At 54.5% G+C, this 66,198-nt stretch overlaps 6 protein-coding genes and 1 non-coding gene across 16 annotated transcripts; 3 read left to right on the top strand and 4 right to left on the bottom strand.

Moving 5' to 3' along the window:
• Nucleotides 1-5,926: 5,926 nt before the first annotated feature.
• FOSB (FosB proto-oncogene, AP-1 transcription factor subunit) lies at nt 5,927-11,045 on the top strand. The gene is made up of 4 exons (XM_042969761.1): nt 5,927-6,744; nt 8,678-8,998; nt 9,214-9,321; nt 10,304-11,045. The coding sequence occupies exons 1-4, from the start codon at nt 6,619-6,621 to the stop codon at nt 10,763-10,765; spliced, it is 1,017 nt and encodes a 338-aa protein (XP_042825695.1). The 5' UTR covers nt 5,927-6,618; the 3' UTR covers nt 10,766-11,045.
• Nucleotides 11,046-15,859: 4,814 nt separating this feature from the next.
• TRNASTOP-UCA lies at nt 15,860-15,946 on the bottom strand. The gene has a single exon. It is a non-coding gene; the product is annotated as a tRNA-Sec (tRNA).
• A 3,132-nt stretch (nt 15,947-19,078) lies between these two features.
• RTN2 (reticulon 2) lies at nt 19,079-27,284 on the bottom strand. Of its 2 annotated transcripts, XR_006212072.1 has the most exons (11): nt 27,133-27,284; nt 25,192-25,236; nt 24,600-25,070; nt 24,236-24,493; nt 21,601-21,808; nt 21,123-21,261; nt 20,900-20,969; nt 20,727-20,773; nt 20,054-20,505; nt 19,862-19,920; nt 19,580-19,599 (listed from the first exon to the last, which is right to left on the bottom strand). XR_006212072.1 is itself a non-coding variant. In XM_042970180.1 (10 exons), the coding sequence occupies exons 1-10, from the start codon at nt 27,164-27,166 to the stop codon at nt 19,518-19,520; spliced, it is 1,413 nt and encodes a 470-aa protein (XP_042826114.1). In that variant the 5' UTR covers nt 27,167-27,284; the 3' UTR covers nt 19,079-19,517. The 2 variants fall into 2 exon arrangements, 1 of the variants encoding a protein (XP_042826114.1); XM_042970180.1 differs by lacking the exon at nt 20,054-20,505 and having other exon boundaries at nt 19,079-19,599.
• A 665-nt stretch (nt 27,285-27,949) lies between these two features.
• PPM1N (protein phosphatase, Mg2+/Mn2+ dependent 1N (putative)) lies at nt 27,950-32,054 on the top strand. 3 transcript variants are annotated; one of them, XM_042970602.1, is made up of 5 exons: nt 27,950-29,510; nt 30,096-30,213; nt 30,292-30,397; nt 30,482-30,542; nt 31,696-32,054. In XM_042970602.1, the coding sequence occupies exons 1-5, from the start codon at nt 28,593-28,595 to the stop codon at nt 31,762-31,764; spliced, it is 1,272 nt and encodes a 423-aa protein (XP_042826536.1). In that variant the 5' UTR covers nt 27,950-28,592; the 3' UTR covers nt 31,765-32,054. The 3 variants fall into 3 exon arrangements, with proteins under 3 accessions (XP_042826536.1, XP_042826538.1, XP_042826537.1); XM_042970604.1 differs by having other exon boundaries at nt 30,312-30,397; nt 31,696-31,781; XM_042970603.1 differs by lacking the exon at nt 31,696-32,054 and having other exon boundaries at nt 30,312-30,720.
• On the bottom strand, nt 30,730-37,278 carry LOC122234378 (collagen alpha-1(I) chain-like). 3 transcript variants are annotated; one of them, XM_042970611.1, is made up of 4 exons: nt 35,884-37,278; nt 35,233-35,475; nt 34,218-34,358; nt 30,730-31,227 (listed from the first exon to the last, which is right to left on the bottom strand). In XM_042970611.1, exons 1-4 carry the CDS (start codon nt 36,229-36,231, stop codon nt 31,186-31,188), a joined length of 774 nt encoding a protein of 257 aa, XP_042826545.1. In that variant the 5' UTR covers nt 36,232-37,278; the 3' UTR covers nt 30,730-31,185. The 3 variants fall into 3 exon arrangements, 2 of the variants coding, with proteins under 2 accessions (XP_042826545.1, XP_042826546.1); XR_006212158.1 differs by lacking the exon at nt 35,233-35,475; XM_042970612.1 differs by lacking the exon at nt 35,233-35,475 and having other exon boundaries at nt 34,218-34,312.
• On the top strand, nt 34,574-47,765 carry LOC102948970 (vasodilator stimulated phosphoprotein). Of its 5 annotated transcripts, none has more exons than XM_042970608.1 (13): nt 34,574-34,620; nt 41,844-42,015; nt 42,110-42,275; nt 43,546-43,639; nt 44,118-44,167; nt 44,292-44,533; nt 44,706-44,803; nt 45,379-45,430; nt 45,591-45,624; nt 45,852-45,897; nt 46,053-46,143; nt 46,723-46,780; nt 46,902-47,765. In XM_042970608.1, exons 1-13 carry the CDS (start codon nt 34,589-34,591, stop codon nt 46,937-46,939), a joined length of 1,173 nt encoding a protein of 390 aa, XP_042826542.1. In that variant the 5' UTR covers nt 34,574-34,588; the 3' UTR covers nt 46,940-47,765. The 5 variants fall into 5 exon arrangements, with proteins under 5 accessions (XP_042826542.1, XP_042826540.1, XP_042826541.1 ...); XM_042970606.1 differs by having other exon boundaries at nt 45,588-45,624; XM_042970607.1 differs by having other exon boundaries at nt 44,703-44,803.
• A 1,445-nt stretch (nt 47,766-49,210) lies between these two features.
• On the bottom strand, nt 49,211-55,198 carry LOC122234273 (optic atrophy 3 protein homolog). Its single transcript, XM_042970080.1, has 2 exons — nt 55,174-55,198; nt 49,211-49,969 (listed from the first exon to the last, which is right to left on the bottom strand). The coding sequence occupies exons 1-2, from the start codon at nt 55,196-55,198 to the stop codon at nt 49,452-49,454; spliced, it is 543 nt and encodes a 180-aa protein (XP_042826014.1). The 3' UTR covers nt 49,211-49,451.
• Nucleotides 55,199-66,198: the final 11,000 nt, after the last annotated feature.

The raw sequence follows: 66,198 nt of genomic DNA, 5'->3' as shown, positions 1-66,198 counted from the left end.
ATCCTTAGTCCGGCTGGAAAAGCCTCCAGAACAGTGATCCTCACTACCTTGGCCTGGTCCTTCCTCTTAGCTTCCCGCAGTCTCTCCTGCTTCCCTGTCTTTGGTCTGCTATGTACACAGTAGGAGAGAGTGCTTTTAGGGATTCCCTCCTTATCTAGATCTTTTCAGGACTGGATAGTGGTTGTCCAGACACCTCCACCAGGAAGTTCTCCTGGCTTGCTCCAGCCTGAGTGAGGCCACCCAAAGCCTGGAGTGACTATAGCCGGTGACACACCCACACCGCCACACTGTGCGAGTCTGGGTTGGGGGTGAATGAGAGGCTAGTCCCCACAGGGCGGGGGTCCACAGCACCCGTGGCCCAGGGCCCGAGACAAGCCAGCAGCTGAGAGGGGCCTCTGCTTATGTCTGCCTGCCCACATATGTGGAACTGTGCCCGAAGTATGAGCGTGCACGGGAGAGAGAATACACAGTAGTGGGAGCGGGGCGTGTGATTCTGTGTATCTGTGTGCCTTGTTCTGTAGGGTTTTTTTTTTTTTTTCCAGTTTATTTATTTTTTTTTAATTTTTTTTTTAATTTTGTTAACGTTTATTTATTTTTGAGACAGAGAGAGACAGAGCATGAATGGGGGAGGGTCAGAGAGAGAGGGAGACACAGAATCCAAAACAGGCTCCAGGCTCTGAGCGGTCAGCACAGAGCCCGACGCGGGGCTCGAACCCACGGACCGCGAGATCGTGACCTGAGCCGAAGTCGGACGCTTAACCGACTGAGCCACCCAGGCGCCCCTCCAGTTTATTTATTTTTGAGAGAGAGAGAGAGTGGGGTGGGGAGGGACAGAGAGAGAGGGACAGAGGGAGAGGGAGAGGGAGAGGGAGAGGGAGAGGGAGAGGGAGAGGGAGAGGGAGAGGGAGAGGGAGAGGGAGAGGGAGAGGGAGAGGGAGAGGGAGAGGGAGAGGGAGAGGGAGAGGGAGAGGGAGAGGGAGAGGGAGAGGGAGAGGGAGAGGGAGAGGGAGAGGGAGAGGGAGAGGGAGAGGGAGAGAGAGAATGAGAATCCCAAGCAGGCTCCGCACCGTCAGCACAGAGCCCAACACGGGGCTCGAACCCACCAACCATGAGATCATGACCTGAGCCGCAGCCGGACGCCCAACCGACTGAGCCACCCAGGCGCCCCCGTTCTGTCGATTTTTATGCAACTCTGAGCAAAGGCCCTGGAGGCTCTTTGTGCCTGTGCGTCTGTGGGGGCATCTCAGCACAAATGGGGGCATCTGAGAACTTCTGTTGAGTTCGCCGCTTTATCTGGCCTTGGGGGTGCCTGGCTGTGCCGTTCTGTGCGTGTGGAGTTGTGTGTCTATGCGGACGGACAAAGGGGCGTGCCTGTCGGTATCTGTGTGGTCTGCCATAGGCGCACCCTTGTGATCATGTATGCACAAGCGTGTATGTGTAGTTCTGTGTGCATGACTGTGTATTTACTTACTTGTCTTTGTATCCAGGCACACAGGAGTGAAAGGCGCGCGTGCCTGGCTTTCTGTCTCCACGGGGTTGGATTCCGTAAACCAAGCCTCCTTCTTCCCACCCCTGAGAAAAACACGTCCGCTCCACGCCGCCCCGCCCCTGGAAGGACCCAAGGTCGCCCGCCCAGCTCCGTTTCCCCTGGGAAACAGGCAGGGAAGACAAGCATGCCGACCCTTCAACACCCGGAGCCAGGCCTCGACACCCACCTACGGCCTCCGCCCCTGTCAACGGGTCCATAAGATCTTTCCCCCTCAATCAGCGTGATAGCAAAGGGACAGAGGGGCCCGGATAGGTTTCTGTCGGAGACAATCTGTCGGAGTTTGAATGCATAAATGAGGGACCGGTGAAGATTCATTCAGTAAAAAAAAAAAAAAAAAAAAAAATGTGTCCTGAGGACCTGCTGAGTACCTGGCACCTTGTGCTGGGGACATGGCAGTGACACCAGGACAGCTGCGGCGCAGACCTCCGTAACAGTGCAGACCCCTGGGGGGAGAGAGATCCAGTCCCCAGAGGGTGTTGAGCCCAGAGAGGCAGAGCTGGGAGGGAGGCTGCCCCAGGGAGGGCTTCCTGGAGGAGGAGATTATGAGCTAAGGAAGCAACGGGGAGAGAGCTCCAGCCAGAGGTGGTTGGCACAGGCCAGGTTATGCCATGGGCCTTGTGGGCCACGGTGAGCGAGGAGCTTGAATTCCAAATGCAGGGGTATTGGGAGTCCCCAGTCTGGACCACTTGGCTTCCCTGAAATGCTATAGACACCCCCTCCCGGAGGCCTCCAGGAGTGCTCAGTGGGGAGCTGGCCCGGCTAGCCAGGAACACTATTCGATGCTCAGTATCAAGGAGCCAGCAGTCACCGACCAGCCTGGCTCTACTGTCACGGAGGTCACAGTCACGACCGCAGGACACACACCTGCGGGCGCACCCCTGCACACCCCCACCCCCGCCGTGCCTCAGAAACACTCACAGACCTTTCTCTTTGGGCTGAAGCCTCAGCATCACCCAGGGGCTTGCTAGAAATGCAAATACATCTGTGCTGTAACCAGATTTCCCGGCTGATTCTCCATCACACAAACAGCTGGGAAACATGGCCCTTAGGCTTAACCTTCCTTTGTTTCTTTTCTGTACAGTGTGGATAATAACACAACCCCCTCACGGGGCTGGCATGCTGGGAGGATTAACCGGGGTAACGCGCGTGAAAACACCAAGCACAGCCTCCTAAGTATTTGCTTTCCTCCTCCTCCTCCTCCTCCTCCTCCTCCTCCTCCTCATTTTCAGCCTTAAATTTCAGAGCCCGAAAGGACTCCCCAAAGGAAAAGGGAAAGGAAAGGGCTCCCGAAAGGAGCCCACCATCATCCAGCCTTCCTGCTCTCTGGGCAGGGAAACTGAGGAACAGGGTAGCCAGAGTATTGCCCAAGAAAGAATGGAAGGATGTGGTGAGGCCTGCCTTTGGCAGAGTTGACCCCAGGGCTGTTTGTGAGATGCTCGGAGCTAGGACCACTCCACACACCAGTGGGAGCAGAAGGCTGAGGGCTCCCCTGCCCCCTCCCCAAGCAGGACCAAGCCCTCTGGAGCCAGAGCGGAGATCTTGCCTTCTCCCCCACATTCAAGTCCTCCTCCTCCCGGAAGCTCCCTGGGATTGAGCCCTGTGAAGGAAGACTTGCCATGGCCCACCCCAGGCTCCCTGTGGGCAAGGTGAGCATGTCATTGTGTGTGTGTTTGAGTGACACTGTGTGTGTGTGTGTGTGTGTGTGTGTGTGTGTGTGTGGTCCCCAGGACCAACTTTTTCCTTAGACACAGAGGGCACAGTACTAGGACCTATGATAATTTTAGAGGCCCACCAAAAAATTTAATTTCTTTTAAAATAAGAAGAAAAAAACCCCTGAACTTCTGGGTAAAATAAAATGTTCTCTTTAAAATTTTTTTAAAAAGTTTACTTTTGAGAGAGAGTCATGAGAGAGAGTCAGGGACAGAGCATGAGCAGAGGAGGGGCAGAGAGAGAGGGAGACGCAGACTCCGAAGCAGGCTCCAGGCTCTGAGCTGTCAGCACAGAGCCCGACACGGGGCTTGAACTCACGAACCGTGAGATCATGACCTGAGCCAAAGTCGGACGCTTAAGTGACTGAGCCACCCAAGCGCCCCTGTACTTTTTTTTTTAATAAATTTTTTTGACATTTATTTATTTATTTTTTATTTTTTTTAACGTTTATTTTTTTATTTTGAGACAGAGAGAGAGACAGAGCATGAATGGGGGAGGGTCAGAGAGAGAGGGAGACACAGAATCTGAAACAGGCTCCAGGCTCTGAGCAGTCAGCACAGAGCCCGACGCGGGGCTCGAACTCACGGACAGTGAGATCGTGACCTGAGCCAAAGTCGGACACTTAACCGACTGAGCCACCCAGGTGCCCCGACATTTATTTATTTTTGAGAGACAGAGAGACAGAGCACGAGCAGGGGAGGGGCAGAGAGAGAGGGAGACACAGAATCTGAAGCAGGCTCCAGGCTCTGAGCTGTCAGCACAGAGCCCGAAGTGGGGCTTGAACTCACGAACCGTGAGATCATGACCCGAGCCGAAGTCGGTCGCTCAACCGATGGAGTCACCCAGGTGCCCCTAAAAAAATAAAATCTTAAAAAAAATAAAAATAAAAATAAAAAAGCACAGGCTCTGAAGCCTACATGCTGCATTCTTAGCCCAGCTCTGCCACTAATTTGCTGTGTGACTCTAGGAAAGTGACTTCACCTCTCTGGGCCTCCTTTTCCTTGCAGGTTAAATGGTAGTTCCTACCTCATAGGAGTGTTGTGAGGATGAGAGAAATTAATATGAGTGCTCGGGAAGAACAACCTCTTGTTATTATTGTGAGAAGAACATCCGGGTGCCTCCATAGTAAAGGTGTGAATGTCACGTGTGCTTGTGACCACATAACAGTGTGTGTTTCAATATGTGTGTGTGGTGGTGGTGGTGGGGGGTGTGTGTGGAGCTATTTCCGTGTGTGGCCCTGTGTGTTGCTGCTGGCAGGTGAATGTCTGAATACCCACATGACCCTGTGAGTACATGCCAGTGGCTGTGTGGCTGCATGGGCCACCTGTTAGGGTGTGAAGGTCTTTGGGCAGCAGGGTTTTTGTGCGTCTCCTTTATTCTGTGGGAGAGATGGGGGGCTTGGACAGGACAGGGAATGAGGGGTCACTCCCTGTCTGATGCTGGGGCCGAGTCACTGCCTGCTGGTGGTTGCTGTGTCATACCCTGGTCCGTGTCCCTACTTCCAGACCGGTGGCAGACAGAGGGGGCGTGGGGGAAGGAGGTGGAGGGTAGGCTTGAGGCTGGGCGTTTGTCTGGAAACCTCAGCCTGCCCATCTTGGCCCCTGTGTCCCTCCAGCCTTCCACGTCTCCCTACCTCCTTCCCCACTATTGAAGCGGGGAATCAAGACTCTCCTGGGAGTCAGGGTCCACCCACCCCCTCCTGCTCTGCCTCAGACCTGCCTGTGACCCTGATCAGGGTCTCGTCCTCTCTGGGCTTCAATAGTCTCAAAGCGCTTCTCCCTCTGTGCCCAGGGCTGGGCGAGGCTCTGCTTTGGGAGGGAAGAATCAGGATCTTTGAAATTTGTAAAGCAGCTGGTAGGACCCTTGCCGGTGGATGCTTAAGAGTTGGGGGCTGTGGCATACCCCAAGTACCTGAATTAAACTCTTGAAGCCATTTCCTAGCAGGCAGGAGAGGCTTCATCCTAAATTTCATTCTCTACCCGCTCCAAACCCGCATACCTCCCAAACGCCGGAATGCGGGGCCAGCAGGGTCCAAAACACACAACCTTTGTCCAGCTGGGAAAACTGAAGCCGAAGCTCAGAGACAGAAAACATTACCGAGCCCGCTTAGCGAGTCCCGGCCGAAGCAGCCAAGAGCCTCGGGACGCCATCCCCTCCTCCACTTTCACCTGGAGCATCACCGCCCCTCCCACTCCGTTTTGGGACTCAGTTTCCCCGCCTACGTGACTAGACCACACTAGCCAGGGCCTTTTCTGGGGGGTCTGACCTTCCTCTTGAACGAGGGCGCTGCATCACAGGGAGAAATGTGAGGGGCTTCCAGAAGTGACGGGTACCCGTTCACCGGGGTCTTCCCCGGGCTAGTTTAAGAGCCTATTAATACCGGCCCCCGGGGCGGCGTGGCACTGCGCAGGCGCGGGTGGGTTCCGCAGGCGCGCGGGGTGAGCGCGCGAGCGAGCGAGGGATTCCCTCTGACGTAATTGCTAGGATACCAAACAAACACTCCGCCGCGCCGGCCGAGCTCCTTATATGGCTAATTGCGTCACAGGAACTCCTGGGAGGCGGGGCCGGGATCCCCTCCCGCCGAGGACCCTGGAACGGAGCCCCCACGACCCCCAGGGCCGCGGGGGTGATTCAGGTGGACAGATCGAGGCTAGGGTAGACCTCTTGCCGGACGGCGCGGGGCTGAGTTCCGCAGGACCGGAGATTTTAGGAAGTTTGTGGAGCGCTGGACGAGTGACGTAAGCAGGGGGGCGGGTCCCGGACAAATAAATACAGGCTGGCGGCTTTGGGCTTCATTCATAAGACTGAGAGGTACGGCTTCGGCAGGGACAGGCGGAGCTGAGACTTGGGGACTTGATTGTTGTGGTTCTTGGGGGCTGTGAAGTTCGCTTTATTATTTTTTTCCGGAGAGAAAGTTTTGGGGAGGATTCTTCTAGATAATTCTACATTTTATTTTGGAGGAGCGACTTACTCTTTTTGTCTTCTTTATTACTCCCCTCCCCCCGTGGGACCCGCTGGACGCGTGGAGAAGACCGCACCCGAAGCGGATTCTATACAGCAAGACAGCGCTTTCCGCCTCTGGGGGAGCGATCCCCCCCACGCCCCTGGGTCCTACGGAGCCTGGACTTTCAGGAGGCACAGCGGCATCTTGTGGGGGCCTGGGCACCGCAGAGGAATTGCACAGAAACTTTGCCATTGTTGGAGCGGGACGCTGCCCCCATCCCGAGTTTCCTCGGACAGCGCGCTTTGGGGACGCGCTCGGCTCACCCCGGACTCGCACCTTTCTCTTCCACCCGGCCATAGCCTTGGCTTCCCGGCGACCTCAGCGTGGTCACAGGGCCCCCCCTGTGCCCAGGGAAATGTTTCAAGCTTTCCCCGGAGACTACGACTCCGGCTCCCGGTGCAGCTCCTCACCCTCCGCCGAGTCTCAGTATCTGTCTTCGGTGGACTCCTTCGGCAGTCCACCCACTGCCGCCGCCTCCCAGGTAAGTTCTAGAGGGTTGGGGTGCTGCTTTATGGGTTTTCTTTCTTTCTTTCTTTTTTAAGTCAGGGTTGGAACGCGCCATCCCCCCTCCCAAATAAAGACGCATCAAAACTCAGGATCTGAGAGAGAATAGGCTCACCGCGCACTTTGCAAACTGCAGAGTCGGGGCGTGTTTGCAATTGGTTGTGTGCGTGGATCGCAGGAAGGGAACGCAGAGGGGTTAGCTTTGGGGGTGGGGAGAATGCTCCGTTCAGTGCAACGTGTATGCGGTAGCAGGGCTGCGAACTTTTAGCCTGCTCCGGGACTGCCCCCGACCCAGGTCCCCAACCTGAAGCTAGCTCAGTTAGGCAGGTGGGGAAGTCCCAGGGAAGCTTCCAGTAGCCTCCTCCCTTTTCCTTGTCCAACCGAGCGCCTACTCCGGCATCGGGTTGCGCTCGATCCAGCGGGTAAGCTGGCCTCGAACCCTCGCTTGGAGGCGCTGCCTCCGCCTCCTGCGCGGAGACGTAACGGGGGACCCGTGCGTAACGGCTGACGCGCTGGAATCCTCCGTCTGACGCGGGGCACGCACGGCGCGCGGCGCCCCCTTCGTCCGCCCCGCCCCTGACGTCCCGGAGCGTTCTATTTTGGAACGCCGGGGCCACGTTGCTAAGGGAGGGGGCAGCTCGGCGTTCCGATTGGCCGCCGCGGCGCGGGTTTTGGCCAATCAACTTTCCCTTCCTATTTGTAGGGTACAGTTCCCTTCCCCCTCTCTGTCCCCGGAACTCGTGGTTCCTTGGCGCTAGGGTCTCTTTTACGGGCCTCTAAAGGCAGAGCGAGGGGATTCCTGTCGCGACAGGAGCGACTCTCTGCGATCCAATGGGTCCGCGAGGACCCTGCGGCGAGCCGGCCCCTCCGATCTCAGGGGCCGAGGGTGCCTGTGTGCAGGGGTTTCTTTGGGAGACATGGGTGACTGTCACCCTTTTCTCCAGGCATACACAGACACAGTCCCAGCCCCTCTGCCAGATCCCTCTGCTGTGTCCGAGGACCGGACTGGAACCGCTAACCGCAGGGGGAACCAGCCAGGTGGTCTCCAGGAGCCCCGCCCTCTCTGGGCTTCCAGGACTCTGATTGGCCAGCGAGCCAGCCCTTCCCTCACCACGCCCCCTGGGAGAGTAGTTAAGCCTTCCGAGCAGTTCTAGGATTCCATTTGGGGGGTGGGGGGGGGGGTAGATGAGCGCGGCTCGGGCTCGGGGGCCCGGGACCTACACCCTTCTCCCTCCGCGGCAGTCTGAGGGTGCCCGGGTCGTCACTTTCTCTACCTGTCCGTCCACCGTAACCTGTCACTTGTCAGCCTCACCCCGTGGAGAAACAATTACTTGAAACGTTGTTCTAAACTCCTAGGCCTGTCCCCCAACACCCTTTTAACTAAGACCCCCGCCCCTGCACGGAGGTCTCATGGACCTTCCAGTCGCTCATCCCCCCGGCTCAGAGGGGTGTGTGTGTGTGTGTGAGTGTAGAGGAAGGCTTGGCCTCAGGCCTCTCCCTCTCCCTCCCCTTGCCTGTGGGGTGGGGGTGGGGTGTTGTGGCTGTGTGTGTGGCTGTGACTCCTTCCCGGGGGTTCTGTCACCCGGCTGTGTCCAGCCTCCTCCCCACCCCCCCCCACCTAAGAGTCACCAACCCGGGGTGTGATTCACCACCCGCTGGAACCGTGCAACCTTTCCCCGAAGAAGAAGGAGGAGGTAGAAGCCAGTTGAGCAGAAATCCTCTCATTAACCACTGCGTCACGGTGTAGTGGAAGGGTGGGTGTTGTGGCTTTTTGCCTGTGACACACACATCCACACCCGCTCGCCCTGTGCTCACTCACGGGGGTCGGTGTGTGTATGTGTGTTGGGTGTGTGTGTGTCGGTGTCTCTGTTTGTGTGTCTACGCCTGTGTGTGTATGTGTCACCCCGTAGGAGTGCGCCGGTCTCGGGGAAATGCCCGGTTCCTTCGTGCCCACGGTCACCGCGATCACAACCAGCCAGGACCTCCAGTGGCTCGTGCAACCCACCCTCATCTCTTCCATGGCCCAGTCCCAGGGGCAACCACTGGCCTCCCAGCCCCCGGCCGTCGACCCCTACGACATGCCAGGAACCAGTTACTCCACGCCGGGCATGAGTGGCTACGGCAGTGGCGGAGCCAGTGGCAGTGGCGGGCCTTCCACCAGCGGAGCCGCCAGCGGACCTGGGCCTTCCCGTCCGGCCCGAGCCCGGCCTAGGAGACCCCGAGAGGAGACGGTGAGTAAGCGGCAACACAACTCGGACTGGGTCTAGGGAGCCAGAGAGGCAGTAACTTTCTCGCCCGCGGGGTGAGGGGCCACCCAGGCCTCTGGTGGCTACAGAAACCCTAGCAGAGGGTCCTTTTCTGCGTCCCGCAAGAAGAGGAGGTTTGGGGTGGATGGAGGAGGTGCACAAGGTCCCCAAACCTCATGGCCTCTATCTCTCCTGCTCAGCTGACCCCGGAAGAGGAGGAGAAGAGAAGGGTTCGCCGGGAAAGAAACAAACTGGCAGCAGCAAAGTGTAGGAACCGTCGGCGGGAACTGACCGACCGACTCCAGGCGGTGAGGATCGTCCCTGGGGGGGTGGAAGGGGGCGGTGAGGATACACTGAAGGGGGGGCTCTCCCCCCCCATCCTCCCTCCTCGCCACCTGTGCCCTTGTCCTGGGCCGACAGCCAGAGGTTCCTTGTGAGGAATTAGGTACAGGTGTGGCCAGACAGGGTAACCCCAGGCATACACGCAGACCCCCACAAGCTCCTGCCCCTGCCTGCCCCGGTTGCTGACCTTTAACAGAGGTCCCGCCCTTTCTCCCTTGGCGCCTGGGGCCAGCGTTAGCCCATTTTTGCCTCGGTGTCTCCATCTCTTCAGCCCCCTCCTGGAATCTCCCGGGATCCTTCCCGCTTTTACATTCCGGAGAGTCCGTGAAACAAAATGCTCCTAATCCTACATCCGTTTCTTACCGCCTGCACCCAAAGTTCTCAGATGGTGGGCAGGCGGCATCCGCCCCCCCCCCCCCCACTCCCTGTTTACAACTTACCTGGGTCCGGGAGGTGGGCTTGCAGGGTTGACGTGCTGCCCCTAGAGGAAATCGGGGGAATCCTCTCCTTGCCTTCCTTACCTGGTCACCTCCCTGGGAGGCAGAGGGGGAGGGGTGCCAGAGGGGAACAGGTGGCATTAAAAACACCGATCATTCATTCATTCAACAAACCTCTGAGTCCCTCTCCCAAAACCAGAGCCCTCCATATACATCTGGCCCCTTCTCAACTATCCACTGAACACATGGGGAAACTGAGGCTCCTGGGAGGCAAGACCCATGCCCCAAATCCATAGCACACCAGGACTCCATGTCCGGAGAGGGGGGGTGCTGGTGGGGGCGGGGGCGGGGGCGGGGGGCGGGGGTGTCTTTCCTCTCAATCAGGAGCTGCCTTTCAGCCCCGGGGCCTCTGCAGCAAGTCCAGGCGACATGGTTCCGACCCACCTTCTCTAGTCGTTCATGGGCCTTTTTTTCCTCCTTCTTCCCTCACCTCCACGCCGGGGGACCTCAGGAGACAGATCAGCTGGAGGAAGAAAAGGCAGAGCTGGAGTCGGAGATCGCCGAGCTCCAAAAGGAGAAGGAACGTCTGGAGTTTGTGCTGGTGGCCCACAAACCGGGCTGCAAGATCCCCTACGAAGAGGGGCCGGGGCCGGGCCCGCTGGCGGAGGTGAGAGATTTGCCGGGGTCAGCATCCGCTAAGGAAGATGGTTTCAGCTGGCTGCTGCCGCCCCCACCACCACCGCCCCTGCCCTTCCAGACCGGCCAAGACGCATCCCCCAACCTGACAGCTTCTCTCTTTACACACAGTGAAGTTCAAGTCCTCGGTGACCCCTTCCCCGTTGTTAACCCTTCGTACACTTCCTCGTTTGTCCTCACCTGCCCGGACGTCTCCGCGTTCACCGGCGCCCAACGCCCCAGCGGCAGTGACCAGCCTTCCGACCCCCTGAACTCGCCCTCCCTTCTTGCTCTGTGAACTCTTTAGACACAAACCAAACACACACACAAGGGAGAGAGATTTGGAAGAGGAGGAGGAAGAGAGAGAGATTGGGGAAGAGACAAAGCGGGCGTGTGGCCTTCCTGCCTCTCGTGTCTGACTCCCTGCGACCACTGTCATCGGACAGGAGGACCTCCTTGTGTTTTGTGCCGCCTCTTGTTTCTATGGCCCGGCGAGGCCACAAAGCTGGTGACTTTGGGGGCAGGGGGTGGGGAGGGAATGGACACCCCCCAGCTGCCTGTTGGCCCTTTCACCTCATCCCAACCTGTGGGGAGGGGTGGGTGGGGGGCGGCGCCTCGCTTTGGGCAGAGGGAAAGGGGTGCTGGTAGTGGGTGGGGGGTGGGGGTGGGGGGGTGGAGTCTACTGGAATCTTCTCCAGAGAGGCCCAACAAGGAAATGCCACAGACCGCCCCCCTCCCCCACAATGTCTCCCACGCCCACCCTTCAGGGGGTGACCAGGCTGGTTCTCCCTGCTCCCCTGACCTTAGCTTATTTATCCAACATTTCCACATGGTTAGATCCTCCTCTGAATTGAGCCTCCCTTTAAGGGAAGTTGATGCCTCCTATGATGCCCTCCTACCCAGACTTAGTCTGAAATGTGAACCTTCTTCCCTGATTGTCCAGCCGCTCCCTTCCAGCAAAAGTGGCTCTGATCTGAATTCCTGGCCTCTTAAGGATCTCCCCCCATTCAGCCCCCAGCCGTCCTCTCGGATTACAGTGTTACCCCAAGCCTCCCAGCCTGGCTCAGCCTTCCCTCCTGGCCTTCCTTGCTGGGCCTCTCTGATTCAGGCGGCAGGGGGCGCTGTGATGCCCGTCCTGGAGCGCTTTATACTGTGAAATGAGTTGGCGGGATTGTGGGGGGGGGAGCCCGGTGGGACAGAACCCTTCCGGGGGGATTGTGCCCCCCACGCCTCAAAGCCTTTCCTTGGTCTCCCCTCCCCGCCCCAGCTGCCTCCCTCCTCCCCCACCAGTGAGTTAGACTCAAGGGGTGACAGAATTCGAGAGTGGGGGTGACAGCCACCCATCCGCGTGGCATCTGTCCTCAGGACCCCCAGCCCCAAGCCCTGGCCTTTTTATTTAAGGCCTGACCCCCTACCCCGGCCTAGGACGCCAACTTCTCCTTCCCCTCGGCACCCCCTACATCCTTTCTAGAAAGGGAGCCGTGGGAGTCTGCCAGGGGGCCCAGTGTTTTTCCGGAGAAGATTTGAAGGCCGAGGCTTTGGCCCCTCCACCCCCCAATATTTTCGGACTGGCAAACTCGAAGGGGCTGGACTCCCGCGGTCCCAGCCTCCCTTCCCCAGCCGCAGCCCCGATCCTCGGTTTTGCCCCCCGCCCCAATCCCCTTTCCTTATGCTTCACCTCGCGAGGATTTCATCGTGAGGCAAATTGATATTTTTTAACTTCGGGAGGGCCACGCCGCCTTCTGTGCTGCATGGAAAACATTCCACGTGCCCCGTCCCGCGCCCGCCTCCCCCGCCCCATGGCTATTTATCCCTTTCCTGGTTTCCGAAAAGGCACTTATATCTATTATGTATAAATAAATATATTATATATGAGTGTGTGTGTGTGTGTGTGTGTGTGTGTGTGTATGTGTGCGCGTGTGAGCGTGTGAGCGCTTCTACAACCTCGGCCTAGGTCGCGTTGGGCCCCAAAGCAGTGTGCCCTTTGAATTGGAAGAACGCTGCTTCTGGAAATTTAGGAGTCGGCCCCTTTCAGGCTGTCTCTAATGATCGTCTCGGCCCCTCTGGTTGTTTCTGGCAGTCTGTGGCTGTTGTCCCTTTCTCGAGGGTCTCTTCCACTCCAGTCTTTTCTCTGCCTGTGTTTTTTCACCTGGTCGTTTCCATCTGTCTCTTTTCTGACTGTCCCCGATCGGCCAGCTGTCTCCTGACTCTGGGTTTTGTCGGGGACATGAGATTTTCTTTTTGGTGAGTGAGCCTGAGGGATCATAGACTTTTACAATCTGTATCCTTAAGGATTCTGAGTGTGAGTGCAAGACTGTGAGCAGGGCCTGGCCCCTGCCTGCGACAACTTACTGAATCCCCAGCCCCCCAACCCCCTGCTGTATTTGTGATTCTCTTTTTGTATTTTGCACCTGACCCTGGGGGGCTCTGGGGGCTGGCTGGCACTGGGCCACTACCCTCCCCCCCATGGTTCTGCACTGTCGCCAATAAAAAGCTCTTAAAAATGCATCTGCCAAGCTTCAGGGTCTGTTTGCTCCCGGTACCCATCACCTGCCTTCCTTTGGCTTGGCGGGAGGGGGTGAGGTTAGATTGAGATTGCAGACGAGGTTTGTCCTTACGAATCCATCTACGGCAGGACAACAGGACACGGGAGGATAGACAGCCAGAGGGCTTCCCACAGGGCACGCCTCCTCTTGGAGAGGATGAGGCAGAATAGTAGGCGTGAGATACTGACATGCCCAAGGATGTTTCAGAGGCTTCCTGGCAAACGAGGAATTTAGGCAGAGCCCTATATGCTCGGGGTGACCTTAGCGAAGGTCGAATAGGTAGAGAAGCTCGAAACATCCTTCCCAAATTACTGAAGATCACCTAAATATAGTATCGGGGGTCCTCAGGGTTATAGGAACCACAAATTCATGGCTCCCTGTCCACTGAAGACGAATTTCCTTTTACGCGTCACATGATGATTTTTTTCGTTTTTGAACGTGCAGGGGCCCACCTAAAATTGAACCCAAAATAGATGAGCCATCCCCAGTGCAAAATTCAAGCCCTCTCTTATTTGCAAGCAGCAAGTACTCTGGGAATTAAGTGAGGGGCCAGAGGTCATTCAGATGCCTTCGTAAAGGAATAAGCAGAAGTTGTCGTGATGGAATCCCTAAATTTATTAATCAATTTGGAACATTTGCCAAGTACCTACCGCGTGCCCAGCCCGGTGCCGGGAGGACCGGGGACACTGCTGGGACTGAGACAGCGCCAGGCTCTCCCCTCCTAAGGCTCTCAGGCCAGTGAGGGACACAGACATCTCGGGGATGATCCAAAGCGCACAGGGTTGGGGGAAACCATGGGGCGCGGAACCTGATCTGGGAGTCAGGAAAGACTTCCGTGAGAAGGACAGCTGAGCTGAGTCCTGGAGGCTGAACAGAGGACATAGAAGGGGATAGAAAAAGACGCAGTGTGCACATAGGACAGTTAGTGCGGACAGGGCTTGATACGTTGCGGGGGGTAGAGGTTCACAGTGGCTGGAGCAAAAAGTGTAGAGAAGGAAGCCACTTAGCGAAGACCCGATTCTGCAGTCTTAAATTCCAGACTAAGAATTTAGATCTTCTCCTGAAGCCACGGGGGGTGGGGTGGGGTGGGGTGGGGTGGGGTGGGGGGTGGTGGTGGTGGGGGTGAGTCATGGCAGGTTTTGAGCACAAGAAGGGTAGGGGCGGGTTTGTGCTTTAGGAAGACCACTTTCTTTCTTTCTTCCTTCCTTCCTTCCTTCCTTTCTTTTTCTCTTTCTTTCTTTCTTTTTTCTTTGATTCTTTTATTTCTTTCTTTCCTGTCTTTTTCTTTCTTTCCTTTCTTTTTCTTTCTTTCTTTCTTTTTCTCTCTTTCCTTTCGTTTTCTTTCTTTCTTTTGTTTCCTTGTTTCTTTCTTTCTTTTTCTTTCTTTTGTTTCCTTGTTCCTTTCTTTCTTTTTCTTTCTTTCCTGTCTTTTTCTTTCTTTCTTTCCTCCTTCCTTTCTTTATTTCATTTTCAAAAAATTTTCAATGTTTATTTACTATTGAGAGAGAGAGACACACACACAGAGAGAGCCGGCAAAGACAGAGAGGGAGACACAGAATCCAAAGCAGACTCCAGGCTCTGAGCTGTCAGCACGGAGCCCGACAAGGGGCTCTGGCTCACAGACCATGAGATCATGACCTGAGCCAAAGTCAAGAGCCAGACACTTAATCCACTGAACCACCCAGGTGCCCCGTTCCTTGCTTGCTTGATTTTTTTCTTTTCTTTTCTTTTTTAAAAAATATTTATTTACTTAAATAATCTCTACACCCAATCTGGGGCTGGAACTCAAGACCCCAAGATCAGGGGTCATATGCTCTTCTGACTGAGCCACCTAGGGGTCCTGTAGGAAGACTGCTCTAACCACCAAGCTGAGGGTAGTTGGCAAAGGGGCAAGACAGGGGCAGGAGACCCGGGCTAGGCGGGGACACCCGTGTGTGCTGCTGGGGAAGCCCGGAACAGGGGCAGGGCTACGAGATAGGAGGAAAGGACGGAAAAGACATTAGGAGGCAGAATAGACAGGACATGGTGAAAAGCTAGCTTGAGAAAGACAGAACAGGGCAGTGGTGACTAGCGTGGGCCAGCGGTCTGAGAGGCCCGGGGCTGGAGGCCTACCAAAGCTGGGTGACCTTGGACAAGAGACTTCATCTCTCTAGACCTCAGTTTTCTCGGCAGCAGAATGGGGCTATGAGGAGTCAGTGAGCTCATGCATGCCAACACCGAGTGCAGAGTGGAGGTGCAAATATCACCATCCTCACTGCATTATCGGGGCCACCTTGATCCCTGCCCTGGGACATCCCCGCCTTCTCTTGGCTAATCCTTGCTCATCCTTCAGGGATCTGCCCAAATGTCACCCTGACGCCTCACCCGAACCCAGGTCTCCTTCCTAGATGGCCTCTAAGTTCATTACTTGCCTTCTCAGTAGTTGACATCTTTGTAGCTGTTAATTAAATGGGTAATTAATGATTGCTTAATGTTTGTCTCCTTCACTGGACTGGGAGCAGCAGAACCGGGACTGCCATCAGCTCTGTGTCGCCAGCACTGCCCAGTGCAGGACCTGACACCCAGCAAATACTTGTCAAATGAATGAATGAATGAATGAATGAATGAATATTTGACCGATTAATAAATACAGGTGTAAGCAAATGACTGACTGAGGAACAAGCAGGTGATAAGGGAGAGAGCCGGCAAAAGTGTAACCGTAGGAAGAGACCCGCGTGGTGAAAGTTAAAACTGTGAGGCAGAGGGTTGCAGTGACATTTTTAGGCACCGGGCAGAGGGATGTTCTCTTGATAGCCCGTTCTAGTATCCAGTTTGAAGGGAGTAAAAAAAAAAACGGGAGTCGTTGCCGCCCGAAAGGTGGAATTGAACCACTCTGTCGCTAGACAGCTACAGGTTTGAAGCCTGCACCCCAGACCACTGAGGATCATCCGGGCAAGACACACGTCTCTCCACACAGCTATATAAAACCCAAGAATCCATATCTTTTTACACTTATGGTCACATACTTTAGGCTGGTGTGAGATTGTTGATTCCGGTATCTATAAATTCTCCCCAGCTAGGGCACATATCCTTCCAGAATGTTACCTTTCTCTTACATGGCACGAATCATCCTCCCTTTGGAAACCATCTTCATTTGCATAGCGCCGCGCATTCTGGGAAGCGGTGTTCGAGGACGCGGCCCACTTACCTCTAGGTGTTAAAGGGCCAGAAGCCCCTTTTTCCAAGTGAGAAGTTTTTTTTGGTTCTTGTTTTTGGTTTTGTTTTTAAGAGGAGAAACTCATAATTCGGCTTTCAGAAGACTCTTCCCCGAAAAAATCCGAATTCGAGTGAACGAATGCCAGCTAGAGTTGGACTTAGCCCAGCCCCCGAGACTCGGGCGAGGCGGTTATAGAGCTGGTGCGACACCTGCTGTTCCTTTGAGGAATTTCAACGACCTACGGAGCCCTGTTCGTTCAGATATTTATTGAGCGCCTGCTAAACCCCAGGCACCGTCCTAGACAGCGTAATGACAGCAATTCTGTCCCCATTGAGCTTAGCCACTGGAGATCATCAATTTCTGCAACTATATTTTTATGGCCAAGGAAACCAAGGCTTATAAACGTATGGTATCGGACCCTAGTTCACACAGCCTATCCCCCAGGGAAATCCTAATTGCTAAGACCAAAATCGCGACCCTTTTATAATCTAAGTCAGTGATCCTTTGACAACACTGTCGTTCCGGACCATATGAAACCTACCCGGGGCTCCCATCTCAGAGTAAAAGCCCAAGTTCCCACCATAGCCTTACAAATCCTTATATTCTCGTTCTGTTCACTCCTCTGACCCCATCTCCTACGCCTTTCTCCTCATTTACTTGGCTTTCTGGCTTCTAGATCTCCTGCTGCCCGCACCAGGCATACTTCTTTCTCAGGGCCATTGCGTTTGCTGATCCCTTGCCTGAATCTCCTTTCCTCCACACGTCCACATGACTCACTGCCTCCCTTCATGCTGGCCTTCACTCAAATACCACCACTTGGTGAAGTTTTCCCTGACCGCTCGTTTAAAATAGCAAAGACCCTTCATTCTATCCCCTTACCCTGATGGACTTTTCTCCATCACTCCGATCACCACGTGCCATGTTCTATGTCTGTTTGCTTATTGTCTGCCTCCCTCTAGAATAACGGTTCTATAAAACTATGGACTTTGTTTTGGTTTATTTCCATGTCCCTACTGCCTAAAGAGTGCTTGAGAACTTAGCAGATGTTTGGAGACAGGTAAATGTTTGTAGGATGAATGAAAGGTTATTATCATGATCCTTCTCTGAACCTCAGTTTCCCCAACTGGAAATCTGATTTCACTGGAGGAATCACAATGAGCAGATGGACATAAAAGTCTGGGAGGCATTCAGTAAAGGCTGTTTCGATCTCCAACCTGTTGCCAGCTTCTAGTGCAGGTGTCAAGGATGGGCCTGTGGGCTTTAGCCATTCCTGGACTCGTAATTTCAACCAGTCCCTCTTACAAAGCGACACTGTCTTATGGAAAGTATGAATAGAAGCATCTTTAAGAAAAATTGCTTTTTTAAAACTATTGTTTTTGTTTATTTGTTTTGAGAGAGACAGAGAGCACATGCGCAGACAACTGGGGATGGGGGTGGGGTCAGAGAGAGAGAGAATCCCAAGCAGGCTCCTCTCTATCAGCACAAAGCCCCACATGGGGTTTGATCCCACAAATTGTGAGATCATGACCTTAGCAGAGATCATGATCTGAGCAGAGATCAGGAGCCAGACGTTTAACCGACTGGGCCCCCCAGGTGCCCCGCTATTTTTTAATTTGGAAATTTAACACATTGACCCTGCCTGGCAAATCTATATTCAAGAGAAGCCCCCTTAAGCCTTCTGTGTGTGTGTGTGTGTGTGTGTGTGTGTGTATGTGTGTGTGTGTGTGTGTGTGTGTGTCTAGAGCTGCTGCTAGGCAACCCCTACACACGAAGACTGGGGCTGTAACTACTACTCCCGTAACATCATTATCGCCTAAAATGTGACATGCGTCGCTAGAGGCAAATGAGATGATTTTGGGTGATGCACGAACAAACAGTTTAAATGTTAATAGTTTTGTGTTTATTTTTACTGCTATCTTCTATTTCTGGCAAGTGATCCTGACTTCCTTGGTGGCGAATTACATTTCTTTTTTAAAAGACATTTGTTTTATTTTTAATTAACCAATTTGAAGGAAAATAGTAGATGAAAAATAGAACGGGTGAGAGAAAGATCATGAAGGTCGTGAGGGGATGATCGAGGTTTGGAAACAATGTCACAGCTAACAAGCAGCTTGTGTTTACTGGGTATTTATTATATGCCAGGCCCTGTACCAAGAGCTTTGCATGTAGGCACGGTTATGGTGACAGTTTTTCATTTGAGGAAACTGAGGCTCCAAGAGATGAAGTCACTTGCTCAAGGTCACAGAGCCAAGACGTAGTGAAGCCTGGATTCAAATCCAGGTCTGTGGGTTGTTAGAACCCAGTCTCCTGCCTCCTTCTCCCTCGGTTTTGGAACCCGAGGCCCAGGCAGGCCATGGGGCCTTTTACCTGGTCCCAGGGCAAGTGGAATAAAGAAGTTGGAGGAGAGACATTTGAGAGTGACAAGACATGGCTTCCTGACTTATTAGATGTTGGGGGCCAGGAACTAGGAATCCAGGACCATACCTAGGTCTCTAGCCTGGTGACCAAGTGGCAGAGGGGCCATCCCTGAGCTGGACATCAGGTAGGACAAGGGAAAGGTTTGGATATGTTTGTGGAGGGAGTTGTTCCAGAAGGCAGCTGGGCACGGGTCTGGGACTCAGATGAGACTCGCTGCCCCGCAGGCAGAGTGTGGGGATCGACTAGTGATGTCTGCCTTGAGCAGAGACAGGGAAAGTGGCTGTCAAAGGCTTGGCTAGCCCTGGGACCGAGGGTCTCTCAGCATCATCCCCTCAATCATTTCAGAATATAAACAGATTATGAGGGAGCTTCTTCTGGAGAGATGGGAAGATTCCTCCTTGGATATCACTTAGGTGCTTTTCGGTGCAGGAAGGTGAAAGCTGGAGGAGGCTGGAAGCACAGGAGGCCTTGGGTTTTCCACAGGAGTCTTTATTACAGTGTAAATCCAAGCTCAGGCCTCCCCTGGGCCCCATGCAAAGCCCTGGCTTTGGGGCTAGTGGCGTCCAGGAGACACCAATCTCTGACGGCGCCTCCAGCGGCGGGGTCGCGGAAGTGCAGGGCGGGCGCCCTATCTAGGCAACTACAACTCCCAGCAGGCGCCGCGGCCAAGGTGCCTCGCCTTTCCTGGACTCCTAGAGCAGAGCCTCTTGGGAAATGTAGTCCTGGCCGCTCAGGCAATTTGCACAAACTCCCTGGTGCGAGTGATCCAGACACCCGCCGGGAAATGGCTCGGGCGGAGGCGGCGGGAGGGTGGGGATGGAAGGGAGATGGAGTTGGGCAGAGGGCTGCGGGGGATGGGGGCAGGCGTCCCGAGGGCAGAGACACCCCTTTCATTCGGCTTTGGCTTTGGATCCAGAGACTGCGGCTGCTGCCGAGGCAAGGGCTCCGGACCCTGGGATCTTAGCTCGGATCCTGAGGGAGAAACAAGCGGAGTCACAGGTTGGAGCAAGACGGATAGGAATCTGAGAACTAAGGGGAAATCGGGACGGGGGAGCTAGCTGTGGGCCCAAAGCCAGCCCCTACCGTTCACCTAATGGCCTGCATTGGGATTGTCTGTCACCCTTTGAGGAGGGGGCATTGGCCCCAAGAGATTTAGGAACAGGTAATATCTGGGGGAAAAAAATCCTAAGCTTCCCCGTCCCCCAGCCCATCCGCCTCCATTCCGTGCCCTTACTTAGCTTTGATGTGGCTCAACTGATTGGTCACCAATCCCACATACTGGTCCATCTGGGCCTGGGGAGACCAAGAAGGAGAGATTGGAGGGGTTCTTCTCCCCAGTTCATTCAGGAGGCTGCTTCCTCCCCCACCTCCACTTGAGAAACTGGGGAAGGTGGTCCACTACTCAACTCGAAACCTAGCACCATACCCTTGGAAATCAGAAGTTCGAGCCGACGTGTCCGTCAGTTGGGCCAAGCTCTGCGTGGGGAATGATGTCAGGTAGACGAGAATTTGCCAGTAAGTGTGCTTCCTGGGCATGACTATGAATCTCTGAGTGAGTCCTACGTGAGTGCGTCTGTGTGTGAGTCGGGTGAGAGTAGAGGGAACTGGCGTTAGCTGCCAAGTTCCTGCGTGGATTGACTTAAATGCTGGCTTAATTCGCAGTGTTCCTGACTTTCGGAGTCTTGATGATGCCGGCATGGGAGGGACTCAGGACTGTCTCTGGCAGACACGTGTATCACTTGGTCGTCAGCTGTGCTGGAGAAGGGATCATCAGTCCATCTGCCTGTCTCCGGATAGGATATATGTCGGTTGGCCTCTGGTTCTGTCAGTGTTCCGGACAACAGTCCTCTGACCGGATACTGACCTCGAGGTCAGTCCCTGGCAGTTTCAGGGTGAAAACATCAGTTAGGCCACCTGCCTTGGGGTGGGGCATGTCAGTCACACCCTGACTCTTTCGGGGCAGAAACACCAATTGGTCCTCCTGTCTCTGACGGGGACATCCGCCCACAGGACCCTGGCTGTGGCAGAGGGGGTGGGGGTCATCAGACCACCCATATTTGGCTGGGACACTGCCGACCGAGAGGTCCTGTCACACTCACCTGGTGTTGCCGGTACAGAAAGGGGACAGTGAATAAACCGATCACTCCTGTAGGCACAGAAATGGAGGTCAGGGTTCTCCTAAGACATTGACAGCTCCATCTAGAACCCTGTCCCCCCACCAAACCCCAATGACCCACTTCCCCGCCTGCTCCCCACAGCCTTCCCGGCTCACCCAGAATCAGAAGAGTCAAACCATTGAAGACGGCACCCACGAAGGTCAAGATGTAGAAGAGAAGGGCCAGCTGGGGGGGAGGGTCAGGTCAGGGTCAGCAGAGCCTAGGGGCACTCCCCAGGTTGTGAACTTAGCCAGCAACGGCCCTCCTACCCCCCAAGGGCAGCAAGGCGAATGGTGGGAACCCAGGAGGGGGTAGGAGGGAGTGTAGGTTTCGAGGCACCTTGAGGGAGTCCACAATGTCCTCTACCAGGAAGAAATGCCGCAGCTGGATGGCCAAAGAGACCACTCGGGAGGCAATCTGCTGGGACAAACGTTCCATCTGCTCCCGAGTCAGGGTCAAGTCCACATCCAGATAGGCCCTGAGAGGACAAAGGGGTGTAAGGCCACTCAGTGTGTGGAGCAGCCCAGGCTGAGGGTTGTGGCCGGGACAGGGGCAAGAAATAGGGGTTGAGGAGAAGGCTAGGGCTTTTAGCCCCAGAGAGGGCTAGGGTCAAGGTCAGGGTCAGGAGATGGGATCGAGGATTCAGGGTAAGAGGTTAGGATCGGAGGTTAGGGCTGGAAGTCAGGGTCAGAAGGGGGCCGGAGTCAGAAACACGAATAGGATGGGTCACGAGCGGTGCCTGATTTGAGGTCGGGGGTCAGCCCGCCCAACACTGGGGTTCAGACCGAGGTCAAGGTTAAGGGCCGGGGGTTCTCACTGGAAGGGGTTGGCGCCGTCGCCCCGGTGCACGGCCTGCAGCACTTTTCGGTAAACCCTGAGAGAGATGGTGCCACAGAGCAGCAACAGGGCCACGTGGGCGGTCACGGACACGATGCTAAAGTGCAGGAGGCAGAGGAGGGAGACCATGAGGCCCGTGAAGACCACTCCTGACGTCCTTGTGTCCTTCCAGTACAGCAGGTCCGCCACTGTGGAGGGAGAGGGGGCGATCAGGCTGGGCTTTGCACCTGGCCTGGCTGATCTCTCGACCTCCCGCTTCCCAAACTCGGGGCTGAACCACGACGTCTTGACGCATCTGGCCTGAGCCCGAACTCAATTTCCCAATTTCCCGTTGTCTTCTTTGATTCGGAGCTGCTTCCCCCTCGTCTCCTGGAAAACCCAAGGTAGCCAGGTAGCAAGTCCCCTCAGTCTCCGTCCCTCCCATGTGTTATGGGTGGATACAATTTTTAGTCATTATTTATGGAAAATGGAATCATACATATACTTCTTTTGGGTTTTGGTTTTGCTTTTTAGTTGGAGAGAGCGCGCGCAAGGGCGGGCGAGGGGCAGAGGGAGGAAGAGGGAGAGAGAATTCCAAGTGGGCGCCAGGCTCAGCATGGATCCCGACCTGAGGCTGGATTCCCACAACCCTGGGATCATGACCTGAGCGGGAATCAAGTCGGACACTCAAACAACTGAGCCACCCAGGTGCCCCCCTATATATACTTTTCTGTATTACGCACATCCCGTTCTCTCCCCCTGCCCTAGAATTCCCTCCTAGTCAGTTGGCATAGCTCTTAATTCATTCTCTCTCTCTCTCTTTTTTTTTTTAAGTTTGTTTATATATTTTGAGAGAGAGAGACAGAGAGTGCGAGAGGGGTGGGGCAGAGACAGAGGGGAGAGAGGATCCTCAGCAGGCTCTGCACGGTCAGCGCAGAGCCCTCTGCGGGGCTCGAACTCACAAACCATGCGATCGTGACCTGAGCTGAGATCAAGAGTCTGTTGCTGACCTGGCTGAGCCACCCAGGTGCCCCTTAATTCATTCTTTTTAAGGGCCCCATGAGATTCTGTAGATTTCTGACTCCTTTCTGAGATGCTAAGCTCACCTCACAAGCCCAACCTGAGCCCTGACCAATGACTTCCAGACGCCAACGTTTTATTGATTTATTTTTAAATGGGCTCTATGCCGGGCGTGGGGTTTGAACTCATGACCCTGAGATCAAGAGTGGAGATCCAGAGTTGCATTCTCTACCGACTGAGCCAGCCAGGCGCCCCTCCAGCGTTTCACTGTGCCCATCCAAACGTTTAACAGCCCTCCCAATAATATGATCCCATCTGAGCCTTGAACCCTTCCAGACCCCCTCCACCTTCGCTCTGATGGAACTCTGACCCGTCTTGACTGGTCCCCCTCAGAGTCTGACTCTCCTCACTTCTGTATCTTCCTTATACATGGTCTCCCATCCACCTCTAACTAGGGCAGGCCTCCCCCCACCCGCAATGCAGGGCCCTCCCCTGCAGGCTCCCCAAGGCCTGTGCCAGTGGGTGGAGGAGGGGCCGGGTCGCCTGAGGCGGGGGCTAAGTTTAGGCACGCTGGGGGGAGGGGGCCTGGCCCACAGCTGTGCTGGCCTGTCCAGCTCCTGAGTGACAGCACCGCCTGGGCCTGAGGCTGGGGGAGGGGGCCTCCCTGCTCTTGGGCCCCAAAGCCTCTGCCCCGGGGAGAGAGGACCCCACGCTCCCTCCACGCCCTCTCTAGACACCCCTGCAGCCCCCCAGCCCCAGCCTGCAGCGCTGGGGAATCCGGGACCAGTAGGAAACATACCGGCAGATTTGAGGGACATAAGAGAGAATCTGGACCCATTTACACAGTCCCCCAACCCCAGTCCCCCCAGCCCGCTCCGAAAGCCCACCTTTACTCCCCATCTCCGCTCCGAGTGAGTGAGAGGCTGCGGACACCGCTACTTCTCAGGGATTTTGCCCACTTCGGGGGAACCCGGAGCCAGGGAATAGGGGGCGGGGCCCCTCTGGACCCAGCCAATGGCTCTCCACAGGGGTGGGGACAGTTCCCAAAAGGGGTGGCTCTTTTGTAAACACCCGAAAGCAGTGATGTCTATCACCAACCCAGGGCGTTTATGGAAGCTAAGCGTATTTTAGAGAAAGGTGGGGTCTATATCCCACTGGCCAGTGGATACGGTGAGGCAAGAGGAGAGTTTTTAAAAGGCGTAGAGTTTACTTATAAATGCCCCACGGCCACATCCAGAAGACAGCCCCCCCCCCCCCCCCCCCCCCCCCCCCGGGAAGCTGTCCTGTCCAAAGTCAGCCTCTAGGAGGAGCACTCCAAAAGAGGGATTACTATTATTATTATTATTATTATTATTATTATTATTATTATTTTAGCAATCAGCCAATCCTAAGGCTCAAAGCAGGGCTAACTTCTCAAGTGGGAGGGCGAACTATATAAAGAGCCAATGGCAATCTTAGATAACGGGAAAAAAAATTTTTTTTAAAGGATGGAGTTTATACCTAGCCAACACCCACACCTCCTCTTCTCCGCCTCCTCAATTCCTTCGCAAGGTTGGTCCCTTTAAGTTCCATTTCTCCTATCCTCTCTGTGATTCAAAAAAGAACCTTTACTTTACCTAGAAGGAGTGGTTCCAATGTGAATTCTGATTGGTCCGTGCTATCCAGGCACTGCCCCGTGATTGGCTCCCGCTCCAGAGGCCCCCACGGCTCTTCCTCTTTCTGGTCCAGTGAGGGCTCATCAGGCCAAGAGTTCGAATCCCGGGGTTGGGATGGGGACGGGGTACCCGCCTGGGGAGTTCCAGAGCCAGGGCTGGGCTGCGGAGTCAAGACTGCCGGAGGCGGAGACTGAGGGACTCCGTGTTGCAGGTCCAGTTCTGGCAGTTAGAGAGAGAAGGCTGTGTGAGCTTTCGCCTTGGAGGTGCCCTGAGGAGAGACCACCCACCCCTGGTGGCTTCGATCCCAGAACCTCGGACATCTCACCTTTCCCAGCCTCTCCAACCTCCGATCCGTCAGGCTCCTCGTTCTCCAGCGGAGTGGAGCTACTGGTGGCAGAATCTTCCCCGGACCCTGCTCCCCGGGCCGCCCAGTCCAGCCGGTCGAGCTGGAGCCCTAGATCCTCCAGGGGGCGTTCTACCGGAGGGGCAGTGTCGGGGTCACCGCGGCGCCCAGGCTCCGGGGATTGGCTCAGGCTGGGGATGCTCTCCAAGCTGTCGCCCAGGCCAGGCTGAGGGGGTGGGTCTCGCGGTTCTGAGACTGAGCGGCCCTGGGGCCGGGGGCGGCGGGCAGCTGAATCCCGGCGCGCCCCAGAGCCCACCACACCGTCGAAGGCGATGTAGGAGAAGGTCAGCTCCCTGGGGGTGCCCCAGTCCTGCGACGTGGTCTCTTCCTCGTCGTCCTCTGAGAATTCTCGGGCCGTGTGAAGCTCCCGAAAATCCGAGTCGTCGTTCGCTCCTGCAGTCAGCAAAGGGGGACATAAGCTGCGCGAAGCAGGGCCCTGGCCCACTCTCCCCAACCCTCCCCCCAACTGTGAGCCCCTTCAAGTCCCGCTCTCACGTCCTCCCCCTCCACTTACCTTCTGTGGAGTCAGGGGTAGAAGAGGCTGTAGACGGAGCTTCTTCTGCGAGAGGGAAAGAATCGAAGATTCTTAGAAGCTTAGCCTGTCGAAATCACAGAAGTGTGCCAGTCCTGGAAACTTGGATGGTCCGAGTTAAGGAATCTTAGAATATTTGAATCACAGGACCTTTAGAACATTCTGCATACAGACCGTAAAACCTTACTATACTGCTATCAGGGGCTCAGGCTTCAAAGATCCAGGAGTCTTAATCTTAGAATCTTCAAATTAGGACTTTTAGGAAGTTTCAGTTAGTTCATTCTTTCCACAACCATTTATTGAGCACCTGCTGTATACCAGGCACTGTTTTAGACTGAGAATACAAATGTGAACAAAACAGACAAAAACCCTGCCCTCGTATAACACTCCACGGGGGAGATAGACAATACAGGATTAAATATATGATGTTGGGTGCTAAGTGTGTAGAGAAAAATAAAGCAGGGTGAGGGGAGAGAAATTGAGAGGGTGTTATTTCAGACAGGGTGGTCAGGAAGACCTTCTTCCTCTCCTTCCTCCCCCTCCTCCTCTTCTTCTTCTTCCTCTTCTCCTTCTTCTTCTTCCTCCTCTTCCTCCTTTTCTCCTTTTCCTTCTCTTTCTCTTAGTGAGCTCTACGACCAAGGTAGGGTTCGAACCGATGGCCCCAAGATCAAGAGTTGCATGCTTCACCAACTGAGGCGGCCAAGCACTCCAGGAAGACTTCTTTGATAAGATGACATTTGAGCAGAGACGAATGAAGTGAGGAAGCCATACAGATGTCCAGGGAAGAGTCTTCCAGGCAGAGAAAAAAGCCCAGTGCAAAAGCCCTGAGGCAGGCACTACGTTGGGCATATTTGAGGAACAGGGAGGTGTGAAGGTATGACTGGAAAAGAGGGATTGGGTGGGAGACGAAGGCAGAGTGGTGGTCGTGGTGGGGATCATGTAGGGCCTTCCTTTGTAAGCCAAGGTAAGGACACGATCTTAGAATGTGGGGATGATACTCTAAAATGCTGAAATAACAAATTCTTGGAATTTTGGCATCTGAACTCCTATGATATGCAAGTGGCTAGGTCTGAGAATGCTGAAATTCTCTGCTGTGGGAGCCACAGGGGTGTGAGACAGAGAATGTTAGACGAGGACTGTTAGAGATCTCAGTGGGGTCTCAGAGATCGTGGGGATCAGGTCTCAGAGATCGTGGGGATCAGGGAAGGCAGTTTCAATTGTGGAACCTAGCCCCTCAGAGCTAGCCTTGGGCTTTGCCTACAGGAGATGCTTAATGCTGTTTGGAAACCGAAATCAGATACCCCCTGCTCCCACCTCGTTTTGGCAGCTGGGGAGTCGGAGGCTGGGACTTAGAGGCTCGGAGTGAAATGGGTTACTACGAATCAGTGGTAAAGCCCACTAAGGACCCAGGAGTCCTGGCCCCAACCCAGGGATGGTTGTGTCCAAGGGACGGGATATTGGACAATTTGGGCGAGGTCGGGGCAGCCTCTGAGTCTGGGCAGAAAACGGAGGTGGGATGCGAAGATGGATGATGTGGGGGCTAGATCCCTCTTCTCTATCTCGGTTCTACCCCTCCATTCAACTCCCCTCCCCGCCGCCTGCGGCCAGCACCAGGGCGAGGGGACAGCTCCCGGCGAGCGTCCTCATCTCTGGGTGGGGTCCGGCGCCATATCCCAGAGCCCGGCGCTCCCCCCCACCGCCAGCTATTTCAGTGCCCCCCACCTCCTCCTTGACTCACTCAGGTCCTCCGGGTCAGGTCGCCCCCGTCGCCGCTAGAATGCGGGGGGAGGGGAGAGCTTCCTTTGTCTCCTTCGCCTCCTCCCCCATCCCAATTCTCCCGCGGCCCGGCACCGAGGGGTTACTGGGGAGGAGCCCACCCGGGCCTGTGAGCCCCACACCCGGCCTGAGCCTCCCCCTACTCACTGCAGTGGGCGAAGACCGGCAGGACCTGCCCCATGGCCCTCCTCGGGCCTGCATCGGGACCCCCGCCCACTCCGGCCACGCCGCCCTGGGCCTGGGGCCTCGGGCGCTCATCTCCGCCGCGCCCACGACGCCGCCGCCATCCTCGCCGCCTCCTCCTCCCGGGCCGCTCCAGCAGCAGCCGCCGCCGCCGCCGCCCTCTGCTCCGCTCGGCGGGGGCGGGCGGGGCCGCGGCTGGGAAGGCACTGCAGCGCGGGGCCGGGGGCGGGGCCAGAGGACGAGAGGGGCGGGACCTGAGGAAGGGCGGAGGGGGGGGAGGCGGGTAAACACCCAGGGGCATGGGGAGGTGGGCGTGGCTTTTCTCCGAAAGGGGCGGGGCTAGAAGGTTAGACCACCCGGCGGAAAAGGCGCGGAAGGCGGTCTGAAGGGCGGGGCCTAGATGGAAGAGGGGGCGGCCTCTAGCGGCAGAGAGGCGGAGCCTAGGATAGGGTAGTGAGAGGGGCTCAGGAGGGAAAATGATGAAGGAACCTAGAATGGGGGCGTGGATCTCAGAGTGGGTTGGGGCGGAGCCAGGGGAGGTTTTCAGGAGAGGGTATAAAGATCCTACCGCTCTGAGGTAGGGTCTGAGCTGAGATCCTAAGAGGGAGTGGGAAAGGGGGCAGGAGAAACTACTCCGAAAGTTTGAGAAAAGGGGAGGAGCTCAGATATGGCTGGAGCTTAAATTAATTTAGAATGATGCAGGTAGTTGGGCGGGGTCAAAGACCCAGGAGGTAGAGGTGTGGCCTAGAGAAAATACATAACAACATGCAGGGTTGGGGACACGGCCCAGAAGGTAGGCGTAACCCACCGAGAGGAGGCCAGCTTTGGCTCACCACAAAGTAGCGGCTGAGCCTGTAGTTAAGAGGCGGAGCTAGAACGGAGAAGATTAGGATGTCTGAGGCTGTGTGCTTGAATGGATGGACAGGAACTGGAAAAGAAGCAACTGAAGTCCCGGGGCAAGACCCAGAAGTGGAGGGGTCGAACTAAAAAAGAAAGCATTTAAAGATTTTTGAGGCTGGGGGCGGGACCACGGAAGTGGGCGGAGCTTAGAGGGAGCAAGGTTGGGGACCCGAAACCCAAAGTGGAAAACACTGATTCTAGAATTCGTTTCCCTGCAACACTGTTTACTTCTATGACTCAGTTTCCTCTTCACTAAATCGGAGACGATGCAAAATCGTGGTAGCACGTGGTAAGTGCTAATTTTTTTAATGATTTTCCGTGACCCAGATCCCAACCTTCGCTTTGAAGGTGCAGGAGAGAGGACACCCAGGAGTCCAATCCCTTCTAGTAACTCGAGTGCAGGTCAAGGACATAGGAAGGAGATTTAGGTGGTTTAAAATCTCACAGTGGAGGGGATTAATGGAGTGGTGGCGGGGCGGGGGGGCAAATGCAGGGTGGAGGCTTCCTGATCCCAGGGCTGAAGGATGGCGGCCTTTGCCCGCCTGCTGGAATGTCTCCTTTGGTCAGCTCGCAAAGAACAGGAGGCAGAAGAGGAGGAGGAGGAGGGACGGAGGACTCACGACGGGCCTCGGTCGCTCCTGGACGCGCCGCGATGCTTCCAGCGGCCACACGGGGGTGCGGCCGCGTCTTGGGGACTGCGCTTTGGGGCGAGCGCTGTGCAGGGCTGGCGCGCGCACATGGAGGACGCGCATTGCGCTTGGCTCGCTCTGCCCGGGCTACCCCCAGGCTGGGCTTTCTTCGCGGTCCTCGATGGCCACGGCGGGGCGCGAGCCGCCCTCTTCGGCGCGCGCCACCTGCCTGGCCACGTGTTTGAGGCGCTGGGCACCGCGCCCGACGAGCCCGAGGGAGTGCGCGGGGCGCTGCGTCGAGCCTTCCTGAACGCAGACGCGCGCCTGCGTGCGCTCTGGCCTCGTGGCGAGCCGGGGGGCTCCACCGCCGTGGCGTTGCTCGTCTCCCCGCGTTTTCTGTACCTGGCGCACTGTGGTGACTCCCGAGCGATGCTGAGTCGCGCCGGCGCTGTGGCCTTCAGCACCGAGGACCATCGGCCTCTCCGGCCTCGGGAACGCGAGCGCATCCACAACGCGGGAGGCACCATCCGCCGCCGGCGCCTCGAAGGCTCTCTGGCGGTATCCCGGGCCCTGGGCGACTTTGCTTACAAAGAGGCTCCGGGAAGGCCTCCTGAGCTGCAGCTCGTTTCCGCGGAGCCTGAGGTGACCGCCCTGGCTCGCCAGGCTGAGGACGAGTTCATGCTATTGGCCTCTGACGGTGTGTGGGACGCGATGTCTGGCGCTGCCCTGGCGAGACTGGTGGCATCGCGCCTCTGCCTGGGCCTGGCCCCGGAACTTCTCTGCGCGCAGCTATTGGACACGTGTCTCTGCAAGGTCCTCGGGGCGGGGCTTGGAGTCATTGAGGGGAAGAAGTTAAAGGATCTAAGGAGGAGGGAGTTTTAGAGGCTTCCTCAACCAGAGTTTAGGACTCCACTAAAGGGAGTGGCCTGCCGGAGTGGGCAGGACCAAAATATGGAGAGGGTGGAGACTGAGGGCCGCCTTGAGTCAAGATGGGAGAGCAGTAACGCAGGATAGGTAAGTGGGAGGGACTTGAGAGAAAGGGCGTGGCCTTCTGGAACGGGACTGCCTCGGATTTAGGAGTTGGGTCCTGAAGTATGATTAGTGCCAGAAGGAAGAGCAGCTAGACAGCAGTGGGAGGAGCTGCGGAGAAGGGGCGTGGCTCTCTGATGGGGATTGGCTAGGACAGTGAGAGGGCGTGGTCTAGGTGATTGGTCCTGGGGAGAGGGCTTGGGTTAGACTGGCAGGTGGGCAAGATTTGAGAGAAATGTGTCCAACCAGATTGGGCAAGAGGGCACTAGAACGCTGAGATTGTCGGGAGGCTCCGCTTCCAAGGGCGTGGAGGCGTGCTGGGGCATTCGACCGTGTCCCACCGGGCTCTCTTTTCTCCACTTCCCCCAGGGCAGCTTGGACAACATGACCTGCGTCCTGGTCTGCTTCCCCGGGGCCCCCAGGCCTTGTGAGGAGGCAATCAGGAAGGAGCTAGCGCTGGACGCAGCCCTGGGCCGCAGGGTCTCTGGTGAGCAGGCTCCAAAAGCATAGCGGGAGGGGTGGCCGGTAAGCAAGGACACTCCCATAATCCTTGCCTCCTTCTCAGAGCTGTATTCCTCTGCTCAGGAGCCCCCCAGCCTGAACACGGTTTTCAGGACTCTGGCCTCAGAGGACATCCCAGATTTACCTCCTGGGGGAGGGCTCTACTGCAAGTGAGTCGGGGTGCGGTGAGGTGGAATGGGGGGAGGGGTACTAGAAGGAGGATCCCCTCCTGAGGGTCTCTCTCTGCTCTCCAGGGTCGCTGTCATTGCTGAAGCTTATTCTCGGCTCTGCCAGGCCTCAGGAGGGCGCTGGCAGGTAAGGACCCTCTGTTCTTGAATGTTTCTCTTAGAAACATGTGACGCAGCACTCCTACCTTTAGTGTTGGGGAAATTGAGGCCAGAGGAGACAAGGGACTTGCCTCATATGTTAATAAATTCTCACTCCTGGCCCTGAAGCAATGTGCTAGACACGATGAGGCAGGGCACGGGCGGGGCGGGGCGGGGCGGGGCGGGGTGGGGGTGGGGTGATGCAGAAGCAGAGAAGACTGCTCCTCCTCCCAACAAATGTGTCCCCTGCATTGCTCTGTAAAGCCCCATGCATCATCCCAAACACCACCCCCTTCATCCATAAGTAAGGCAGAAAAATTCGAGGAATGTTTATGACCAATCCCAAAGACTGGGTGTGCTGCAGAAACCACTGGGATGTCTCCGAGGATGGTCTGGGTCTCGGAGGAGAGAAGTGGTGAATTGGTCCCACGTAGCCTACAAGAATTTGGAGCTGTCCCAAGAGGTGGTGGGTGGAACCACATAAACGAAGGCGGGGGTGGGGGGGGGTGGGAGTCACCACCTCAATGGGATGGAGGGAGCTGGGGCTCAAGCCTGCAGTCCTTTGCACGGCGGAGAAGGCAGTTCAGGGAGAGGACTGTTGATAGTTTCCCAGCAGCAGAAGGATGTATTTGTCAGCATTGTTTGCGTTGTAATTGACAGAAGCCCAATTCCACCTGGGAATGCAAGACAGGGAACTTAATGGGTCAAGTAATTGAAGAGTTCGAGGCATGACTACATCCAGTTGTCAGATAACGTTATCAGGAACCATCTCTTAGTTTTATTTGCTCTGCGTGGACTTCCGCATGCGGTAGCAGAGAGTAGCAGCACTAGCCTCCTGGCCCAGGAGCCCAACATCCCCAGTGGAGGGAGTACCCCAGGTTCCCGGGAGCTGAGAACTCACTGGCCACACTGGACCACATGGCCGACCAGTCAGTGTGTCTCTGATTGGCCAGGCTGGGGTCACATGCCCACCCCAAGCGCCACAGGCTGAGGTCCACTCCACCCAAACCTGATGGATTGAGAGATGGGGAAAGGCAGTCCCTCAAAGGAAAACAAGAGCACAGCTTCCAGATCACAGGGGAACAGACACAGAGACCCAAGAAAAGGTTCCTATTGGCCATTTCCCACCTTTTGTGTTACAGAAGGGCCCAAATGGGGCCAGAAAACCCACTGGCACCCATTCAAACTCTTCCTTGGACTTGGAGGCCTGACAGCTGTTGCCCTCTGGGGACCCTCTGCCACTTGGGGCCTCAAGGTCACTAAGGAAGAAAACTCCCTTTCCCCAGCTACACAGATCGGCGGAAGGAAGACAGACCGATGGAGGAACCCCAGAATGTTTATTTCCCCTTCTCCTACTTCCCTCTCGCAGAAAGTCTCATGAGAGGGGAAATTCCACTCTCCATCTGAAAACAAAAAACAAAAATCAAACCACCCCAAATCCAATGTTTTTGAAGTATTTTCGGGCTGAATGGACCCTTAGGTGATCACACAGTTCAGGGTGCTTGGGTGGCTCAGTTGGTCAAGGGTCTGACTTTTGATCTCAGCTCAGGTCATGATCCTGCAGTTCATGGGATCCAGCCCTGCATCGGGCTCTATGTTGATAGCACAGAGCGTGCTCGGGATTCTCGCTCTCTCCCTCTCTCTCTCTCTCCCCTCTTCCCCTCCCCCACTTGCACGCACTCTTCTGTCTCTCTCAAAAAAATAATAATAAGTGGGGCGCCTGGGTGGCTCAGTCGGTTGAGCGTCCGACTTCGGCTCAGGTCATGATCTCACGGTCTGTGAGTTCGAGCCCTGCGTCGGGCTCTGTGCTGACTGCTCAGAGCCTGGAGCCTGTTTCAGATTCTGTGTCTCCCTCTCTCTCTGACCCTCCCCCGTTCATGCTCTGTCTCTCTCTGTCTCAAAAATAAAAATAAACGTTTAAAAAATAATAATAAGTAAATAAGTACACTTAAGAACAAAAAAGATCGCACAGTTCAATAACCTCTTCCTTTCCTATTTTTCATGTTTTAGGGGGAGATTGGGGAGAGTATTATTAAATTTTAATTATATAACTCAAAATAAATTTCTCTTGTAGAAAAACAACAACATTATTTGTCTTCTCATTTGGCAAATATGGATTGGGTACCTGCTGTGTGTAAGACCCGGCTCACAGCCATCACCCAGGCAGAACCACTGAGATTCCCACCCCTGACGGACCCACCAACTAGTGTGTGGGAAGACAGCGAACAAGAGAATTGATATATCATCTTAGACACTGATAAGTGTCCCGAGGAAAATAAAACAGGGCAAGGTGATAAGATGTCTGGGGGAGGGGGGCTACTTTGGTTTTTCAATTTTTGAATGGGTCATAAGTTCACTTGGTTCAAAATTCACAGGGTACAAAATGGCATACAATGAAATGTCTTTCTCGGTCCCCTACCCTACCCCATAGCCACTCAATTTTCCACCTGGGTTTTTAGACAGGGGGATCAGGGAAGATCTCTGAGAAGGGGGCAACTGAGCATGAGCAGAGACATGACAGAGAACAGGCCAGCCATGCAAATATCCCAGGGAACAGTGTTCCGAGACAGAAGGAGCAGCCAGGGCAAAAGCCTAGAAACAGGATGGAACCTGGCATTTTCAAGATGAGGCATGTTATTTGCTATTTGGACCTTTATAGAAAAGTTTGCAGACGGCACACAGAAGCGCTACCCCTCCCATTTCACAGATGGGAAAGCTGAGACTCAGGAGGAGAAAAAATTTGCCCTAGGTCACACAGAACGAGGGTTCCCATTCTGTTGGATCAATATGTGTTGAGCTGCTGTTCTGGGCCTGGCTGGATTGAGTGAGGCAGAAACTGATCAAGTCCACCCCTGCCCCCAAAGAATTCGCAGCTTAGGAGACACAGTGGGAAATAATTATAACCTAGACGGATCAGCGTTCAAGATCTCACAGAGCGGGGTAGAGAAGGGAAGATTACTCAGTTCTTCAGAGATGAAATCTGTCAGAGCATGGCCTCGAAGGATGAGGTGAAGGAGGTCAGCACAGCGTCCGGGTAGAGGGGACCAGGCTAGCATAAAGGCTGGGAAAGCCGATTCCCTCATCTAGTCGGCTGGGCCCCGAGAATCGTTGGTTTTACACTCATACCTTGCACCCAAACACCACTGTGGGTTCTGAGGGCTCAGGCAAGACAAGACGGCTATGGACCAGATTTATTCCTTACCTCCAGGCCTCAGTTTACCCATTTGTAACCGTTGAACCGATGATTTCCCAGGCATCCTGCCCACGCCTAAGGCACCTCACCCCGGCCAGGTGGCGCTCTACGGGAGGGGCGTGACCACTAGCGGCGTCACGTGGGGCGGGGCCTGCGGGACCTGCTGCGGAAGCCTGGGAGGGTGTCGGGGCTGAGCCCCAAGCCGGCGCGTGGGGGAGGGGGTTCCCAGAAGCTAGCACTAGGGTGGGTGCCCCTGCCTCCGCGCCCTCCATTTGCTGGATGATCCCGCCATCCTCTGCGGGCGAAACTGAGTCACGGCGGGGCGTGCGTGGGGAGGGGGCCAGGGGCTTTATCCACACAGGAACCGGGAGTCCTATCCCCACCCAGGTCCAGCGCCGCACCCCCCCCACCCCCACCCCGCTGCTGTGAGTCAGCGGCCGGCCGCGCCCCCTCGGCCCACTTCCTCCTCACCTTCCTGGGGCGGGCGGGGGGCGGTGAGAGGGATGGGGCCCTCCAGGCCCATCGCCCCCGTCTGTGCTGGGGAAGGGGTTCACCCCGCAGGAACCCTTCATAAATTGGCAGAGAAGGGAACTTTGGGAGTCTGAAGGTAGCCTTTAAGGGAGAAAATTTGAGTGAATCTAGGATTAACCAGATCGCTCCCCCCGCCCCCTCCATTAAGCAGAATGTGAAGAAATGGAGAAGTCGAAGGGGAGGGTGAGAAGAAATTGTGTCCCCATTAAGATCCTCCTAGGAATTTCCATCGTGGGAGAGAACGAGGGATCCAGGAAGGAACCCTTACCCTCCACCAAACTTCCCCCCGTAATTTGGGGGCGACCCTCGGCATGCATCCCCATGCAATAACGTTGGGGAAGAGGTAAACAGCGGAAGTCTAGGGTTCCGCGTTGCCCTTTTAAGCGCCCTTCACCCCCCCCCCAAACTGCCTTGAGGTGTCCGCGGCCCCTTTAAGGCGCAGGGCATTGTGGGTGCGGGGAGTGGAATTTTGGAACGAAATGTAGCGAAGAGAAGTACAGTAGTAAGAGTAACATTGTACCCGCCGCCGGCCGAGGGGGCGCGCCGGGGACGGGACGCCGCACCCCCTTTCTGCCGCAGGGACCCCCGACCAAACCTCCAGAGGGAGGAGGCGCCTGAGGACCCGGCCCGGTCCCGTCCACGTTCCCCCCAGGAAGCCGGACTCTATGGGGCGGGACCCTGGGGGAGACTGAGCAGAACCTGGAGCCAGCCCCGAACCCCTGAACCTTGAGCCAGGGGCGCCCCGGGAGCACCCACCCGTGGGTGCGCCGCCCGCCCGCTGAGCAGCCATGAGGTGAGCCTCGAACTGCCTCCAAACCCTTCCGCGCTCCGCGCGGGCTCCTCGCCCCGCCTTTGTCCCCCTCCCCCAGCTTGCTCCGGGCTGGAATTTGGGGACAGGGCACTGGGGGCCTCGGATTTGAGGCCGAGCCCCCTTGGACGAGTTCCAGTTACTGACCACTTCGCCGTGACTCCTAAGGCTCGGGGTGGTGCCGCTGAGGTTCTCCTGGGAGCCCTCAGATTTGGGGGCGCTCGGAGGACTCCCGAATTTCTTAAAGACTTTTTCAGAGAACCTCCAAGTTGGCAGATACTCCCTGCGTGGAGGCCAGGATTTAGGCAGGGCTCGGACCACCCCCCACAATCTCAACTGGGGCTCCAGAAGGGATTGGGGGGGGGGACTGGTTTTGGGGGTCCCTGGAACCTGGAAGAGAGATTCGAGACGTAGACCTTGGTTTTGGGGGGGGGGTCTCTCGTTACATGACTCTAGAAAAAGCCTTCTCAAGTGGGACCTCGCTTAACTTCGGGGGTGCTTCACCCCCCCCCCCCGAATTTGGGGGGCCCTCATCCTCCTGTGGAGGTTGGTGCGGGCGAGCCCACAGACCCAGGCGCAGCCTCGAGGGGTCTGGTTGGGACTCCCCACCCCCGCCGTTCCCCACCCACATTCAGCTCTAAGCAAGCTGTGCCTAGGACCGAGCCCGAGCGCTCCCCGCGGAGGGCGGCTCCCGGGCCCGGGGCCAGAAGGGCGGCCCGTCGCCCCCACCTGCGCGGTCCTGGGGAGGGAGGGGGCGCGGCAGCTGGGGGAAGAGGGGCCTTTGTCTTCCTGACTCACCTGTCGAGACAGCTGGTGTGGGGGGGCGGGCAAGGAGCGCAGTGGGCCGGCTGCTTTCCCCACCGCCACGCGCCTCCCCCTGCTCTCACCACCGCCCCCCTTCCTGGCCATCCGGAGCTGTTGGGTTGGAGGGGGCACGCTGTGAAGCCTCAAGGTCACAGCCCTCTCCCCCTGGGACCCAGGCTTCCAAGACAGCTCCAGCTCTCTTCCCAGGAATTTAATCCTGGGGGTGGGGGGGCCCAAAGGACCTGGGGATTTTGTCTTACCTGGGCCTCCCTGAGAACTCCTGGGCTCACCTGAGGGCGGGGCCGGTGTGGGCTGGGGGACCGGAGTAGACCCTCCCCCCATTCTCCCCTCCCCCGGCCCCCCATAATCTCTCCCTTGGGGCCTGAGCCTGACAATACTATCTCCCTTCCTCCACTCTCTCGGGGACTTCCTGCCCCCAAAGCCCCCGGCTTCAGGGGGGAGGCCCCTGGGACGACTGGGGATTAACCCCCTGGTGCCCACGTCCTCCCACTTCCCTCACGTTCCCCATGCCCCTGCCCTCTGACATTACGAGTGGCATTCCTGTTGGTGACCGTTAGAGAGTCCCCTCCGCATGTGAAAGTGCTTGTAGGAAAATTTGGAGCACGGGGGAAACCCACAGACACCCTCAAGGTCTCCTGCCTACCCCCACTGTAGCAACGTCTCTTCCAGGTCTGCCCTGGAGAGGGGGCTTCTTTCGGGAGCCAGGCTCTCTTCCCTCACCCTCTTCCCGGGGGACCCTCCTCTCCCACTGCCCCCCCCAGCCCCGCCCCTTGCCCCCCCCTCGCGTTTCCGGTCCCAGGCCCGTGGAAGGCGGATGGCGGATGTCCGAGTTAGTGCTGCCTCACTCACTGTGAGACCGTAAAAGGGCAGGAGCAGCGTCTGGGCCGGCCTCCCACCCCCCTCCCCCAGTCCCAGAGGCCTTGGTCCTCCCACAGGGCCCCCCCTACTGTTGGATGCGGCCAAACCTCCCACCTCCTGGGGGGTGGGGGCAGAAGTTGAACTAAAGCGTGTCCCACCTCCGGGGGGGGAGGGGGGGTGGTCTTCTCTGCTGATGGCCACACCCAACTTCCTGGGCCTTGCCCCCTCTCCCAGGACCGCTAGCATTCAAAAAGACCCATGCCTCTGCCTGAGGGCAGCTGGGGAAACTGAGGCTCATGGAGAGACAGGCCTGGCCCCAGATCCATCAGAAATTGATAGGCAGGGTAGATGGAAGGGAGGGGACTGGGATCTTCTGATTTCTGTCTGGTTTGGCTGGGGAGAGTCTCGGGGGCAGTCTGAAGAGAGGATGTTAGAACGGAAAATTCCGGGGCTCCTGGGTGGCTCAGTCGGTTGGGCGTCCGACTTCGGCTCAGGTCAGGATCTCACAGTCTGAGTTCCAGCCCCCCATCGGGCTCTGTGCTGACAGCTCAGAGCCTGGAGCCTGCTTCAGATTCTGTGTCTCTCTCTCAATGCCCCTCCCCTGCTCATGCTCTGTCTCTCTCTGTCTCAAAAATTAAAAAAAAAAAAAAAAAAAAAATTAAAAAAAATTAAAATTTTTTTTAAAAATGGAAAATTACAAGATATAGTTCTTTTTCTCCCAGTTTGACAAATATTTGTTGAGTGCTGTGTCGGAGACTCAGCTGGAATTCTGGGAAGGCGGAGAAAGGGGGCAGAGGTCTGAGAGTCTCGGGGCAGAAGGGACTCAAGTATTTGGGTCCATTTCTTTCTTCTTCCAGTTATGGTAATTATTATTACCATTAAATTTTTTTTTTTTTTTTAAATAATGAGACCATTTGATCAGACATCTACTCAGTGCCAGGCACTGTATTATGACTGCCCCCCTCCATGGGAAAACCGAGGCACGGAGAGTTTAAGTAAATCACCTATTAAAGTCTGTGGAAGTAGGCAACTTTGGATTTGAACTCAAGGCCGTCTCAGGGCTTTTAATGCTCTTAAAAAAAAAAAAATACAAGTAACGTGATTTTGCTGTATGAACACTTAAGATAATGCAGAGAAGCAAAAAGAACCCTTTCTTCCTGTTCGTTTATGGGAAACTGAGGCTTTTGGGGGAGGAGGGACTAGAATGAACCCACACAAGCCCACAGACCTGGTTCCTCATCCAGGATGGCTTCCAAGGTTTGTAGTTTGGAAAGGCGGTATGTGCCTGGGGGGACTGGATTCCAAGTTTTATGGTTTAAGGAGGCTGTGGGGTGAATCTTGAGGGGGGAATGAAGCAGGGGAGGGAAGGGCAAGCCTCTAATCTGGAAGGCTTGAGTAAACCAGAGTGACTATGCGTGGTTGCCTTCAGTGATGGGGAGCCCTCTTCCTCCTGTTCTGACTCCCTTGTTCAGCCAGTACCAAGTCCCAGGTCCTGAGTTCTGGGCTTTTCTTATCTCTTTGAATCCTTACAGCAAACCCGGTGAGTTACGGTTTCCAGGGCTGGAAACTGCAACTCAGAGAGGTGAAGCCACATAACACGGGGGTGACTTGAGCCCTTTGTCATCCACCACATGTTAGCACTTTCCAGAATGTAGGGACTTACGGGAAGGTATGGGTCCTGGGCTGGCTGGGATTTAAGGCTCTCTCGTGTCAGATCAAGGGTGCGAGACCCCGGGAGACTGGGGGAATCAGGCGGACCCCGTTTCAAACTCACTCCCTGCTGCCCGGGCTGTGGGATTTTCCATTCCAGCTTTTTTTTTTTTTTTTTTGCCTGGTTTACAGTTTTATTTTTTGAACTTGAGTAACGAAGCAGCATCTTATAGGTGACACCAGCCCAGGGTTGAAAAAGAAAAAAGAAATAAGCAATTCAAAAGGGTAAACCGTCCTAAACGTCCATTTCCTCCCATCCTTCCTCAGGCCCCCAGGGGCCCTCCGGCCTTGGTTAGTCTCCTGAGAAGCAGCCCCTGCCTATATCACCTCACCACCCTGTGTGCAGATGTATTTATATCCTGTCACCTTTTTTTTTTTTAAACCTCTGATATGCACCTCTTTATACCTTGCCTCTTAAAAAAATTCAGCTTAGCTGTTTCCTCTTTAAATGAGACTAAGAACTTGGGTAGGCTAGGGTACAGACAGGAGCCCCTCCGCTTAACTTGCCAAATGACCTGGGACAAGTGTCTTTACCCCTCTGTGCCCGTAGTGCTTCATCTGTAAAACGGGTAAAGCACCAGAGCCCATGTCCCAAGGCTCATTGGGCAAATTGGGGCTCTGTACCTACAACAGTGTCTGGGACGCAGGCTAACCCATAAAGGTGGGCGCCTTCGTTAAGAGTTTTCCCTTTAACGATCAACAACTACTTGGTGAATTGGCAACAATTGCGCGTCCATTACGTGCCAGGTACATAGGTTGTGGGGATACAGCGGTGAACAGAGACGAAAAGAGTTGCTGTCCTGACAGTTTGGTAGGGGAGACAGGGATCTGTCAGGTAGGATCCCTGCTGAGAAACAGGGAACATGGGATGAGAGGGAGGAGTTTTTCCAGACGGAGTAGTTGAGGAGGGCTTCCCGGAAGAGGTGACATCTAAGGGGAGACCTGAAGGAGACGAGAACCCAGGATGAGGAAGTGCACAGGTCCGAGGCAGGAATGTGTCTGGCATGTTGAAGGAGGGCCCGACCGCGGGGCTGGAACAGAGCAGTGGGGCCGGCACAGCGAGCTTGAGGGAGGGAAGGGATGAGATCAGAGATGAACCCGGATCAGACAGGCCACAGAGAGAAGTTGGCTTTTATTCTGCGGGAGCCGCGGGAGCTTCCGAGAAGAGAAGGGCCACGACCCGACTTGTGTTTCAGTAAGGTCCTTCTGCTGTTCACGGGGACGCTGTGGCCTGGAGAGGGTCAACTCCCCGCTTCTCCAGCCGGGCCAGAGACTCAGCAGGGCAAGGCTGCTTGGGAGAGCAAAGTGCAGGCAGGGTGGAGTGGCAACCATAGCCCCGGGCGCCTGGCCAGAGTCTGCCCTGGGTGTGGGTGGCAGGTGTGGGCGAGGCCTTAACCCTGCTCTGCCAGGGGCAGCGGGAGCCAGAAACAGTCCCCGAGGCCGCACTTGTCTGGAAACAGCACCTGATATTTGGGTGGGGCCCACGCAGTCTCCCCGGTGGCTACGACCGCGGACTTGAGAGCCAGGTGGCGGGGGTTCAAGTCCTTGCTCCGCTGCTTACCAGCTGTGTGATCGTGGCCAAGTCACTCCACCTCTCTGGGCCTCCATTTATAGTCCTCACTTGCAAAATGAAGAGAAAACAGTGCCCGTCTTGGAGGGCTGCCGTGGGCATAAAACGGGTGTCCCTTTGCAAAGGGCTTAGAGCGCCTGACCGGCTCTAGTGCCCGATGGGAGGGAGGCGCTGCGATTACGTAAACGTGCGAGGGGGAACGGGGGGCTCAGCTTCCTGGCCTAGGAACCGGGGCCTGGGCCTGCTGAGGGGCTTTCCCTGCCCTGTCTTTTACAACGTCAGCGTCACGCCCCAGCCCCCAGCCCTGGCAGAGGCAGAACCATTGCCAAGTATAATTTATCTCCCCGGAAACCCCTGACCACCAACTTCCTCTTTTCAGGAAAAAGTCTGCTGGGGGTGGGGCGGGGCAGGGTGGGGACCAGTGCTTCCCTCTGGTCTGTGTGTGACCTTGGGCAAGTCACTTCCCGTCTGGGAGCCTGAGTTCCCTCACTGGGGGAGGGGGCATGGGACCTCTCCAGGACTGATGGGGGCTCCGGGGAGATGTGGCCGTCTGACTCCCCAGGGGTGTCCGTTCAGGGTGCCGTGAAAGGGATGCTGACAGTTACTAAGCACTCAGTACGTGCCGGGCACTCTGCCAAGGGCTGTCTGTGCCCAGACTCGCTTACTCCTCCCACTGCCCCGGGAGGTGGGGACTGTCATTTCCCCAGTTTGCAGGCAAGGAAGATGAGTACCTGGGTGGGAAGGTGCTGGCCTGAGTCACATGGAGTAGGCGTCTCAGGGAGCATTTGAACCCACGTCTCTGAATATCAGATCCTGAACTCAGAACCGGTGTCCTGACTCCTCCCTGCCAAAGCTGAGTCAGATGTCACTTCCTCCAGGAAGTCCTCCCTAACCCCCAGGCCAGGGCGGGTGCTCCTTCTGAGCACCCCAAGCCTGGCCTTGGGCTGGCACTGTCCCTGGACAGGACTGTCTACTGCCCTAGAGGGTGGGGCCGGGGCTGTCTGGATCACTGCCCAAGACATAGGCTTGAGAGAACAGGGAGCGTCTGCTGATGGCGGCTGGTGCCCGGGGGCCGGATGGATGGGGCGGAAGAGCCTGGGATCTAGCGTCCATGTTCCGCCCACTGCAGACCTCACCCTTCCCCTCCCTGAGCCTCCGCTTCCTCCCCTGACCGGAGCCCGGGGAGTGAGGGCTGTGGGGGAGGGGGGGTGGTCAAGCACCCTGGCGGAGACAGGGAAACAGGGTCTGAGAGCACCGGGCGGGGGCTGGTCCCCAGTGCTGTGCAGAGCTCCTGCCGGGTCCCCCCTGTCCTGCTTCTCCTGAGCCCCCGTGTCCAACTCTTACCCGCTCCCCTGAATCTCCGTCCGTCTGTCTCGGACTGTCTGCCTGTCTCTCCTCACTCACTAGGTGCTTGTCTGTCTCTTTCCGCAGCCCCTGTCTTCCCATTTGTTCCCTCTGCCTGTCTCTCTGTCTCTGGCTCTCCCTCCCTCACCCGTCTCCCCACATCCGTCAGTACATTTGTCTCTTGCCGTCTATCCGTCTGACTCTTCCTCTCCCTCACATTCCCAGTTGGCCTCTTTGTCTGTCTCCCTTCCACTCAGTCTGTCTCTGTCCCACCTGTCTGCTTCTCTCTCTCAGTCTCTGCCTCGGTCTCCCTGCAGGCCTGTCTCCCCCTCATACGCTGTGAATCTCCACATCTCCCCGGGGGACCCAGATGGAGGTGACCAGCCCGTGGAGGGTGGGGCCCGTGCTCGGCTGTGCTAACCTGCCCTTCTCCTTCCCCCCCACCCCGCAGTGAGACTGTGATCTGCTCCAGCTGGGCCACCGTGATGCTTTACGATGACATCAACAAGCGATGGGTGCCGGCAGGCACGGGCCCCCAGGCTTTCAGCCGCGTCCAGATCTACCACAACCCCACGGCCAATTCCTTCCGGGTTGTCGGCTGGAAGATGCAGCCAGACCAGCAGGTGAAGCCTCCGCCTCCCTCTCCCTCTTCCTGTGCGGGCTCTGCCCCCCACCGCTGCCCCCAGCATCCTCACCCGCCTTTCCCCTCCTGCCAAGGTGGTCATCAACTGTGCCATCGTCCGGGGTATCAAGTATAACCAGGCCACCCCCAGCTTCCACCAGTGGCGCGACGCCCGCCAGGTCTGGGGCCTCAACTTCGGGAGCAAGGAGGACGCAGCACAGTTCGCCGCGGGCATGGCCAGCGCCCTAGAGGCATTGGAAGGTTCGAAACTGGGCAGAGGGGACCGCTGAGGCCTGCCTGCCACTTTACCGCTCTCAAATTAGCCCCATTTTTTAAATGTTTATTTATTTATTGTTGAGAGGGCGAGCGCGCACAAGCCGGGGAGGGGCAGAGAGAGAGAGGGAGGCACAGAATCGGAAGCAGGCGCCAGGCTCCGAACTGTCCACACAGAGCCCCACTTGGGGCTCGAACCCACACACCGTGAGATCACGCCCTGCGCTGAAGTCAGATGCCCAACCGACTGAGCCCCCCAGGCGCCCCAAATTAGCCCCATTCTCATTCATTGCTAACTCACCACTACCGTGGAGATTCTACGGTGAGGATTTTGCACGGGCCCCTCTGTGCCCTACGTGCACCCATGTGTAAAACGCGGGACTCCCAGGTGACCGCCTCCCCGATCAAGACGGAGATACTTCCAGGCCCCAGAAGGCTCCCTGTGCCCTTTCACTAGGTGCCCATTGTAGTGATATGTCATCGGTTAGTTTTCTGGCATCGCTATGAAGAAAAAGACCTCTGATCAGTGTGAAACGTGGACCTGCCCTCCCCCCCGCCCCCGCCCCGGGTGTGTAGGTAGAGGCGGGTTCCAGTTCAGGTGAGCTGGGATGGGGCCTGCGCCCCTGCATTTGTAGTAAGTGCCCCGGTGGATATGGGGCTGCCAGTGCACAGACAATACACTGAGGAGCAGGGCTTGAGGAGACCGGCGTCCGGGGCGGCCACCGTAGCACTTCAGATACCCCGATGGCAGAGGGGTTCGCTTCCCGGGGCAACCTCAGTGCCAGCGGGGGAAGGGCTTGCCCGTCTGGGGGCACAGAAAAAGACGGTGGGTGGTTCAGGTTGTGGGAACCAGAGGCTTGGAGGCGGGTGAGGAAGAGGCTCTCGACCTTTCTGGGAAAGGCATTCTTGGGCTGGGGTCTGAGTGGCGGTGACGGTGGTTAAAAACCTGGACGCCGGAATCAGCCCGAATTGGCGGGGTTCGTGCAAACTCTGGTCCGCAAGACACGGGGTAGGTGACGGCCCCATGGGCATCGCTGCCCTCGCTGGGCATCATCACAGCACCCGGCTCCAACCAGTTCTGTCAAGGGAGGCTGGTGGGGGGAACTTCAACCCACACCCCAGCCCGAGGGTCGGGGTCCTGGAGGAAGAAGGAAGCGAGAGCCTCCGGGCGAGATTCCTGGGAGAGCTGAGCGAGAGAGCTGCTGGGTGGGGCCGAGTTCCAGGGTTGACTCACCACCCTTTCACTCTCACCTTCCAGGAGGGGGGCCTCCACCACCGCCACCACCAGCAGCACCTTCCACCTGGTCTGTCCAGAACGGTCCTGCCCCAGAGGAGGTGGAACAGCAGAAAAGGTGGGGCCAGCCCCTGGGTGGGGAACCTTACCACCACCAGCGTTCTAGGATGTTCCAGAACCCCTGACTCCCAGAGTCCGGCACTCTCCCACTTTGTTTCCCCAATGTTCCTACTCCCAGGGGGCTAAGAATGAAGGGCTTTCAGAAAACCCCACCTCCTGGAGAGTTCGAGAAGTTCCCACACCCAGGGTTGCAGCACCTTCTGACCCCGTCAAATCCTGGTCCCCACATTCCCAGAGTCCACAAGTCGGTCGTTTTAAAAGATCTTGGGCATTTTGTGATTCAAACGTTCTTGACAGTCTGATGACTAGAAGCCTCACGTCTGGGTCTCCCTGCCCTGCCCTTCCCCCCAACTCTTTCCTGGGCCCCCGGGGGAGGAAGGCAGTCAGCCCCCCCCGGAGACCTGAGAGAGAAGCCGAGAGGTTGCTGGCCATCCTCGGGGACCCCGAGTGATAGTAGCTCTGTCGCCCCTTCTCAGGCAGCCCCCGGGCCCGCCGGAGCACATGGAGCGCCGGGTCTCCAATGCAGGTGAGTGCTTGGTGGTGGCCTTGGGGGGACGTGGAGGCGGGACTCCCCAGAGGAGGGGGTGGGCCAGCTGGACAGCGAGGGGCGAGGCTTCTCTCTCAGCACCCTCTTTCTCTGTTTCTTTCAGGAGGCCCACCTGCTCCTCCAGCTGGGGGGCCGCCCCCCCCTCCAGGGCCTCCCCCTCCTCCGGGTCCCCCCCCACCTCCTGGGGTGTCCCCCTCAGGGGTCTCGGCCGCAGGGCACGGAGCAGGGGGAGGCCCGCCCCCTGCGCCCCCTCTCCCCACAGCACAAGGCCCCAGTGGTGGCGGAACTGGGGCCCCCGGCCTTGCGGCCGCCATTGCCGGAGCCAAACTCAGGAAAGTCAGCAAGGTGAGGGGCCAGGTCCCGCAGGATGTGGGGTGATGGGGCCCTGATGGGATAATGGAATGAGGCCAGAGTTGCCCTGGGGAGGGGGGGGTGGGGGGGTGTCACAGGAGGGCTGGGGGGGGGGGGCAAGAGGCCTGCGCATAAAGCCCCCTCCTCTTTGTAATTTCTCCAGCAGGAGGAGGCCTCAGCGGGGCCCTCAGCCCCCAAAGCAGACAGCGGCCGGAGCACGGGCGGGGGGCTGATGGAAGAAATGAACGCCATGCTGGCCCGGAGGTGAGCCTGAGCCTGGAGCCTGGAGCAGTCAGTGCCTTGGAAAGCTCTGGGAAGGCGTCCCGAGACCAGCAGTCATCACCTGGAGATTCCAGTTCAGTAGGGCCGGGTTGGGGGAGGGCTCAGATTCCCAATGCGTTTGTTTCTTTGGGTGAAAGTTCCCTCTTTGACAGCCAGGTTTGGGATCTCATGCTGGAGATTCCATTCTCCTGAGATGGCTGAGGTTTGCAACCACCCAGGTAGCCTCTAGAATGTTCTAAAACCCAGAATTCTAGGACCTCAGGAGGTCTCCCCTTAGGAGATCCTGCCTGGGCATCTTGGACACTCAGATTCCTAGAATCCCAAGCAGCGGAAGACAGAAGCCCTCCACCCTTAGCGCGTTGTGCTTCCCAGATGGGAGCAGTGTGAGGCCCGCACCCCAGCTGGAGAGCAGCGCTCTCTTTAACTTCTAAAACTCAAGTTTTAGAGAATTCCAGAACTCTACGCCTTAGAATCCACCTTTCTAGAACTCTGGTTAAGAGCTACCGAGTGGCTGAGGGAGGGCTGAAGCCATCTGTTTTTGCCTGTCCCTCCTGCAGAAGGAAAGCCACACAAGTTGGGGAGAAACCCCCCAAGGATGAATCTGCCAATGTGAGTTAGGGGCTCTTCCTGCCACGTGCACCTTAGGCTGTACCATTCGGGTAGGGATACTGGGGAGGGCGGTGGGGGTGTGCTAGGAATGGGCGGGGTTTGAAGCTGGCGGAGGAGAACGAGCCGCCCGTCTCATGACAGTTTTATTTCCCACCAGCAGGAGGAGCCAGAGGCTAGAGTCCCAGCCCAGAGTGGTGAGTGAGCCGGTCCGGCCACAGGAGCTATGGGTCAGGATGCCCTGTTCTCACCCGGAACGCCCCTCCCGCCCCCTCCCCTCCATGGGGGAGTCTGTGCCAACACTGCTGGGGATTGTGGTCTCCGGAGACGGTTCTTTGAACAGGGGCTGATGAAGCTAGGGGGTGGAGATTGAGGCAGGACCTTCCTTGCCCCTGATCTTCCCGATTCATTGTCTTTCCCCCAGAATCTGTGCGGAGACCCTGGGAAAAGAACAGCACAACCTTGCCAAGGTGGGCCATCAATGCTGGGGCCCCATCCCCCCGTAAATAGTCGGATTTGCCCACTTTGTAGGAAGGAACACCATGTGACCCTTGGAAGGGGAAGCAGGGGAGACGGACCCTCTCTCTAACCTCATTTCTATTCCAAACCACACCTACTCGCCTAGGATGAAGTCTTCGTCTTCCGTGACCACTTCCGAGGCCCACCCCTCTACGCCCAGCTCCAGTGATGAGTCAGACCTGGAGAGAGTGAAACAGGTAGCTCAGGGGAGGGGCCAGGGGTGAGAATCGGGGGCTAGAAAGGGGCCACGGGAAGACAAGGAGATCTGGGTCCAAACGCTGCCGCTGGCCTGCCCTGTGATTCCATGATAAAGCCTCTGAAACCTCCGTTTTCCAACCCGAGACATGGAGGGATTCAATCGGGTCGGGAGGACACTGAAACCACAGCCTCCTCTGCCAGTGCCCGGACAGACCTTACTAATCTATCACTGCGCTCCTTCCTGAGGAGTACTCAGAGTCCTTTCCAGCACACCAGCCCCAGCCATCCATCACCAACTGGAATTGGCAGGAGACTGGAATGTATTTGCCAACCCCGGTACTGGATGTTCTCCAGTACTTTTCATCTGGCTCCAAGGATCCAGAATTTTCCCCTAGAATTCTCCAGTCACTCTATGGCTTTATCAGTGATGTCATTGTGTGTGTGTGGGTGGGGTGTGTGTGTGTGTGTGTGTGGTCCTTGAACCTTATTCCTCTGGCCCTTCAGTCATTAAGAAAGGGAGGATTCATTTCTACAAGTCCAGGTACCCTTCCTGACTGGTTACACCCCATTATTTCCAGGAGCTTCTGGAAGAGGTGAGGAAGGAACTGCAGAAAGTGAAAGAGGAAATCATTGAAGGTGAGGCGGTTTTTTAAATTTTAAATGTCTATTTTGGAGGCATCCCTTGCAGAGAGCCCTGTTCTGGAAGGGAAGGGGGAAGAGGCTCCGCCCCTGACCTCTGCCCCTTGTTTCCTTCCAGCATTTGTCCAGGAGCTGAGGAAGCGGGGTTCCCCCTGACCACAGGGCTCCCGAAAATCCCATATGTCCTTTCTGCACACCCCGCCTGTCACCCTGCTTTCCCTGCCTCAACTTGACTTGGAATTGGCTGAAGACTACACAGGAATGCGATGTCCCCGCTCCCCATCCTACTTGGAAAATTCCAAGGGGGTGTGGCTTCCTTGGCACCGTGCCCACACCCATACTGGCTGCTGATTGGCTGGGGAGGCCCCCACCCTTTGCTCCCTTTGGTCCTTCCCCTCTCCTTGGGGCTGGTTCCTCCGCTGGGGATGTACCAATGAACCCCACGGTAAGGGGGGAGGAAGGAGGGAATTTCACATTCCCTTGTTCTAGATTCACTTTAACGCTTAATGCCTTCGAATTTTTGTTTTTTTAAGAAAAAAAAATATATATATATTTAGGTTTTTTGGGGGGGAAAGGGAAATTTTTTTTTCTCTTTGGTTTTGATAAAATGGGGTATGGGGAGTTTTTAAATGCTGTGCCCCAGGCTTGTCCCATTTGGGGCAGCTATTTAAGGGGGGGGTGTGTCCCACCAGGCTGGGGGCACCTCCACCCCCCCACCCCAGGGAACTCCCTTCCCTTTGGCTCCTTCCCCTTTTCTATGAGGAATTAAGATGCTGTAACTTTTTGGAACCTCAGTTTTGTTTTTTTTTTGTTTGTTTTGTTTTTTTATTTGGGTAGGTTTTGGGGGCCAGGCCATTTTTACCCCTGGGGAAAATAAAAGGAGGGAGAAAGGAAAAGGGGAGGAAACCTCCCCTCTCCCACCTTCACCTTTAGCTTCTTGAAAAATTGGCCCCTACGGAATAAATCTGCCAGTTTTTATAAATGCTAAGGTTTCTGGAGTGATTTGAAGGGCCGCTCTGATGAAGACGGGGATGTGCCCCTCCCCCAGCAAACTCCCTTCCCCTCCTCTTCCTCCTTCCCACCCTGCACCTGTTCCGGTTGCCACAGGGCTCCTGCAGCCTGGGTGGTCTCAATACCCTCTCAGCCTCCTCCTGTCCCCAAGCCTCTTCTGGGCAGCCTCCTCATTCCTTTCCCCCTGCACCAAACAGTTCAGTACGGTAGAGAAAGCTAAGCATGGTCCTTCACTGACTGTGTGGCATCGGGCAAGTCCCTTTGCTACCCCTGGGCCTCAGTTTCCCCATCTGGGAAAGGGCTTACGGGATGACTCTGCCCTTCCTGTGGGACTCCTCCCAGCTTCTCTCCTAATTTCAGTGAGCCTTGTACCCATTTTGTAGATGTACGTCATGGTTCTCTGACACATTCTTAAAGATGACTTCTTTACCCCAGAGCTCCTTTAATTATAAAATATTTACAGTCTTGAAAAAAAATAGAATTCAGAAGTCACAGAGCTCACACACACCCCCTTCAGTGGTTCAATGGGTTGGCAGGGGGTAGGTGGGGTAGAAAACCCTGCCTGGTTGGAATATTCCATTCGGATGGGGGTGGGGGACTTCAGAGCTGAGGGGCAGGTGGTCCCACTGCGTGAAGGAGGGTGAGGGTGGGCTGGGCGATCAGTCCAAAGGCAAGAAGGAAGAAGGAATCCCTGAGTACTTGAGAGCAGGCTTGGATGGGATGTGACAAGTGACCCATGTAGCAGGGGACTGGGTGGGTCCCTGTGAAGGGCTAGCAGGGAAGGACAGTGGAAAAGGACAACAGGAGGTCCAGAACTTCAGGTACACAGAGGCTTAGACCGACACAGAATGGCCCATCCCCAGGCAGGACCAATTTTTCTGTCCCAGAGGACCAAGTCCTGTTGGAACAGACCACAGGCGGTGGGGAGACCCTGTACCATGGGTTATGCCACAGACTAAAGTGGGGGGTATCTGTTGGAATGATCCACTTGAGGGGGTGACCTGCTGAGGTACCAGTGGTTGGTGGACTGAAGGCAGGAGCCACAGGGTGACCCACTGGGCAGAAGGCCCTCCAAGACCCATCCTTCTCTGTCCCCTCCAAAGTGAGGTAGATGGAAAGTGACCGGGTCTGTAAACCCACTGGGAGCTTGCCTTTTCTTTACAATGGTCTGCACCAATGAAGAAGGGGGAAAGGGCGTTCTGGTGTAATGGGGGGGGGGGGGGCCTACTCAGATAAGTGTAAGTGTGACAGAATGAGCTGGCTGGGTCCACGTGTCCCGCCGGCCCACCTAGTAGCGGGTGGGTGGGATCCAATGGAACACGATCTCTTTCCATTACAAAGTGTTAAACCCGTGGACTGGGCCTGGGGGTGGGGGTGGGGGAGAGATGGCGGGGGGTGTGGGGGGGGGTGGATAGGACAAAGGGACTCCTGTTGGAACAGAGTCCCTGTGGAAGGTACCTCCGGCCAGGTTAGTAGGGAGGCGGCCGACCAAAAGCCTGGCTGGATCAGCCCCAGTCCAGCCTCCCTTCCGCCCCGAAAGGGACCAGGTGGAATCAGCTGGGCGGGTTCCTCAACGGACCGTGCGGACAGAAGGCCATGTCAGAGTCGTCACAGCCCCGACAGCAGCCACATCGAAGACCGGGGCCCTACAGTCCCCCTATTCCTCGGGCGTCGCTCGGGGGGCGGACGGCGGGTCCCGGGCGCAGAGCTGGGCGCGCACCTCTCGCATCTGCGCCTGCAGCTCCTCCAGCGCGCTCTGCGCAGGCGCCGCGCGCACCTGCTCCTGCAGGGCCTCCAGCGCCAGCGCCAGGTGGCCCACCTCGTCCCGCATCGCCTCCCAGGCGGTCTGCCGCTCGCTCCTCTTGCGCCGCTGGTGCGCCTGGTGGCGCCAGTACTCCAGCACCAGGCAGCCGCCGGCCACGAGGAAGACGGTGGCCTCTCCCAGCAGCTCGGCGCCCAGCTCGGCGGCCGCGTCCTCATTGAGCGGCTTGACGGCTTCCGCCCTGAAGCCCATGAGGCGCATCTTGGCCCGCATCTCCGCCCAGTGGTACACTGCGGGGGGGAGAGGGGTGAAGGATCTTTGGCCGCGGAGCCGCCGCAGGCCCCGCCCCTCGACGCCTCGGCGTCCCCGCCGGAGCAATGGGGACGCGGCCGCCGGCGCCAGGGAGTGGGCGCCTTACCGACCGGCGCCGGGCCGAGTCGGTTAGCGGGCCTGGGGCGGCCCGGAGGGCATCTTCCGAAAGCTTCCAGTGGATTCTGGCAAGCAGCCGGGGCTGAGAAAGGCCGCCCCGGAAGGGCCGTCCAGAGCGGGGGCCCGCACCTCTAGGGGGAGGGAGAGGACAGAGCCAGGGCAGAGGTAAAGCTGGCTCCTTGAGCGCGTTCCCAGCGCCCCCCGAGGGCCAGCCAGGCTCCCTCCCGCCTCCCCCTAAGGTGGCGCGGCCGCTTCTGAGCCCCCGAGGCGTGTTCGCTGTGGGGTTTGGGACTTCAAAAGGAGCTCGGGGCTTGAGCCACAGGCTGTGCCCACAACGTCTTTACCTGATCACTTATTCATGTGAGTGAGGAGTCTCAGCATTGTCATCGTTTGGAAACGCAACGCAAGCATAGACTTGGTGCGGAAACGCGGGTCACCCTAGGAGTGATTATTAGCCATCCACAGACCGAGGAACTGATGGGGGACAATACGCGTCCTCGGGCTCATTACGAAATGAATTTCTGAAAACGTCCTATACAGCACGTCGGGCAACCAGCCCCCGGAGCAGCCACGCTGACCTGGTTGCCTTTCCTTCCTTTCAGTTAGAAGAATAACATAAGGACGTGGCGGGCGTGGTGCTGGGGGCGGGGGGTGGGGGATGATTTCAGCAACACGGAAGGGGGTGCACTGAAAAACAGAGAAGTCCACCTTCCCTACCTCCGGCCTCAGGCCTGCTCTTACTCAAACCACTTTTGGTCTTTTCTGCATTTATTTCTTCCAGTTTAACCCCATGATGCCAAATAACAAGCTTATACCTCCATTTCTTGATTTGCTAAGTTGACTTTTCAAAAACGATTGTGTTTTCAGGGGCACCTGGGTGGCTCAGTCGGCTAAGCCTTCCACTTTGGCTCAGGGCACGGTCTCATGGTTCAGGGGCTCCAGCCTCCGGTTGGGTTCTCTGCTGTGGGCACAGAGCCCTCCTCAGATCCTCTGTCCCCCTCTCTCTTTCTGCCCCTCCCCTGTTCCAGTGCACACGTGCTCTCTCTCAAATATAAAATAAAATAAAATAAAATAAAATAAAATAAAATAAAATAGGGGCACCTGGGTGGCTCAGTTGGTTAATCATCCGACTTCAGCTCAGGTCACCATCTTGCAGTTCATGGGTTCAAGACCCGCGACAGGCTCTGTGCTGACAGCCGGTAGACTGGAGTCTGCTTCAGATTCTGTGTCTCCCTCTCTCTCTCTGCCCCTCCCCAACTCTCCTGCTGTCTCTCTCTCTCTCTCTCTCTCTCTCAAAACTTGAATAAACATTAAAAATTTTTTTGAAAATAAATAAAATAAATGTTTCCATTTTTCTGCTGCCACCCATCCATTATGTGACTTTATAACATATTCTGCATCCTGTACTTGCCCCTGTCAATTTTTACAAGCGATTTTATTTACTTGTTTGTCTTGCGGGGGGGGAGAAAGAGTGCGCGTGTGTGGGCGCAAGTGGGGGAGGGGCAGAGAGAGGGGGAGAGAGAGAATCCCAAGCAGGCTGCCCACCACCAGCACCGAGCCTGACCCAGGGCTCGAACTCATGAACCGTGAGATCGTGACCTGGGCCAAAATCAAGAGTCAGCGGCTTAACTGACTGAACCACCCAGCCGCCCTTACAAGTGATTTTAATTTAATTTTTGACTGCTTACTGGCAATCTTGGTAATTGTAAATAATATATACCTATTTCTGAACTTCCAGGCGAATACACCTGTAAGCACATTAACAGCCCCACCCTGTCCTGTACTCCTGTACTGGTTGTTTTGCCCCCCTTCCCGGAACTTGCAGCTGGTGTCAGAAGGAACGGTCTGGATGAGCCCCTAACTTTGTACATCTTAGGCCTTCCCTGCTCTCCTCGTCCCGGTTACATCTTCTGGAGCACAGCCCAAGTCTGAGGCGCCACCTGCAGTGACGCTCATCGCCTCTAGATGTCACTGTCCTGGTTCCCATCCCTCCTCTTCCTTCCACATTCTGGGAGCTTTCTTTAACTTCTCTATCAGTTTCAGAGGTTCTTGGCAAACATATTTGTATCTATGAAACCTTTATATAGCCTTCCTTTATTAAAAAAAAAATGTTTTACAGAAGATCCAGACATGCAGATAAGTTTTAGAGTCTCTACTCAGCTTTATCACCTCTGTAACCTGGTAAGTGAACCAAGTGAGAATTCTGAGAATGTGGGCCCAGCGATGCCCAAATCCAGGCAGGAAGTGTCTCTCCTGGGGCCTTCCTCATAGTCTTCTCCCTCCCTGCAGCCCCTGCCCTGATCCAGGCCTCTCCTCTCCCACCCTTACCTCCTCCAAGGCCCCACAAGGTAGCCTCTTTTTTTCTCTTTTAGGTTTATTTATGTATGTTGATCTTACTCTTATAGTTTGTAGATTCTTTAAACTGTATGTATCTACTTATCTGAAAATAAGAACCATTTTTTCCTTCCTACTTCTTTTGCCATTTATTCCATGACTTTTTTGAGACATCAAGGAAGAAAGTATGGTATTTGCTGTAGAATTCTATCAAATTAAGGAAGTCCCCTCTATTCTTAGTTTTCAGGGAGTTTTTTTTTTTTTTAATCATGAGTGGGTGTTTACTTTCTTTTTTGTTAAGTTTCTTTTTAAGTTTAGCGTGTGTGTGTGTGTGTGTGTGTGTGAGAGAGAGAGAGAGAGAGAGAGAGCGAGCAGGGGAGAGGCAGAGAGAGAGGGAGGCATAGAATCCGAAGCAGGCTCCAGGCTCTGAGCTGTCAGCACAGAGCCCGCCCCGGGGCTCGAACTCACAGACCGCGAGATCATGACCTGAGCCGAAGTTGGCACTTAACTGAGCCACCCAGGCGCTCCTCATTCATAAATCTAAAGAAACAGTCCCTTAAAGGTAAGGGCTCCAAATGGAAACTCAGCCTAAAATGGAAGGGAAGGGAATTTTCTGTCAAAATCTGTAAGTTAAACCGTGGTTGTCAAGCACGTAGTTACAACGAAACCAGCAAAAGCAGTGAAATCACTCATGTTTGCTTTCCTGGCAGTGTCTTCCATCCACAGGCAGGCTTTTGCCAACACACCAACAATTCTGAAATACTTCACTACTAATAAATGTCATAATTTCAAAAATAAAAAATAAAAAGAATGAGTGAGCTTTATACATTTCGACACAGAAAAGTTGCCAAAACATAACGTGCGGTGAAGAAATACATACAAGTCCTGAAAGACACATAAAGTGTGATTAAAAACAAGAACATGCATTGACTTCGGACGCATGCAGATCTAGGAAAAGTATAAAGTCTCACATGGAATTATACTCAGCATCGTCAGGACAGATGGTGGAGGAGGGAGGGAGAACTGATGAGGCTTTGGTTTTATTTTCTACAAAATGGGGAGGAGCACCTGGCTGGCTCGGTCGATAGAGCATGCAACTCTTTTTTTTTTTTTTAGGTTTTATTTATTTATTTTGAAGAGAGAGAGAGTGCGTGAGCTGGGGAGGGGCACAGGGAGAGGGAGAGACAGAATCCCAAGCAGGCTCTGCATAGTGCCAAGCTCAAACTCATGAATGCAAGATCATGACCTGAGCCGAAATCAAAAGTTGGCTGCTCAACCGACTGAGCCACCCAGGTGCCCTAGAGCGTGGGACTCTTGACCTTGGGGTTGTGAGTTCGAGTTCCACGTTGGGTATAGAGATTACTGAAAAATAAAATCTTAAAAAAATTTTTTTTAAAAAACAAACCCAACATTAGGAAGATAAATAACCCAGTTAAAAGGAGCAAGAGGTGGGGCACCCGGGTGGCTCAGTCCATTGAGCATCCAACTTCGGCTCAGGTCATGATCTCACAGTTTATGAGTTTCAGCCCTGCCTCGGGCTCTGTGCTGACCGCTCGGAGCCTGGAGCCTGCTTCAGATTCTGTGTCTCCCTCTCTCTGTCCCTCCCCTGCTCGGACTCTCTGTCTCTCTCTCAAAAATAAACATTAAAAAATTTTTTTTTAAAAAAGGAGCAAAAGCTTTGAAAAGAGACATCTCACCAAAGACATACAAATGGCCAATAAGCACATGAAAAGATGCTCAACTTATTAGTCATTAGAGGAACACAGATCAAAACCACAATGAGATACCATTTCACACCTACTAGAATAACTATAATAGATACAACAACAACAACAACAAAGCCAATAGCTTTCAAGGTTTCAGAGCAAAAGGAACTCTCACGTACCTCCTCCAGTGGGAATGTCAAATCGTGCGGCCGCTTTGGAAAGCAGTGTGGCAGTTTCTTAACAAGTTAAACATCAATTTACCATAAAACCCAACGAACCCACTCCCAGGTATCTACGCAAGAGAAGTAGCATACGTCCACGTGCGTGTGCCCAAATGTTCGCGGTGGCGTCTATTCACAAGAGCCAAAAAGAGGAAACAACCCAGGTGGCCATTGATTGGCGAATGGATGAACAAAATCTGGCATATTTATACAGTGGAATATTATTAACACATAAAAAGGAGGGTGAAGCAGTGATCCATGCTCCAGCATGGATGAATCTTGAAAACATTAGGCTGAGTGAAAGAAGCCAGACACAAAAGGCCACATAGTGTATGATTCCTTTTATGCAAAATTTTCAGATCAGAGAAATCTAGTAGATTAGTGGTGGGGGGGTGGGGGGGGTGGGGGGTAGGGGTGTGGAGGGTGGGGGATAGATGTATGGAGGGTGGGGGGGTGTAGGCGGTCGAGGGGGTAGGGGGTGACTGCTAATGGATACGCGGGATCTCTTTAGAATGACAGAAATATTCTAAAATTGAATTTTGGTAATGGTTGCACAGCTATGTAAATTTACTAAAAATAATAAAAGAGTCCACTGGAAACAGGAACTTTATGGCGTGTAGACCCGACCTCAATAAAGCCGTTTAAACCAACAAAACAAAACACCAGAGTCTCAGAGCATCTCCCGTTGAGACTGGCAGATCCCGTCGTGAGCCGGGGTCACGCACTGATGACGGAGGCTCCCTGCTGAGCCCGAGCAGGACCCTGGCCAAGCAGCCGTGGCCTCAGGAATGAATGCTGGTATTTGTGGGGTGTTCGGTTTGCCAAAATTTAAGATGCACCCCTGCCGTCAGCCAGGAACGGCATGTAAACTGGAGAATCCCATGACTTCCCCAAGTGGGGATTACTGTTCTGCCACAGGCACAGGGCCTGAGGCCAGCAGCCAGGCCGCCATCGTGGCCACACGATGTCCCCAGGGACCCAGGCTCCCTCTCCAGCCTTACCTCCCTCGTTATGGGGCTTTTAGTCACATGCCCAAAAGATGCCCGAGGTCGCTCTGGGCACCCACATCCTCCTTCTAGGCAGTAGGCAGGGCAGGGGTGGTCACAAAGCATGTGCATCTGAGCTGTCCCTTTTTAGGAGGAAGCCACTGGATTTCCTGAAAACCCCAGAGAGTAGATTTCCCCTTCACTGCAGGGGAGCCCAATATTCCTGGCTGGCTACATGGTTACACCCAATCAAACTGGGGTGCTCGTGACGGAGAAGCGGGGGGGGGGGAATGGTGACTTAACATGGGACAAGAGTGCCTGCCAAAGTGAGTGCCGCTGGGGGGACCTGGCCTCTCTTTACAGCCACCAGAAGAGTCTTTGCTGCTCTCCCACCCTGGCAACCGGCTCTCAGGCTCACGGGCCAGGCTCAGTCACCTTGCTCCCTCTCCGGACCTGAAATCTTGAGCAAGGCTTCAAGGACGCTCCTCAAACTCCCTGAGCTACACTCACCGCAAGAAGCCAGAGAGAGGGCCCCTGGGTGGCTCGGTCGGTTAGGCATCTGACTCTTGATTTCAGCTCAGGTCCTGATCTTGTGGTCCATGGGATCAAGCCCCGCATCAGGCTCCGTGCCATCAGCACAGAGCCTGCTTGGGATTCTCTCTCTCTGCCCCTCGACCGCTTGCATGCACTCTCTTTTTCTCTCTCAAAATAAATAAATAAATAAACTTAAAAAAAAAAAAAACCTAATGGTTTTTTGCTCACAGAAACAGTCCTGACGCTTTAAAATGAATACATGTCGGACTTCAAACTGTATTACAAAGCTGTCATCATGAAGACAGTATGGTACCGGCACAAAAACAGACACTCAGATCAATGGAACAGAATAGAGAACCCAGAAATGGACCCACAGACGTACGGCCAACTAATCTTTGACAAAGCAGGAAAGAATATCCAATGGAATAAAGACAGTCTCTTCAGCAAGTGGTGCTGGGAAAACTGGACGGCGACATGCAGAAGAATGAACTTGGACCACATTCTTATACCAGACACAAAAATAAACTCAAATGGATGAAAGACCTAAATGTAAGACAGGAAGCCATCAAAATCGTCGAGGAGAAAGCAGGCAAAAACCTCTTCGACCTTGGCCGCAGCAACTTCTTACTCAACACGATTCTGGAGGCAAGGGAAACCAAAGCAAAAATGAACTATTGGGACCTCATCAAAATAAAAAGCTTCTGCACAGTGAAGGAAACAGTCAGCAAAACTAAAAGGCAACTGACGGAATGGGAGAAGATATTTGCAAATGGCATATCAGATAAAGAACTCATCAAACTCAACACCCAAAAAACAAATAATCCAGTGAAGAAATGGGCAAAAGACATGAATAGACACTTCTCCAAGGAAGACATCCAGATGGCCAACCGACACATGAAAAAATGCTCAACATCACTCATCGTCAGGGAAAGACAAGTCAAAACCACAATGAGATACCACCTCCCACCTGCCAGAATGGCTAACATTAACAACTCAGGCAACAACGGATGTTGTCGAGGATGCGGAGAAAGAGGATCTCTTTTGCATTGTTGGTGGGAAGGCAAACTGGTGCAGCCACTCTGGAAAACAGGATGGAGGTTCCTCAAAAAACTAAAAATAGAACTACCCTACGACCCAGCAATTGCACTACTAGGCATTTATCCAAGGGATACATAGAGGTGTGCTGTTTCGAAGGGACACATGCACGCCCATGGTTATAGCAGCACTATCCACAATAGCCGAAGTATGGAAAGAGCCCAAATGTCCATGGATGGATGAACAGATAAAGAAGATGCGGTATATATATGCGATGGAGTATTACTCGGCAATCAAAAAGAATGAAATCTTGCCATTTGCAACTACATGGATGGAGGGTATTATGCTAAGTGAAATTAGTCAGAGAAAGACACAAATCATATGACGTCACTCCTATGAGGACTTTAAGAGACAAAACAGATGAGCATAAGGGAAGGGAAACAAAAATAATATAAAAACAGGGAGGGGGACCAAACAGAAGAGACTCATAAATATGGGGAACAAACTGAGGGTTACTGGAGGGTTTGTGGGAGGGGGGATGGGCTAAATGGGGGAGGGGCACTAAGGAATCTACTCCTGAAATCATTGTTGCACTATATGCTAACGAACTTGGATGTAAGTTAAAGAAAATAAATTAAATAAAAATTAAAAAAATTAAATAAAATAAAATGACCACATGCTTGATCTACACCATTGCTGACTTTCTGGAAGTTTCCAATGGAACCTCATTCAGCGTTCAGCCCACTTTGCTCTCATCTCCGGGCCTTTGCATATGCCATTCCTTTTGCCTGTAACACTCATTCCTTCCCACACTCATCCTGAATTTTCAGGTCCTGGTTCAGAGGCCTCCTCCTGTGGGAAGCCCTTCCTGACCACCCTGGCTGAGTCCATCACCCTCTGTAGGGGCTCTGCTGTCCTAGCTCCAACCATTCTGGGTTGTCACTATCTGGGGAGGGGCCTGTCTCCTCAATCGACTGGGAGTCCCGAGAACGCAGGACCAAGAGTGCTTCGGTCATTCCTGTATCTCCAACACCGCCTAGCATGAGCCGGGTACAGAGTGGGTGCTCGGGGAATATTTATTTACTTACTTATTTTAATTTTTAAAAATGTTTGTTATTTTTGAGAGAGAGAGGGCCAGAGCGTGAACAGGGGAGGAGCAGAGAGAGAGGGAGACACAGAATCTGAGGTAGGCTCCAGTCTCCGAGCTTGTCAGCACAGAGCCTGACGTGAAGCTTGAAGTCACAGACCGTGAGATCATGACCTGAGCCCAAGTCAGACGCCCAACCGACTAAGCCACCCAGGTGCCCCTTGGGGAATATTTATTAAAAACATAAATAGGGGCGTCTGGCTGGTTGTTGGTGGAGCATGCGACTCCTGATCTCAGGGTCATGAGTTCAAGCCCCATGTTGAGTGTGGAGCTTACTTAAAAAATGAGAATAAGTTAAAAAATAAAAGCAAACAAATGAACCCGTCAATCAATGAATAAGTAACTTCCCGACTAATTACAAAAGAGCAAAAGGCACTTTTTGAGTGGACAAACCCAGTGCTCACCACCTACAGGGAAGACACAGCATCACCCACTGAGTTTTCCTGCTGAAAGTGTTCATTCTGAATCTAATCATGAAGTCAGAGTGTGGGTCGCTTTCTGCGGGACAACTGAGCTGGAAGTTTGCAAAAATCCAAAGTTATACAAATCCAAAATAGGTAGAGCTGTCCTGGATTTGAAAAGATTAAAGAGACAACGATAAAATGTAATGTGTGGGCCACGGTGGAGTCCTGGGTTGGGCAGAAAAAAAAAATCTATAGAAGACATTTTGACATTGTTGGGGAAATTTGACAACAAGCAGTTTCTTAGATGACATTATGCAATTATGAAGCCTTGTCTTGGTGGGGCCCTGGGTAGCTCAGTTGGTTAAGCGCCTGACTTCGGCTCACGTCACGGTCTCACGGTTCGTGAGTTCGAGCCCCGTGTTGGGCTCTGTGCTGACAGCTCAGAGCCTGGAGCCTGCTTCCAATTCTGTGTCTCCTTCCCACCCTGCCCCTTCCCTGCTCACTCTCTCCCTCTCTCTCTCTCAAAAATAAGTAAACATTAAAAAATTGAGGGAAAAAAAGAATTGTCTTGGTGTATGATGGCATTTTGGATTATATGTGGGAGAAGGTCCTTGTTCTTTAGAGACACACACCTAAGCCTTTTAGCGTAAAGTGCCATGACATCTGCAGACGAGTCAGTGGAAAAAAAAAAAATCTGTGTATGTAGAAAGACACAGATAGAGATGTAAAGTGTTATAGACCACATGTTCGTAGGCTCCCCCAACACATACATTGAAGTCCTAACCCTAGATGGTATTTGCAGGTGGGGCCTTCGGGAGGTAATTCGGTCTAGGTGAGGACATGTGGGCAGGGCCCCCAGGAGGGGACTGGTGTCCTTAAAAGAGGAGAAAGAGGCCCCCTGGGCTTTCTCTGTCTCTCTCCACCATTTGAGCACACTGGTGAGAAGGCAGCCGTCTGCAAGCCAGGAAGTGGGACCTCACCAGGAACCGAATCTGCCAGCACCTTGATCTTGGCCTTCCTGGACTCCAGAACTGTGAGAACATAAATGTCTGTTGTCTAAGCCCTCCAGCCTGTGGTGTTTTGTGTTTTTTTTTTTTTTTTAATAGCAGCATGATCTTAGACAAAAGCATGCAGATCTAAGATATTTGAAGTGCACAGACAGGGCACACAGTGTGAACAAGTGCATTTGGGGATTCATTGCATAGTTTTTTTCCATTTTTCTGTAGGTTTGACAATTTTTCAAAAGAGATGTCAGGGAGAACTAAAATACAAAAAAAAAAAAAAAGAAAGAAAAAGATAAAGAAAAAGAATATATAAGGAAAATACACCAAAATGTAAATAAATGCTGATGATTTCTGCCAGGTAGGTTTTATGATGGTCTCGATTTTCCAATTTTCTCCTCTGAATACCGAGGACTTGCTCAGTTAAATGAAGGAGGAAAATCCAAAATGTACATATGATCAGATCCAACGGTGTCATTTCCCGGAATTATTCTTAAGAAACTAACAATGGGAGGGGCGCCTGGGTGGCTCAGTCAGTTAAGCATCTGACTTCGGCTCAGGTCAGGATCTCACAGCTCGTGAGTTCGAGCCCCTTGTTGGGCTCTGTGCCGATAGCTCAGAGCCTGGAGCCTGCTTCAGATTCTCTGTCTCCCTGTCTCTCTGCCCCCCCACCACCACTGCTTGCACACTATCTCTTTCTCTCTCTCAAAAGTAAATTAAAACATTTAAAACAAAGGAAACTAACAACGGGATGCACAAAGATTTAGCCCAGGGTCCCTGAGGCCCAGCATGGCTCTCGGGGAGGCTCTTTCCCGCTAATTGCCAGGATGGTGCCCTCCAGGGCAAGAGAGGGGCTTGCTGTGCCACTGTGTGGTGTGTGATGTGTCCATCTTCTAAGCTTAAACCTCCAGGCTCGGCGGGGTGCCTCACATGGGGTGTGGAGATTACTTAAAAAATAAGTTAAAAAATTAAAATAAAGCTCAAGATCCATAGGCACGTAAGAGGGGCAGGGGGAAAACTCTGAGGTGTCTCGTACCTGGCCTCCCATCTCCTGCACGATTAAGCACCAGTTGCCCAGAGAAGTAACCTGCTCATTAACATACCTGATACAGACTTCCTTCCCTCTCTCCTTTCACTTTTCTCCAAAAGAACATCTTGTCCCTTCCCCTCAAAGAGTCAAAGGATAGCAGCAGTTCGTTCTCCCTGCAATTACTTTTATGTTTCAGTTTTTATTTACTTTTTCTTAGTAATCTCTACCGCCAATATGGAGCTCGAACTCACGACCTCGAGATCCAGAGTCACATCCTGCTCCATCCGAGCCGGCCAGGCGCCCGTCCCTGTAATTACTTTCTGAAGAGAGTAATACGGGGCCATATTTGTAGGGGGAAAAAAAAAGTAACTCAGTTGTTTACGAGATACTGAATTTCTGTTGGGAATGATGAAAAAAGTTCTGGACAAAGACGGTGGTGATGGTTACACACAGTTGTGAATGTACTGAATGCCACTGAATTGTATACTTAAAATGGCTACAAGGATCTATCTTATGTGCTGTCTATTTTGTCCATTTAGCAAGAAAAGATAATTTGGCAATGAGAAACCCATCTGGGTACTGCTCTGTTTCACCCCCAGCTGGCCAACAAGCATGGTGTACTGCCATGAAGTTCTGACAAGAATCATGCAGAGTTAGTGTGGACTCCACAGGGTAAAGGCTCAGTCCCACAAGACTGCCTGCACTCCAGGTAGCAGCCACGAGTGGGGTTCCCAAGCCACCCGCACTTCTGACCAAATGGCTACAAATTCGGGGGCTCCCACAAACCCCCTCAGGTTCGAGAACACCCTGAAAACGTTCTACCTACAACTGCAGCTTCATTATAAAAGATACACGGCAGGTGAGGTGTAGGAGGGATTGTGCACATTCCATGGGAAAAGAATGCTTTCCTTCTGGCACTCAGGCCCCTCGGGTAGGCAAGAGGAACGGCTATGTGCTTGAACCAGAAAATCAGGCTGGCTCAGTCATCATCTTATTTTAGGTATTTCCACCAGCCCCACCCAGAGTCACCTTGGTAGCATAACAAAGATCCATTGATCACTTATGAATTTAACAAAGGCTTCTGTTCGTGGTAAAACATGAACAGATACCTTCTGTGTTACCCTACAAGTGAAACATTAACATAATAATTCTGTGTTACCCTACAAGTACTCAGGGAGTTACCTAACAGTCTGGGGATGGGCAAATAGAAGATACAGACTGTTTCCCCCCACGTGCTGTGGCCGCCACGTGATGCCACAGGCATCAACCGGGGGCAGCCCGATGCAGGCTGGGAGTGCCCACTCCTTATCTTCTCAGGTACAGGTCTCCCACCACGAGCCTCCTCTGGTCTCCTCCAGCTGGAGGCTCCTTCACCCTCCCTCACACCTCTCTCCCCTGGAGCTCCCTTTCCCCTGGGGCTCCCATTCCTGCACGGAAGGCTCCGTCCCTCCGAAGGTGAGCATGGTGTGGGGCAAAGGGAGGTCTGGCCCCTCTGGGGTGGCCAAGCAGCCACGAGGGACACAGGATGGAAGGGATTTCTGGGGACGTTTGCGAGGCAAACGCCTCGCCAGGCGCCCCTCGCTCTCTCCATCCTTGCCCATCTTTTTTTTTTTTTTTTTTTTAATGTTTATTTATTTTTGAGACGATGCAAGAGACGGAGTGCAAGCAGTGGAGGGGCAGACAGAGGGAGACACAGAATCTGAAGCGGGGTCCAGGCTCTGAGCTGTCAGCCCAGAGCCCGATGCGGGGCTCGAACCCACGAACCGTGAGATCATGACCTGAGCCGAAGTCGGACGCTTAACCGACTGAGCCACCCAGGCGCCCCCATCCTTGCCCATCTTTGTCTGCTCCCAGGAGGCAGGGGTGGCATCTGGGCGAAGCGGTCCTCTGTATTCTGGCGGGCACTTGCTTTGGGCAGTGCCCACCAGGGAGGATGGCGATGGGAGAAAGGGCACAGTGGGGCACATCTCTCCCATTGTGTCGCAAGGCCGCAGCGGCTCTGCCCTTGACCTACGGCTACGGTTCTTGCCCCCACTCAACTGGGATGGACTCCTGGTGCCCTTCTGAGATCGTGGGATGCTATCGGCTTTGCTGTGTCCAATCCCTGGGGGCCTCGGCATCCTCCCCTAGACCCCTTCACCCTACCCACGCCACCGTCCTGCGCTGGACTCTCTTCAATAACCAAAACTAACAAAGGGAACAAAAAGGAGAAGCTGGCAGGGCTCCCTAGGGCCCTCGGGGACACTCCCCGTGGTGGCCATGTCTGCACATTCTGTACCTCTTACGGGGACACCCTCCCCTCCAGAACTGCTGCTGAAGCCAGTGTTCCTCTGGAGACCAGCTCACAAACGGACCTGCCTGGCGTCTGGGTGGCTCAGTCGACTGGTTGAGCGTCCGACTTTGGCTCAGGTCATGATCTCACGGTTCGTGGGTTTGAGCCCCGCGTCGGGCTCTGTGCTGACAGCTCAGAGCCTGGAGCCTGCTTTGGATTCTGTGTCTCCCTCTCTCTCCGCCCCTCCCCTGCTCACGCTCTCAAAACAAAAAAACGTTAAAAACAAACAAACAAAAACAGCCCTCACCTGGCCAAGGGTGAAGCCCTCTCCTCTGAGACTCTTTATTGATCACTTAAAAGATGGATACGGAGCACTCTACAGGACAATTCCCACTTTGTACATATGTGTATATCTACCAACACACATACAATGCATAACTTTTTTTTCTCTACACACACATGCGTGTGTGCGTGTGCGCAGAGGATGGGAAACGTGGCTAGAAGTTAACGGTGGTCATCGCTGGATAGTGGGATTACAGGTGATTTTTACCATTCCATTTTATGTTTTTCAGTGTTGGTGAGTTTTCTGTAGACAGCCTGCTGTGGCTTGAAATATGCAGAAAAGCATGACTGGGAAACAAAAGAGATGACCGGAATGGAATGCATTTCTGTGCGGACCAGTACAGACCAGTGTCCTCGGGTCTCCGGTCACGCAGGGCCTCCTTTCCATGCTTGCTCACCTTTCCATGACCCAGGCCCTCTGTAACCTGGTCGCCGACCCCTCGTTCCTGCCGCACTAAGCCACACACTCTAAGAGGAACGTTGAAAAATGTTTACGGATTTCCTTCTCACTCGCATCTCTGGGCCTTTGCACATGCTGTTCCCTTTGCACCCTGTCTCTCCTGGACTCTATACCCCATGCACCTTTTTCCCTTTGTTGATTTTAATCTGTATCCCTTTTCTGGAATCAACATGACTCAGCTTTTCTGAGTCCTGTGAGTCCTTCTAGCAAATCACTGAGCCTGAGGTGGTTCGGGGGACCCCCAACACCAGGAGATTCAAAGATTCAAAGACGTGGTTCTTGCAAAATCCTTCATAAGGTGCCTGGGACCCAATAAATGAGAAATGCAAGAGATTCAGTTCAGTGCCTCAGTTTCCTCCTCTGCAAACTGGGGGGCATAATCATCCCATACTCTTAGGGTGAAGATGCTTATAATTTGGGGTGAAGGAGCTCTTCCTGAACAAGGGAGGGAAAGTAAGAGCCATAAAAAAAAAGATGAGAAAACCTGGTTTATCAAAACTAAAAAACAAAAACAAAACCAAAAAACTTTTGTAGGACAGAAGACACCCTAAACAAGCATTAGGGACAAGGAACGCAGGCATTTCTCAAAGGAATTCGAGTGTCCAATAAGCAGCTGAAAATATGCCAAACCAGTTAGGGACCATCCAGAAGCACAGCCCATGTCCCCCCTGCCAAGCTTCTTACCCCTCAGCTCCCATGAGAGGTCGGCCAGAAAGTGTCCCCACCTCAAGCAAGGGGCCAAGGGGTGGTATGCAGATTCTAGGAAGGGCACCTACGAGTCACTAGGAGAAAGACCGAGCAGCCTACAAATAGGGGCTGTGGTACATTGGGTAACGGACCCCAACATGTCCACATCCCAATGCCCAGAACCCGTGAGTCTCACTTCATATGGCAAAAGGGACTTTGCAGATGTGATGAGGTTAATTAAGGATCTTGAAATGGGGAGGTTATCCTGGATTACCCAGGTGGGCCCTAACCCCAGTGACAAGTGTCCTCATAAAAGACGGGAGAGACGACACGGACGCACAGAGCAGAAAGCCACGTGAAGACAGAGGCAGAGACCAGAGGGATGTGGCCGCCCTGGAACGCCGGCGGGGGCGGGGCAGGGGGGCACCAGCAGCTGGAAGAGGCAAGGAACACGTTTCTCCCCTTAAGGGAGGGAGGACTGACCTGCCGACACCTTGATTTCAGTCCGATGACCCCGGTTTCAGTTTCCTGTCATCCAGAACGGTTAGAGAATACAGACGTATTGTATTAAGCCAGCGAGCTTTGTAGTTTGTAACGGCAGCCACAGGAAACTTACACGATGGACAAAAGAAAGGAACAGATACTTCACAAAACAAAATACTAAGAATCACCGATAAGCTCATGTAAAGATGCTCGACACCATTACTCATCTGAGAAAGATCAATTGAAACCACGGTAAAATACCTCTACATACTTGCCAGGACGGTTAAAATGAGAGGGGAGAGAAAAAAGAAAAGGAAGGAAGGAAGGAAGGAAGGAAGGAAGGAAGGAAGGAAGGAAGGAAAGCAGGGAGGGAGGGAGGGAAGGAAGGAAGGAAGGAAGGAAGAAAGAAAGGAGGGAGGGAGGAAGAAGGAAGGAAGGAAGGAAGGAAGGAAGGGAGGGAGGGAGGAGGGAGGGAAGAAGGAAGGAAGGAAGGGAGGGAGGGAGGAGGGAGGGAAGAAGGAAGGAAGGAAGGAAGGAAGGAAGGAAGGAAGGAAGGAAAGCAGGGAGGGAGGGAGGGAAGGAAGGAAGGAAGGAAGAAAGAAAGAAAGAAAGAAAGAAAGAAAGAAAGAAAGAAAGAGGCTTGAGTCAGGATCTGTGCTGACAGCTCAGAGCCTGGAGCCTGCTTCAGGCTGTGTGTTTCTCTCTCTCTCTCTCTCTCTCTCTCTCTCTCTCTCTGCCCCTCCCCTGCTCACGTTATGTCTATCTCTCTCAAAAATAAATAAACATTTGGGGCACCTAGGTGGCTCAGTCAGTTGAGCGTCTGACTTCGGCTCAGGTTATGATCTCACAGCTTGTGAGTTCAAGCCCCACGTTGGGCTCTGTGCTGACCGCTCAGAGCCTGGAGCCTGCTTCAGATTCTATGTCTCCCTCTGTCTCTGCCCCTCCCCTGCTCATGCTCACTCTCTCTCTCTCTCTCTCTCAAAAATAAACAAACATTAAAAAAAATTAATAAACATTTTTAAAAAAGAGAGGGGAAGGAAAGAAGGAAGGAAGGAAGGAAGGAAGGAAGGAAGGGAAGGAAGGAAGGAAGGAAGGAAGGAAGGAAGGAAGGAAGGAAGGAAAGCCTGAAAGGAAAAAGGCAAGACTGTCAACATGAAGCATTGTCCGGGATGAGAAGCTGCTGGAACTTTCATACAGGCTGGGGTGGGGGAGGATTGGGAGGAGAACAGCACACCGTAGGGTCAATTACTTTTTTAAAAACTGGCGGTTTCTCCAAAGGGTAAACATACTCTCGTGCTATGACTCAGCAATCTCATCCCTACATATACCCAAGCGCAATGCCCACCCAAGCCTTGTGCCAGATCAGTCCTAGGAGCTTTGCCCCTAACAGGGAAAGCCCAGAGATCTGCCTGCTGGCCAACCGGTTACCGGTAACCCACCCACTGGCAAAAAAGAACAGACAATTGCAACACAGAACAACACAGATGCATCTCTCAGATACTATGTTGAGCAAAAGAAGCCAGATCAAAAAAAAAAAAAAAAAAAAAAAAAAAAGGAACATTCCATAGAGT

Source organism: Panthera tigris, chromosome E2 (assembly GCF_018350195.1).
Source record: "Panthera tigris isolate Pti1 chromosome E2, P.tigris_Pti1_mat1.1, whole genome shotgun sequence".
Lineage (NCBI taxonomy): Eukaryota > Metazoa > Chordata > Mammalia > Carnivora > Felidae > Panthera > Panthera tigris.
This window is presented reverse-complemented; position numbering and strand designations above follow the sequence as displayed.

Excerpts from the sequence above, each read along its gene's own strand:
- PPM1N (XM_042970602.1), top strand. The coding sequence starts at position 28,593 with ATGGCGGCCTTTGCCCGCCTGCTGGAATGTCTCCTTTGGTCAGCTCGC. Across the intron at positions 30,398-30,481 it reads GGGGGAGGGCTCTACTGCAA|GGTCGCTGTCATTGCTGAAG; the intron begins GTGAGTCGGGGT and ends TCTGCTCTCCAG. Across the intron at positions 30,543-31,695 it reads CCTCAGGAGGGCGCTGGCAG|AAGGGCCCAAATGGGGCCAG; the intron begins GTAAGGACCCTC and ends TTTGTGTTACAG.
- LOC122234378 (XM_042970611.1), bottom strand. The coding sequence starts at position 36,231 with ATGGGGGGAGGGTCTACTCCGGTCCCCCAGCCCACACCGGCCCCGCCC. Across the intron at positions 35,476-35,883 it reads CACACCAGCTGTCTCGACAG|GTTCCAGGGACCCCCAAAAC; the intron begins GTGAGTCAGGAA and ends TCTCTCTTCCAG. Across the intron at positions 31,228-34,217 it reads CCCCCGCCCGCCCCAGGAAG|GTGGAATTGGGCTTCTGTCA; the intron begins GTGAGGAGGAAG and ends TTGCATTCCCAG.
- LOC122234273 (XM_042970080.1), bottom strand. The coding sequence starts at position 55,198 with ATGGCGGCCTGGCTGCTGGCCTCAG. Across the intron at positions 49,970-55,173 it reads GGCCTGGCTGCTGGCCTCAG|GCGCCCACTCCCTGGCGCCG; the intron begins GCCCTGTGCCTG and ends CCGGTCGGTAAG.
- RTN2 (XM_042970180.1), bottom strand. The coding sequence starts at position 27,166 with ATGGGGCAGGTCCTGCCGGTCTTCGCCCACTGCA. Across the intron at positions 21,809-24,235 it reads ATTGGAACCACTCCTTCTAG|TGGCGGACCTGCTGTACTGG; the intron begins GTAAAGTAAAGG and ends CTCCCTCCACAG. Across the intron at positions 19,921-20,726 it reads TTCTGTACCGGCAACACCAG|GCCCAGATGGACCAGTATGT; the intron begins GTGAGTGTGACA and ends TGGTCTCCCCAG.
- LOC102948970 (XM_042970605.1), top strand. The coding sequence starts at position 34,589 with ATGCATCCCCATGCAATAACGTTGGGGAAGAG. Across the intron at positions 43,640-44,117 it reads GAGGTGGAACAGCAGAAAAG|GCAGCCCCCGGGCCCGCCGG; the intron begins GTGGGGCCAGCC and ends GCCCCTTCTCAG. Across the intron at positions 46,781-46,901 it reads GAAAGAGGAAATCATTGAAG|CATTTGTCCAGGAGCTGAGG; the intron begins GTGAGGCGGTTT and ends GTTTCCTTCCAG.
- FOSB (XM_042969761.1), top strand. The coding sequence starts at position 6,619 with ATGTTTCAAGCTTTCCCCGGAGACTACGACTCCGGCTCCCGGTGCAGC. Across the intron at positions 6,745-8,677 it reads CCACTGCCGCCGCCTCCCAG|GAGTGCGCCGGTCTCGGGGA; the intron begins GTAAGTTCTAGA and ends GTCACCCCGTAG. Across the intron at positions 9,322-10,303 it reads TGACCGACCGACTCCAGGCG|GAGACAGATCAGCTGGAGGA; the intron begins GTGAGGATCGTC and ends GGGGGACCTCAG.